Below are 72,089 nucleotides of genomic sequence, written 5' to 3'. Positions count from 1 at the left end.
CAGTCACAGAAGTTTTCTGGGTTTTTAAGTCTTAAGCAAACATTTTAAAATTCTGAGGTTGTCATTCTTTTCTGTAATCTCTCCAGTGCATTCAGAAACATCCATCCCATTCACAATCCCTATAGTCTTCTCTCAAACAGTACCTAAAGATTAAGGCAGCCATTTGGTATCCAAAAACTGTACCTTTAATGTTAGGCATTTCATTCTATTCTAACACAAGTAATAATCTTTTTTGTCATTAACTACTAATATCATAGAGATCATCACTACTTTAAATCTTACCCTCTTCAATACTAAGTTCCCATTTTGAAAAAAAAAAAAGGATTTATAAAGTCACTCTTGATAAAACTTCAGCAAGAAAAATATCTATCATAGATAGTGTTTTAGTCAGTCTTACGTAGCTGTGACCAAAAAGACCTAATGAGAACAACATAGAGGAGGAAAAGTTTATTTTGGCTCACAGTTTCAGAGGCACAGCCCATGGTCCATCCATAGCTCTGAGCCTAAAGTAGTGCAGAACATCAAGGCCAAAGGGCATGGCTCAGGACACAGCAACCAGGAAACAGAGAGAGCTCCACTCACCAAGGACAAAATATAAACCCATAAAGGCACACCCTCAGTGACCTACTTCCTCCTGCCACATCATACCTGCCAACAGGTCCTTCCCAGTTAATCCATATCAATGGATTAATCCAATGATTAAGTCATACCTCTCACAATCCAATCATTTCACCTCTGAATATTCTTATACTATCTCACACATAAGCTTTTGGGGAACACCTCATATCTAAACTATAACTTGTAGTCAAAACAAAAATGATCTAACATACAGATCTTATACCATTAAAATCAGGAAACCACATAAATATTTTAGTAAAGTTACAGCTGCTAGTAATGAAGAGTCAATATGAGAAAGCCAGTGCGGAAGCCCATGTCAGTCTGCCACTACTTCTGAAGGAAGAAGAAACCCTACTTCACTTCCTCCTTCCAAATCTCATATTGCTATCTTCCTTGGCCTACTCTAAACAAGAACATCGCTGTCGAAGGATTCTGAGAAATATATCCCAGGGCTTCTAGTCTCCACTATACAGGAGAGATCATGAAAGGTACTGAATGCCAACAGACATGTACCTGGTACACATCTCTTTCCAGAAATGATTAGATAATATCCTTCACAAAAATGAAGGATTAAAAAGGGGGAGACGATCACAAGACCCTAAACACTGAGAGCTCAAAACAGAAGAGAAACATAAGACTTTTCCATAACGATGATAAAAATGAGTCCTATGATAAATGCTGTTATCAGTTCTTATAGAGGCAGCCAGTTTACAAGAGGGTGAAGGAATGGAAGAAAGACTCCAAGGAAAACAAATGAAACAGATAGAATAGTGTAATTGTATTGAAAAAAACTTACAGTTCCATTGGAAAGATAAGGGAAGAATTAGAGATTATATATGTGTTCTTGAGACTAAGAGGTTTCCCCCCACTAAAACAAAAATTCTTTTAAAGGCAATGATTAACTGCAGGAAAAACAAAAAGAGTATACTTCTTAATTTAGTGACAATATGGTCATAATACTAAAAACACTAAAATTTAAACTTTTATTATAGTTGTGTTGGGAGGAAGGGAAAGGCACATCAAAGTAGTTGTTTAAGAAATTTAATTTTTCACCAGCTATGATAAGTGGTTTAGGTTAGTTTTTAAAGGGATAAATCTATAAACAGTAATATGATAATTTTTACTTTAGAATTGAAGGCAAAAATTAGAATAAATAGATAAAAGATGTAAAAGTGATTAATTCTAAGACATGATTAGCGGGGATAAGGAAGGGTAGAAAAAGGGCTTGACCTTTTTTATAAGCTTTGTAGAATAATTTGACTATCAACACTTTTTACATGTATTAGACATAATATACAATCGTTATTTTTAAAAGACTGAATGAAAAGTGAGGAAATAAAGACACATGCCATTGCCTAGTGCTTCTCAAACTTTAATGCACATATGGACTACTGAATGCTACTTCCGTAGATCTGGGATGGGGCCTTAAATTCTATATTACTTTCAAGCCCCCAAGGGATATCAGTGCTGCTGGCTGGTTCATGAACCGCTCTTTGAGTAACAAAGCTGTATGCTGTTCTCTGTCTCAAGGAAAGGGAAAAAGAGAGAAGTAATTAGAGGGATACCAAAGATAAAAGTGGGGTTATAATTGTCCAATTACACACCTTTTCACCGCTTATCTTTTCTGCCTGAAACCTACTCATACTTTAAGACCTGATTTATAAGTCATTTTCTCTGTGAAACATCACTGAACGTTTTGCCCCTCTCAGTCCCAAGCAACATTATTTCCCAGTTTGGAGGCTTTCAAAAAAAAATCTAAATCTGTGTAATCCTTATGTTTAGCATAGATATTAGACATATTAATGTTTAAATAAATATTTTGAAGAAATAAATAACTAATAATGTCAACAACACAGTAACAAATTATAGCTACTGGAAGTGTTTGGGAAGGCAGGTACATGTTCATTGCTGATATCATAGAATGGGTCTCTTTATTTAGTAGAAGTTGAAAACCACATAAATTCCCTCCTAAGAGTCTATGATTTTATATGTTGAACGTTATGAAATAATAATGATATTTCCAAGGGATCTATGTTATGCTTTTGTTAATTTATTTTGAGTAATTTTTTTTAGTTTTTAACACATCTGATTAGAGTTAATTCCCTATTAAGTAAAAATTTTAATGTGGTAGAAACAGGCTTATGAAATTATACAAGGTTTTATCTTTCAAGGTCACCCTGGCACGTTTTCACACCCACAAGCAAACCTGACCTCAACTTGGCAGCCTCTGCACCCTAAATGATAGGACTGTAAAGAAAAACCAATTCTCATTCTAATTAGCGTGATAACCAGCTCTTAGCAGTGAGCAAAGGAGTCTAAAGAGGGGATCCTGGCAGCACAACTTCTAAATAGCAAGAAGTTCATTAAAATGATAAGAACAATAAGAGACTGACACAGTGCCCCAGCTATTCCTAAGAGGTACAAAATGCTGGCCTCAGGTGGATATGTCATTCTACATGCTGGGTTTAACACTGCGGATATCTGCAAATGCAGGAGGGAATGACCATGATTAGAAAAGAAACCAGATTAAAAAAAATAAAGTAAGGCATCACAAGGTAAGGAGCTGGAGCAGCTCATATTCTGTCACAAGCCAAAATTTAGATTTCACTTTGTATCCCAAGGTCTCTTGGGAGAATTATAGATCAGTTATGAGTAATATAATGCCTAACTACACACTAAAATCACTAGCTGCTTTTTAAAAAATTACTGATGCTCAAGGCCTCTATCCAGGGATCTTGATATACTAGAACTGGACCAGGGTCTAGGTTTCAGGATTATTCATTTCCCCAAGATCAACCAACTTTTACTAATTTGCAAGCTCTAGATATGATGATTGTTGGTATCCAGGGTTTACTGTCTTTCCTCTACCCAGATTCTGTAGTAACCACTCCCTGATATGCTGCAGACGCAATGAATTAACAACCTCCTTCAGCAATTCTAGGACATCTTTCATGGTGAGATCAAGAACACACTCAAAACCAGGAGGGGTTCAGTCAATTGGAGAGACTGAGTCAAAAAAGCCTTCTTTCTGTCATGTAGAATCTTGTCCTTTCCTCTTCACTCATACCAGAGGCCAATCTTGTAGAAGCCAGAAGGCTCTGAGTAAGGTGTGGGCAAAGAAATAACCCCATAGTTTCACATGGCCGATTTCATCCCATAACCAGATAGGTATTGCCCATTTGCTGAGTATGCATGCCCACATACACACAAACACACACTCACACACTAACTGTAACACTCAGCTATACCAGACTGCTCTCCCAGGTCATCCCCAACTACATCTAAAACCAAGAATGATTTTTATCATTCATGTGGTTACACTTTCTTGAAAACATTAATACTGAAATATATCTAATCCTGGTAAGTACCTTGTTATCGCTATCCAATATTTTAAAATCAAGTTGGGTAATTATTTTTAAATATATTTCAAATGGACAAAAAAATGTTTTACCATAGTCCTGTAGCAGCCCATTATCACACGTGACACGGAACCTGCCTGCCCACTCCAGATGTCAGTTAGAGCGCCCTTCAGTGTGGGCCCTGGAGCCGCTCAGGCCATCCTAAAGCTTCGCTCGGTTGTTTCCCATCTCTCAACATTTGCTCTTCTTTGTTGCCTGATGTTTCAACATCTTGAAAACTGTTGTTTCATATATTTTGTCCAGTTTTAAAGTTGCTTCAGACAAGAGCTAAATATAGTTCCCTTTCATTATTTCATTTTGACCTAAAATGGAAATTTTGAATATAATTTTAACTAAAACATAGCAAATATTAAATTTATCATCTTTATAATTTGCTGAGAAAGAAAAATTGCTTTCTCACCAGACTCACTAAATTCATGGGGGAAATAATTCAGAGACTGTTTTCTTCTCCCTCATGCTCTATCAGATTCCTCAGTTCTAAGATGTGTGAATGGCAAGACACATCATTGATCTATTAGTCATTTCAGAGGGTTTGGTCAGAAACCACTACAGTGACTGTATACTCAATTGTAAGACACATCTTTACATACAGAAACAGAACTTGTGAAAATGATACATCTTCAAATTAAGGAAATGTAGTGATTTCCTTTTAACCTTGAATTCATGTTAGTTACGACCAAACTCCTCTCTTTGCAAATACAACTCTGGAAGGCCACAGGGCTACTCATAAGGCAAACCGAACTGCCACAACCTGGGATCCCAAACATTTTAAACTGCAGTTAGATTCATATACATATCTCAGTCATATTGTGAATAAAAGAAACAATTTTTAACACAGATCTTATTGGATAAAAAACAACTCCACCAGCTATCTCCTCCCCAGATTGTGTGAGGAGACAGGCAATTGCAGGAGTCTAGAACCCATTCATCTCCCTCCCTCATCTCCTTCCTCAGAGCCTTCTCTCTGCTTGATCTTCCAGCATTAGACAGCTTCTTTCACCTGATCCACCCAAGTTAACAAACCTGCAAATGCATCATTTAATCAAAATTTGCCAAGATCTTATATTTGCTGGTTGCTTTTTATTGTATTAATGAGGATTATCAATCTAGTAAGACATCTAGAACTTAAACCTTCTCCTTGCTTTAAAATGGTGTGTGTGTGTTTTACTTGGGATCAAACTCAGAGTTCACTCATGCTAGGTAAGTACTCTACCACTGAACCATATCCCCAATCCTTGGTCCTGAAGCATTTTTGAGATGAGTAGTTTTCAGTTTGATGCATCTCGTAAGTGGGGAATGAAGTTGGGAGTATGTATTTTTAATCGACTTTTTTATTAATTGACTTTAGAACAGTTTTTTAAATTAATTTTAACTCATCATAAAACACAAAAATTATACATATTAATGGGCACCGTGTGATATTTCATTACATGTATACACTGTCTAATCAGATTAAACTTATCTATCTCCTCAAACATTCGTCCTTCTTTTTGATAAAGACATTCAAAATCCTTTCTTCTAGCTTTTTGAGATGTGCAGCACAAAATAGCTACGTATAGTCCCCCTACTGTGCAATAACATGCTAGAATTTACTCCTATTTAACAGCAACCCAGTATTGTTGATCAACCTTTCCCCGTTTCTCCCTTCCTCCTATTCTCCTCAGTCTCTGGTAATAACCATTCTTCTTTGAGATCAACTTTTCAGAGCCCACATATGAGTGAGTTCATATAGTATATGTCTTTCTGTGGCTGGCTAATTTCATTTCACATAATGTTCTCCAGTTTCATCCATGTTGTCGCAAATGGTCGGATTTCATTCTTTCCTACGAATATTAGTTCATTATGTACAGGTACATGTTTTTATTCATTCATCAGCTGATGGACATTTAGGTTGTCTCTGTTTCTTGACTATGTGAAAACTGCTGCAATCAACGTGGGAGTGCAGATGTCTCTTTGACTTACTGATTTCATTTCTTTTGGTTATATATCTATCAGAGGGATTGTTGGATCATATGGTAGTTTTATTTTCAATTTTTAAAAACTTACATACTATTTCCTTAATGACTATATAACAGTTTTAAATTTACAGAAAAATTAAGGCAATAGTACAGAAAAGTTACCATATTCACCTTTCCCACCCCCAAACGTGCAGTTTCCCCTATTAACATCTGACATAATTATAGTACATTTGTTGCAATTAAGGAACTAATACTGATGCATTATCATTAACCAAAATCCATGATTTATTAAGATTTCCTTGGATTATTACCTAGTGCCCTTTTTCTGTTATAGGATCTGATTCAAAATTCCAAATTATATATTTGGTTATCATGTCTCCCTACATTCCTCTTGGCTGTAACCATTTCTCAGCACTTCCTTGTTTTTATGACTTTGACAGTTTTAGAAAATACTGATCAAGTATTTTGTAGGAGGCTCTCTATTGGAATTTGTCTGAAAATTTTCTGAGCAGACTTGGCTTATGAGTTTTGGAGAGGAGGGTCACAGAAGTAAAGGGCTACTGTCATCAGAGCATATCAAGTGTACATCCTATCAACCTGCCCTACAACTGTTATTGACCTTGTAGATAGCATCGGGCAGGTTCATCGACTGAAAAGTTACTCTTTCCTTCCCTCTTCCCATCCTATACTTTTTGGAAGGAAGTCACTATGTGTAGCACACACTTATGCAGTAGGGAGTTATGCTCCCCTCCTTTACTCTGCAGCCTATACATCATTTATTTGGACTTTTTTCCCATAGGACATTTATCTCTTCTCCCTAAATTATTAATGTATTTAGTAGTATTTGGCATTTTATCCTTTGGGTAATAGTCTAAAGTTACTTTATTTATATTGATGCTAAAAATGTTCTAACTTTGGCCATTGGGAGCTTTTTCAGTTGACTCCTATGTGTCTTTGACATATCCCTATATAGTGTGTGTATTCTGAGCATTTCCTTCACTTCCTTACTTTCTGGTAATATAGAATGCTCTAGGATCATCTTATATTCCCTGCCCCACTCCTAAAATTAGTCATTTCTCCAAAGATCCCTGGGTCCTCTTATTGGAGAATGATAAAAGAAACCAAAATTTGGGTCCTTAGCATGCTCATTGCTACTGGATGTCATTGTTTTAGTTCTTGTCAGTGACAGAGCAGAGAAATATATGTGTATATAGAAACCTAAGTGTATGTGTGTGTGTGTGTGTGTGTGTAAACATCTAATAAATATTTCTTTCTATAAACATATGTATTTATATTAAGCTAAACATGAGTTCTTACTGATGTCGCCAACTCTAATCCATTACCACATGGATCTTTCTCTCACTTGTCTACAGTCTCCCACTCCAACAATCAGAAGCCTGGTTTACACCATCTGCCATCCATTCACTGAATACTTATAAAACTGTATCAAAATTGTCATTAATGTTTACCCAGTGGAAAACAACTTTTTTAGTGCAGTACAGTACTTCCTGTGCCGTTAGCCCTACATACCCCAACTCATTTCCAAGTCTACTTAGGTCAGCACATTTCCCTCACTCCATCAGCAACAGTGCTTCATATATTTATAATGTGGTCAGATTCTCTTATCACAGCCTACAATCTTTCTGGGATCCCTAACCTCCTAAGTGATTGGTTTCATTAGCATACATTAAGACTTGCTCTTTGTGATGTAAAGTTATGTTTTGACAATCGCATAATGCCATGTATACACCAATATACTATCACATGGAATAGTTTGACTGTCCTGAAAAATCCCCTCTGCTTCACCTATTCATGTTTTCCCCTACCCCAAACCCCTGGCAACCACTGATCTTTTTATTGTCCCTGTAGCCTTGCGCTTTCCAGAATGTCAAATCATTGGAATAATACTACATATAGTTTTCTCAGACTGCTACCGAAAGTTTCCTCTATGTCCTTTCATAGTTTGATAGCTCATTTTCTTTTTATTGCTTCTACTGTATGGATCTACCACACTTTGTTTATCCATTCATCTGTTGAAGGACATCTTGGTTGCTTATAGGTTTTGACAATTATGCATAGTTTATAAAAACTCCTGTGCAGGTTTTTGTGTGCACATAAACTCAACTAAATTGAGCAAATACCCAGAGGTGTGAATGCTGAATTCTATGGTAAAACTATGTTTAGAACTTCCCAACTCTCTTCCACAGTGACTAGACATTTTTAAATTCCAACAGCAATGAACTGGAGTCTTTGTTGCTCTGCATCCTCAGCAGCATTTTGTGTTATCAGGTTCACTTTTTTTTCTGCCTCTAACATATGTGTAGTCATGTCTCATTGTTTTAATTTGATATTCCTGAGTGGAGCATATTTTTACATGCTTCTTTGTGTATATTTCTTTGGTTGTGTCTGGGAATGTGCACTTTTTAACCATCTTTCTGATTCTGATAATAGTCAAAATCAGGTGCCATCATTCTAGACCCATCACTTGCTACTCACTTGTACTTAACCACTTGTCCATTATAGCATCCCAGAACCAAACAGGAACACCTTCCCCTTTGCCTGATATTTCTGCCACTTAACAATTTATTTTATAGAAGAATAATCTGCTCCCAAAGGCCTGAGACAGAGGTAAACCCGAGGATGCCTATGCCTGCATAGGAGCTCTTAGTTATACTAGCAGCTTAGGGACTCACTAGGTCCTACAATTAGATGAAGTATTACTCAGTAAAATGTGATTCAGTGGTCTAGCAATCCAGGGTCTAGGTAGCAATCCAGGGTCTAGGTAGGTGCATAACTTCCAGTTTGTAATTCAGAACACATGCTTTTACTATGGAAATACAAAAAGAGAAATAGTCTTCATAAAAGAATATTTAAGTCTATTTGTAAGCAGCATGCTGATTTAGAATAAGGCTTAAAACTTAAGTAGAAACAGTTTCTTACACTAAAAACTTCAGTTGTTCAACAAGTCTCTGACTCCAATGCTATTTTTGCTTTTTATTCTAAGAAGCAGCTTTCTATCTTTCTCAAGCTTTAGATGTCTTAGGGCCTGTGTGACCCACAACTTCCTGGAGACTCATCATTTCCTACACGTTCTCAGGAGCTTCGAAGCACATTATCATTTTCATAGAGAAGGGGCCTTTCACCTCCATAGCTCTTGCAATCAGCAGCAGGCTATTCTCATATCTACCCAGATTCTCTCAAAGGGAACTAGTAGTTCTGTTTGTCTCTTGTTTTCTGTTTACTTGCTTTAAAACTTCAGAACAACCATCATCATCATTTGGCTATGCCATGAATTCCTAAACAACTGAAGGTACCAACTGCCTTCTTCCTGCCTACCCTCCAATACAGGGGGTCTGCATGCTTGGCAACCCAGTTCTGTTCTCTCAGTTTCCATTCGCCTTGTTTTTGCAGTTCTGAGAAGCCCTAAGTTTTTCCAATTAATTCCTTAAAATTCCTTAGCAATTACCCCTCGTACGTCCTTCTAAATTCACCTCTAGGTTGTTTTCATTTCAGCTTTTATTTTTTTTATTTTTTATTTATTTTTATTATTATTATTATTTTATTTTATTTTTATTTTTTTTTTTTTGCGGTGCTGGGGATTGAACCCAGGGCCTTGTGCATGAAAGGCAAGCACTCTACCAACTGAGCTATATCCCCAGCCCCTCATTCCAGCTTTTGACCAGTGATTCCTTGAAATCTGTTCTCGGTTTTCTCAAAAAAAAATTTTTTTTTTTTTTCAATTTTTGGTATTGGCAATTGAACCAATGGGACTCCACTGCTGAGCCACATCCATAGCCCTTTTTAATTTTTATTTCAAGACAGGGTCTTGCTAAGTTGCTCAGGCTAGCCTTGAACTTGTGATTCTCCTGTCTCTCAAACTGCTGGGATTAAAATATGTTTACAGCAGAACCACTTTGAAATGATTATAATGTAGTTTCTTAATAAGGTCTTAAAGAAATCAGCAGTGGAAAACAAGATTGAATCTACCACACTTCCTTAAGGTACATAATCCATCTTCTCCTCATACCATCATCTGCCTTGGTTTATGGAAACCCACTTGAATGGGGACAGTATTCATCTATGTGTTCCGTATTATGCATCCAGTTTGGGCTTCTCTGCCTCTCCCCTGGGGCCAGCACATTCCTGTGCTCCCTCTCTGACCCCAACCCACAGTTTTTAAGGTTTTGGAGAGTTAACAGCGGCTGAAAAGTCATCCATTCAAAGACTGCCTGGTGGCAGGCACCTGCCACAGTGGCAGCATTGGGGAAGGTGGAAAGGCTTCCCTGCCCGCCTTAACACTACCTTGGGTGCAAAGGTGGTCCCCTGTCCTGTTGTGATAGGGTTGTGTCAAATTATGAGCATTGTATATTCTTGGCCACAATACTGACTTAAGCTATGACCGTCCTCAGGTCACATAGATTTCTCTGTGCTTTATCCTCTGACCCACTTAAATAGAAACATGGTGAGGATTATCTAATAGATTGTTCTGAAAATGCCAGGCCTATAAACATTGTTATTAATGTGTTAAGCTATAGATAGACACACTGAAGTAAGCAAGCCCTCAATTTTTTATTTAAAAAAATCCAGTTTGACTAATTTAAGGTTGTAATCTTATCTTTCCCTAGTGTAATACTAGATTTAAAAAAAAAATACGACTTCATATTTCTCAAGATAATGGCCAATACACATCAAGGTGATTCTTTTTCATTTTAATTATTTTAAATGTTAACATCAAAGCATCTTTCAAAAAAGGACTAGAAGATCTTCAAGATCATATTTACATATATCATGGAAGATAATTGTCAGAAATATCTACTTTGAGCAGAGATGAAATCTTCTCTTAAATTCTTAATATTTAGACTGCGTTCTGGATCTAAACACAGTAAATCCAATCACCATTTTACATGATATCCTTTCCCTATTTGATGACATTTGTCAGAGACACGAAAGGGTTTTCTCCTCCCAGTTTCCAGTTCCTTCTTTCATTCCTAATATGACATGGTTTCCTGAACTCAGCCTCCACCCTGTTTGCCCTCTTAAATCAGGCACTAGTTCCTCATGGTACTTTATAGACGTGGTATGGAGGATTGATGACAGAACTCTAGAAGTGGCATCCCAGTGGGAAATAACATGACCCTCCTCCCTTCCTGTCCTCCTTCAACCAGCACAGGCGCCCAGCTGCAGGCAGTGATAAGATGCTGTGCTTTTGGGCCCTGCTCTACTTCCTGCCTTCCAGCCAAGAGCTCCAGCTGCAGACAATCACAATTCTCCAGATCCTCCGGCCCACTATACCTCCTACTCTCTAAGTCCCTGGAAGTCAAATGTGGATGCCACTTAGCACCCTTGCCTACTCCCAGTGCCCACATCAGCAACTGCACTGAAATATTCTCCTATCCAAAGACTCCTTGCTCATCAGTAGTTCACCAACCTGACGGCACAACAGTAGGATCCCTGAGAGCTTTTATAAGACGATGATGCTGTTAGACAAAATTCATCTAGAGTAGGACCAAGGCAGGGTACTTCTTAAAAACTCCTAGGAAGTTCTAATGTATAGCCAGGGTGAAAAATCAGCAATGAAATCTAGGTCCTTCCTGAAACTATCTCTCCCATCTGAAGATATTTTCTCTCCCCTGCCCCACTTATCACTAAATAAGTAGAATGGTCCCCCTAGTCATGCTCCACCAACACTGAAGGTCATTGTTGTAGGCAGCAACTAAGGAATGTTGAATGAATATATAACCCCAAGTTCCTTCAGCCCACATCCTCCGAGAAAGACAACCTCTCCTCTTCATCCTTGTCATATGATAATTTCTCGTCAATTCTCTCATATCATGAACTTTTGGGCTATTCATCTTTCTTCTCTATCATCACCTACTAGGCAACCAGTGCCTAGCATTGACTATGCTTCTACATCCTGATTTCCATGTCCTTGATCTCAACTCCAGCGACCTTGCACTCTATTCCCTCTCAGCCACCCACTCCCAAGTCCATACTCAGACTTTATCATCATTCAGAACATCTGTCCCTCTTACATATCAATCCGGCAGTCCTATTCCAACCATTCTTTGTCCAGCTCTCACTCTCCTTTTTACCTCCATCTTAAATCTTATTTTATCATGACCAACTTTCAAGAAACAATAGTTTTCACTTTGCTGTCTCCCATCCACTCCTCAACACACTTCCCCCTGCTTTCTCGTATGTCATGGCCCTAGGGATGCTCATAAATCTTCATTTACTTGAACACTTGCACCATTGGGTGCTCAGTATAGTCACTCTTTCTCTCTTGAGACCATTTCCTCCCTTAGCTTATGGAGCCACACTCTCCTGGCTCATCTGTCTCTTCTCTGACCTTTTCAGTATCCTTTGCGGGCTCCTCTTCTGCTGCTGATTCTTAAATATTGTTGGGCCCTAAGGTTCCAATCTGGTCCCTTGATTACATTTAAATTATTTTAATCTGTTTATTGTTTCAACTACTGCTTTTATACAGACAATTCCCAAAACTAAATCTTTAGTCCAGACCCCTTTCCAGGGGTATGAGATAATTTTCACCTTACTATATATCACCAAAAAAATATCCCACAGTCTTCTCAAATCTACTATATTCAAAATAACTCATTATCTTCTCTATAGTAGTATTCTTCTGCAAATCCATCTGACCCAATCTTCATTCTGCAGCTTCATGAACTCTCCAAGGACATAAGCATTGCTGCACAGAGGATACCTGTGATTCTCTCAATTCAATATCTTCCTTTTTTGAAGGTATACAAAATGATCTCCCTCCTGGATGCCCTATTTTAGCACAGATACCTTCTTCACTCAATTGCCAAAGGGAAAAATCCTAGGAGTCTTGTTAATTTCATTCTTTTCTCTTAATTCTATGTTCAAGCAATTACTAGATCCTATTAATTCTGCATTTTAAAAATCTCTCATCACTCAAAAATACTTACTGAGCATTTTCTATTTTCCAGATACTGTTCTAGATTCTGGGTACAGTGTGATAAATAAGAAAATCACATCTCACTGTCTTCATACTAAGTATCCGTCAGGGTTCAGTCAGAAAAGCAGAACCACTCATAGTGATAAGGTATTTAGGGTAGGGATGACCTTGTACTAGGGTGAGAGCTGGTCAAGAAGTTCATGTTTGTTGTTTTTCATTTAGTGCTGGGCTGAAGCCAGACGGGAGGCACTTCGAAAGGAAAGATGAACAGGAAGTGGGGGAGAGCAGGACAAGCTGGAACCCACCAGGGTAAGGTGGCACTCAAGAGGACAAACTGGGGGCTGGGGAGATAGCTCAGTCAGTAGAGTGCTTGCCTTGTAAGCATAAGGCCCTGGGTTTGATCCCCAGCACCAAAAAAGAAAAGAAAAAAAAAAAAGAGGACAAACTGGAATAAGCATCAGTCTCTCACCACCTCTAAGCCTTGAACTTCTACAACATGGGTGGCCTGCAAAAGATGCAGTTACCCTTTGCAAACAAGCTACATTCTTGACTGGCCAGGGAGTTAGAGAAGCTGAAGAAGTGACCCTGAAGTAGTTGGAGTATCTGTAGTTATCTCTACTACTTGAGCCAAGGTGAACCAGCACACCCCCACTGTGTGTGTGAGCTGCAATAGTGCCTGACCCTTCACCAATTTTCTGTGTAAACATGACTGCTGCTTCTTGGGAAAATTTATCTTGAGACCAATCCTTACTCAGAACCATACAGGAAAAGGAATTCTGGGAAATTTATTTCCAGTTTAGCTAAATTGGCCAGTGCAAAGTCAACTCACTACATCACCTCTCCTCTGAATTATGTGGCTCTCATGTCTCTGATTTGTCCCATTCACATTCTTTTACAGTGCCTTTAGGAGATGGTCTAACATGCAACTCTGATCATGTTACAGCCCAGCTCAAATTCCCCATTGACTCCCCAGCAGTAACAGCATAACATCTAAACTCCTTTGGTCAATGTGTTTGGTAGAATTAGGTATGTCTGCAAAAGACAACAAAATCCAAACAAAATAGAAATTTGTTTCTCTCAGGTAGAAATCTGATTGGTGGTTTAGGCCTATAAGGCTTACCATGGCATCACGGAGCCAGGCTCTTTCTATATTTTTTAGTTCTTTATGGTTATATATAGTAGTCGGATTCATCCTGGCAAACTCATAGATGCATGGAAATCAATTTCAATTCATGATCCCTCACTTTTCCCTCCCAATCTACCTCCCCTCTCCCATTCTCCTTCCTCTACTCTAGTAGACTTTCTTTCATTTGCCTATTTATTTATATTTTATTGGTTCTTTGTGTTATCCTATTTTTCCTTCCCCCTTCCTTTACTTTACTCTAGCTTTCATATATGAGAGAACATATTCAACCTTTGAGTTTCTGAATTTGGTTTATTTCATTTAGCATGATATTCTTCATTTCCATCTATTTCCTGGAAAATGCCATCATTTAATTTTTATGGCTGAGTAAAACTCCATCAGATGAAGATATATATATATATATACACACACCACACTTTCTTAATCCATTCATCTATTGACAGGCATCTGGGTTGAATCCATAATTTAGCTATTATGAATTGTGCTGCTATCAACATTGAGGTGGCTGTGTTGCTGTATGTAGTATGCCAGCTTCTTTCTATCTTGCTCTATATTTACTTTCCAGAATGAAAGCAGAAAAGGGACAATTACAGAAGAAGAAAAAGAAGGAGGAAGAGGAAGAGGAAGAGGAGGAGGAGGAGGAGGAATTATTGTTTCCCATGCTCTACTGTCTTCAAGGACAGATTCTTTGCAGCTGCCATGTTATAGAACTGAGTCACCTTGCCACAACTAGTTTCAAGGGATCTTGGGAACTATTACCTTTAATCCTGCCAGTTATGTGCCAGATAACATGTCTATTACTAATTGGGGAAGGGAGACAACAAATAATGGGGGACCATGAACACATATAACATATAAAACCCCTCATGATTTGAGACTGCCAACTCCTCTAATCCAATTTAATGCCTCTCTATCCCAAATATTAATATCAAAATTAAAATACTTGATATTCCATTCAGCACTCCATTAACTGTTATAGATTCCTGAATTTGCACATTCTGTTCCCCTGCCTAGAATTCCCTGCTCCATTTGCCTGCTGGGCAAACACCTATTTATCCTCCAAGCATTCATTAGCTATCTGCCCCAAATGGTTCCATCTCTCTACATACCTCCTGCCCTTTGAACAAATACCCATTCAAATCATTGTATCTCTAACAATTGTTTGTTGCTACATCTGTTTCTCTTCTGACTGAGTTCCTAGAGTGAAAGGACAAGTCTTTTCAATCCTGAACATCAGCATGTGGCCCAGTGTCCCCTGGATAATGTATATAGAAATGTTTGCACAATGGAGATGTGCAGAGTACAAAAGAATTGGTAATTTAATCAGTTCATATGTTGCATTTCTATGAATGCAGGCTGAAGATGCTGGGGACAGCAGCCAGACACAGGCTTCTGTGGCTGTGGAACTGCCACATTTTCTTTCCTGTTGGTTGAGAAGAGATCAAGGCAAAGGTTCCCCGACTGAAAAAGAGCTTGCCTGAGGAGAGGAGTAATTGCTTCTTTATCTCTTAAACACAGCACTGAGGGCCAGCACAGATGGCTCCCCAACTCTCCCTGTGCCTCAGGGAAGAAGACAAAATGTCATAAATTCAGAGCCAAAATATAGGATGCTTTAAGAAGGTTAAGAACAGGGTTCCAGGTGACAAACTAAAAACCAGAATGATAAATATCACTCATCACTAAGACACAGAATTCTTCCCAAGGCTACCAGTGGTAGGGAAAATAGCCCTCCACCCACCAGTAAATATTTTCTAACCTCTGTATGGAATTCTCCCCTGGAATAGCAGGGTCTTTGAATGCCACTGTGTCCCCACCCTCACTGTATTTGCTGTTCTTTTGAAAGGATATGAAAGCTCTTCCTTTGACCTACAAGTAAGTATACAGAGCACCAGGGAAAACACTTCCTGGCAATTATTAGTATACAGCTGTCATTGTGTTTTGCTGAAAAGCAAATAAGAGAAATATATTCAGTAAAAGATATTTTAAGAGAGAACATTAACTAAACTGTATGGTCTCATTTGACCTTCAGGGACTCAAAAGTAGTGTGTTTAAGTGGTTCTGAGCCTTGGTTGCATGTTCTGAAGGATCATTTAAAGGAGAAGCCACAGGCCAATGTTGTCTGGATTGCTGCAGGTGACCAGTGGCAGCCTTTTGGAATGCCTCATATGCTGCTTGTGTTGGTGTGATCCTGTTACCCAGAAAGTTCCACTTCTAGGAAGTTACCCCAAGGAAATAATCACTGACACACAAAGTTGTTTAGAATAGGATATTCACCTCATCATTGTTCACAAGTGGAAAAACTGTGAATAAATGTCTCACAATAGAGAATCAGCAAAATACACAATACAGTTTTGAAAAATGATGCCATTGAAGAGTATTTATTATCATAAAAGGTGTTCATGACATTAGTTAAAAATATGAAAATTATCAAAATGACTATTCAATGTGATTTCAGTTCTACTCTTTGGTCATTGCTATTGTTGTTGTTCTGAGTCTGACTTATTTTTCTTAACATAATGCTTTCCAGTTCTATCCATACAAATGACTTCATTTTGTTCCTCTTTATGGTTAAATGTTTTAGTCAGCTTTCTCATTATGAAACCAAAAGACTTCACAAGATCAACCTAACAGATGAAGTTTATTTGGGGGCTCATGGTTGGTTATAGGGTTCTCAGTCCATGTTGACTAACTCTATAGCTGTGGGCCTGAGGTAAAGCAGAATATCATGGTGGAAAGGCGTTTTGGAGGAATGCAGCTCATGGCATGATATCCAGGAAACAGAGACAGAGGGACAAAATATTAACCCCAAAGTTACTCCCCTAGTGACCTACTTTCTCCAGTCATATCTTACCTGCCTACAGTTACTGCCCAGTTAATCCATATCTGTGGATTAATCACTGATTAAGTTAAGTCTCTCTTAATCTAATTGTTTCATGAAAATTCTTTCATTGGCTTACACATGAACTTTTGGGGGACACCTCATATCTAATCCATAACATTCCAACCCTGGCCCCCAAAAGCTCATGCCCATATCACTATTCAACATATATTTAGGGGGAGATAGCTCAGTTGGTAGAGTGCTTGCCTTGCAAGCACAAGGCCCTGGGTTCGATCCCCAGCTCCTCAAAAAAAAAAAAAAAAAAAAAAAAATGTGCAGTTCACTCAAATGTAACATATATTTAGTCCTTTTTCAAGAGTCTTCATAGTCTTAACAGTTACAGCATTACCAAAATTCCAAGTCCAAAATCTCTTCTGAGACTCGAGACAAACTCTTGGTTCTTTTCCCCAGTCCTGTAATCCCACGTTCATCTGAGACGTGACATCATGATATTCTCTCCAAAGGGCTTAGGCAGCTCCACTCCTAAGGGCTTGCTGGTTGTGGCCCACATGGCCTCTATCTTGGCTTGCTTCTGTTCTATTTCTGCACCTTTCCTCAGCAGACATCCCACATTACTGGCATGTATTAATCTCAGAGGTCTCCACCGCAGCTTTGGCTTCCCTCTCACACCGCATACCCTACTCTCTAAGGGGCTGCCAGCTGAGTATCTGACTCTGCTATATTTTTACCTGGCCTCCCAGGCCTTCCTTGAAATCTTGGTGGAAGCTTCTATAACCCATAACTCCAACATCCTGCATTCCTACAGGACCAGCACCACATGGCTGATGCCAAGGTCTGCCACCAACTTGAGCAGTAGCCAAGTCTCCTAGGACCATAACTGTAGCATGGTCCTGCACGGCTTAGCACAGCAAAACTACTTTCTACTCCTCCCTGAGCAAGCAGTGTGCCCCATGGTATCTTCTCAAAAGAACTTTTACTTTTACACCCTTCAGTCTAAGAAGGGCATGGTCTTGCCAATTTCTTAGATGCCCTCAAGCCATCTTTCCTATTGTTTTTGGACTATGTACACAGCATAACTTTTGTGGGTGTAATCTCTTTAATAACCACAACTTCCTTAATCCCAGTTTCTCCCCGTTTTCTAGCCAAGCTTCAAGTTTTTAATATCTTTCTGCTGTGCTTTCTGCTCCTGACTATCAGAAAACTTGAGTAAAAATCACCACTAATACATGCAACCATCTGAAATATCCCACACTAGATTAATTGGTCCATCACTTTCAATGCAGCCTCACAGAATGTCTCAGGACACTGGCAAAATGTGAACAATTTGTTAGAATGTAACAGAAATGACCTCTAACCCCTCTGAAACCTCATGAGCATAGTCCATATTCCTACTGGCATTCTGATTCTCTGAGTTCCCACCAGAATTGCCCTTTAAGTTCTGCTTACAATATGCTACTGCTTTTCTAGCTTACATCTCTAAAAATTCCTCCCTCTCCAAACCATCTGCAAAGACTTCCAAACCACATGGTCAGATTAGTAATAGAAATGACCTCAACTTCTCAGGACCAATTTTTGTTTTCATCAGCCTTTTCATCGCTATGACCAAAAGACCTGACAAGAACAACTTAGCATGTGAAAAGTTTATTTTGAGGTTCACAGTTTCAGAGGGAAGTCTCAGTTTATGGTCAGAAATTCCATAACTGAGCCCAAGATGAGGCAGAATATCATGGCAGAAGTCCATGTTGGAAGAATGTAGCTCAGTACATGACAAACAGGAAGTAGAGAACCCCAGTTCTGTTTAAAATGAATTATTACATCATATATGACAAGATACTTTGTTGATCAAGTGATGGTCCAGAATTAGGAGGCTGGCAGATTTATATAATGTCCCTCACCAGGTCTCCAGCCATACTTTGTATTTACCCATTAATTAAGAAAAAGAAATTAAAGATTCTGGAAGGGCACAAATCCTTCCTTTTGAGATTGGAAATTTTTGTAAATTATCTAAAGGATTGGGGGTGAGAGAGCTGACTGAGTCTGAGTTTTAGAAAAAAAATAGTAAAAAATTCTGAAGGGAATTTACCATGTGGGTAGAAGGAATCATGAGCAGTGAGCTGGTCTTGGCATCAAGGGCCAGGTTTCAAAGGGAACCGTGATTCAGGATCAGGATAGCAACCTCTCTAATAATTTTACCCCAACTTGGCTACCCTGCCTGAAAACAGACTTGTACTAGAAAAACTTTGAATCTTAGGGCCCAGGACTCAGGCAGAAGTAAAGCAGAGAGCAGGGGACATAGCTCAGTGGTAAAGTACTTCCCAAGTATGCACAAGATCCCAGTAACACAGGGAAAAAAATAAAGAAAAAAAAAAAAAAACCCAGAAGGTAAGACAGAGAGAAGAGTACTCCCTCACCTGGGGTAGGGTGGGATGCCATCACAGTCCTCTGCCCCAGTAGTGGTGAATTAGAGAACAGTGCAACAGGCCAGCTGGAGGTGAGGGTCCAGCTGGCCAAATCCCTGAGATGCTGCCAGATCCTCCACAAAGTCAGCAGCAGTGATCAGGACAAGAAACCCCACCCCCATCCCCACTCCAAGAGTCACTTCAATACAGAAAAAAGGCTCCTTAGAGCACAAACAACCTTGCTTAGAGGCTTCCCCCAACCCCTTTACCACCCCCCAATTCCTGTTTAACTAAATCTCTCATAGAGGGAACCATCCCCATGAGAGTGACATTTGGGTCTCGGTATTGGTAGACAGCACCAACATTCTGCCTATTCTGCCAACAACAATCCATTCTGCCAACTTGGAAGCAAGTGAGTCTAGGTCAGTGACAAACTCTCTGGAGTTTTTCTAGATAATGATCTATGGTAGCCTCAAGGGGGCTTCTTAGTTCCTACACTGCCTTCAAATAGAAAAATCAGAACTTTTAGAAACAAAGGGGCTCTTTTGGTGCTTCTCAGAAATTCCGAAGAAAGCTGGACTTCCTACTAATGGAACTAATGAGGTCTGGGAGCCATTGTAATTGGAGGTTATCAAGTAAGGATGACCAAAGATGGAGACACCTGCATGTACAAGCTATATCTGCACTGGGGACAGGGGCAGGGTGGACAGGATAGCCTGTCCAGAATAGTGTATCTTTGTCTAGTACCACTTGCTCCTAAGACTAATTACTACCTCTAGATCAAGAATTATGTGACATTGGAACAATGCCATGTACTACCAGTGTACAGAAAAAAATACAGACTCAGAGGTGACTAGTGGACTTCAATGAAGCGGAAATTAAAGGAACATTCCAATCCACTTCTAAGAAGATCAAGAGAAATGAGAAGGAAAATTTAGCCCTATTAGAACAAATAGGAGGAACTTGGCTTAATTCTAACGAGAACTCATGATTCTGAAAGCATCCTACGAGAGTCACATAACCTCTTGCCTTTGTGTGGACTGGGATTCCAGTCCACGTCCAAGGCCTCCCTCTACTTCAGGTATGTGAAGGTGGGGTCTCCTGAAGGAGGAGTGGGAATAAGGAAGAGAGGGTAACAGCAGCAACTTACATGTTTAGGTTGGGGATGGATGTGTAGGGGGTAGTTCACTAATGGAATACAACCCCAGCTCATCTAAGAACTTGCTCAATGCCTTAAGTGAGAGAATAGGGACCTTCTGGATTTTCTTCTCATTCTTGTCCTGAGTGCAGATCCTGATGAAAAGACAGAATCAGCTTCTTTTCCTGAAGCTGTCACAACTGGGGTACCTTGTTTCAATCCTGAAAATTTTTATTTTAAAGTCTTTTCAGTCCCCAAAGAGTAGAAGAACAAACTGAGGAAGAAGATCCAAGCAAGGAATAATATGTCTTTGCTGAGTGTAATACAATACAGTCTCTGTTCAGGGCACTACCATAAAACAGGGATGTAAAAATCTTTTTTTTTTTTTTTTTTTGGTGTTTGATTTCCTTTCTTTTTTTTTTTGTTTATTTATTTATTTTTAATGTTTACATAGGGTAATGATGTTTATTTTTTTTCCCTTCCCCCCCACCCCTCCCACCCCTCTTTTCCCTCTATACAGTCCTTCTTTCCTTCATTCTTACCACTCTCTTTAGCCTAACTCTAAACCTAACCCTAAACCTAATGCTAACCCCTCCCAACCCGCATTATATGTCCTCATCCGCTTATCAGCGAGATCATTCGTCCTTTAGTTTTTTGAGATTGGCTTATCTCACTTAGCATGATATTCTCCAATTTCGTCCATTTGCCTACAAATGCCATAATTTTATCATTCTTCATTGTGGAGTAATATTCCATTGTATAAATATGCCACAGTTTCTTTATCCATTCATCAACTGAAGGGCATCTAGGTTGGTTCCACAATCTGACTATGGTGAATTGAGCAGCAATGAACATTGATGTGGCTGTATCTCTGTAGTATGCTGATTTTAAGTCCTTTGGGTATAGGCCAAGGAGTGGGATAGCTGGGTTAAATGGTGTTTCCATTCCAAGCTTTCTGAGGAATCTCCACACTGCTTTCCAGAGTGGCTGCACTAATTTGCAACCCCACCAGCAATGTATGAGTGTTCCTTTTTCACCACATCCTCGCCAACACCTATTGTTGCTTGTATTCTTGATAATCGCCATTCTAATTGGGGTGAGATGAAATCTTAGGGTAGTTTTGATTTGCATTTCCCTTATTACTAGGGATGTTGAACATTTTTTCATATATCTGTTGATTACTTCTACATCTTCTTCTGTGAAGTGTCTATTCATTTCCTTAGCCCATTTGTCGACTGGATTATTTGTATTCTTCGTGTAGAGTTTTTTGAGTTCTTTATAGATTCTGGAAATTAGCGCTCTATCTGAGGTATGGTTGGCAAAAATATTCTCCCACTCTGTAGGCTCTCTCTTCACATTACTGATAGTTTCCTTTGCTGAGAGAAAGCTTTTTAGTTTGAATCTATCCCAGTTGTTGATTCTTGCTTTTATTTCTTGTGCTATGGGAGTCCTGTTAAGGAAGTCTGATCCTAAGCCAACAAGTTGAAGATTTGGACCTACTTTTTCTTCTATAAGATGCAGGGTCTCTGGTCTGATTCCGAGGACCTTGATCCATTTTGAGTTGAGTTTTGTGTAGGGTGAGAGATAGGGGTTTAATTTCATTCTATTGCATATGGTTTTCCAGTTTTCCCAGCACCATTTGTTGAAGAGGCTATCTTTTCTCCATTGCATATTTTTGGAACCTTTGTCTAGTATGAGAAAATTGTATTTATTTGGGTTTGTGTCCATGTCCTCTATTCTGTACCATTGATCTACCTGTCTATTTTGGTACCAATACCATGCCGTTTTTGTTACTATTGCTTTGTAGTAGAGTTGAAGATCTGGTATTGCGATACCCCCTGCTTCGCTCTTGCTACTGAGGATTGCTTTAGCTATTCTAGGTTTTTTATTCTTCCAGATGAATTTCATAATTGCTTGCTCTATTTCTGTAAGGTACATCATTGGGATTTTAATTGGAATTGCATTGAATCTGTATAGCACTTTAGGTAGTATAGCCATTTTGACAATATTAATTCTGCCTATCCAGGAACATGGGAGATCTTTCCATCTTCTAAGGTTTTCTTGAATTTCTTTCTTTAGTGTTCTGTAGTTCTCATTGTAGAGGTCTTTCACCTCTTTTGTGAGATTGATTCCCAAGTATTTTATTTTTTTCGATGCTATTGTGAATGGGGTAGTTTTCCTAATTTCTCTTTCTGAAGATTCATCACTTATGTATAAAAATGCATTGGATTTATGAGCATTGATCTTGTAACCTGCTACTTTACTGAATTCACTTATGAGTTCTAAAAGTTTTCTGGTGGAATTTCCAGGTTCCTCTAAATATATAATCATGTCATCAGCGAAGAGGGATAGTTTGAGTTCTTCGTTTCCTATTCGTATCCCTTTAATTTCTTTGGTTTGTCTACTTGCTCTGACTAGAGTCTCAAGGACGATGTTGAATAGAAGCGGTGAAAGAGGGCATCCCTGCCTTGTTCCAGTTTTTAGGGGGAACGCTTTCAGTTTTTCACCATTTAGAATGATATTAGCCATGGGCTTAGCGTAGATTACCTTTATAATGTTTAGGAATGTTCCCACTACCCCAATTTTTTCTAGTGTTTTGAGCATGAAGGGATGCTGTATTTTATCGAATGCTTTTTCTGCATCTATTGAAATAATCATGTGATTCTTAACTTTAAGTCTGTTGATATGGTGAATGACATTTATTGATTTCTGAATGTTGAACCAAACTTGCATCCCTGGGATAAAACCCACTTGATCGTGGTGCACTATCTTTTTAATATATATTTGTATGCGATTTGCTAAAATTTTGTTGAGAATTTTTGCGTCGATGTTCATTAAGGATATTGGTCTGAAATTTTCTTTCCTCGATGTGTCTCTGTCTGGTTTAGGTATCAGGGTGATATTGACTTCATAGAACGAGTTTGGGAGGGTTCCCTCCTCTTCTATTTCATGGAATAGTTTGAGGAGTATTGGAATGAGCTCTTCTTTAAAGGTTTTGTAGAACTTGGCTGAGAACCCATCTGGTCCCGGACTTTTCTTTGTTGGTAGGCTTTTGATGACCTCTTCTATTTCATTGCTTGAAATTGGTTTATTTAAGTTGTGTATGTCCTCCTCGTTCAGTTTAGGTAATTCATAAGTCTCCAGAAATTTGTTGATGTCTTCGAGGTTTTCTGTTTTGTTGGAGTATAGATTTTCGAAATAGCTTCTAATTATGCTTTGTATTTCACTCGTGTCTGTTGTGATGTTTCCTTGTTCATTCCGAATTTTAGTAATTTGAGTTTTCTCCCTCTTTCTCTTTGTTAGTGTGGCTAAGGGTTTATCAATTTTATTTATTTTTTCAAAGAACCAACTATTTATTTTGTTAATTTTTCCAATTGTTTCTTTTGTTTCGATTTCATTGATTTCGGCTCTGATTTTAACTATTTCCTGTCTTCTACTACTTTTGGTATTGGTCTGCTCTTCTTTTTCTAGCGCTTTGAGCTGTAGTGTTAAGTTGTTTATTTGTTGATTTCTACTTCTTTTTTTGAATGCGCCCCATGAAATAAATCTTCCTCTAAGTACTGCTTTCATAGTGTCCCAGAGATTTTGATATGATTTGTCTTTGTTCTCGTTTACTTCTAAGAATTTTTTTATTTCCCTCCTGATGTCTTCTGTTATCCATTCATCATATAATAGAGTATTATTTAGTCTCCAGGTATTGGAGAAGTTTCTGTTTTTTATTCTGTCATTTATTTCTAATTTCAATCCATTATGATCTGATAGAGTACAAGGTAGTATCTCTATCTTCTTGTATTTGCTAACAGTAGCTTTGTGGCATAAAATATGGTCTATTTTAGAGAAGGATCCATGTGCTGCTGAGAAGAAAGTGTATTCGTTCTTTGTTGGATGGTATATTCTATATATGTCTGTTAAGTCTAACATGCTGATTGTGTTGTTGAGATCTATAGTTTCTTTATTCAATTTTTGTTTGGACGATCTATCCAGTGGTGAGAGAGGTGTGTTAAAATCGCCTAGTATTATTGTGTTGTGGTCTATTTGATTTCTGGAATTGAGAAGGATTTGTTTGACGTACGTGGATGAGCCAATGTTCGGGGCATAGATATTTATGATTGTTATGTCTTGCTGATTTATACTTCCCTTAAGCAGCATGTAATGTCCTTCTTTATCCCTTCTGACTAGTTTTGGTTTGAAGTCCACATTATCTGAGATGAGGATGGATACTCCAGCTTTTTTGCTGTGTCCGTGTGCATGGTATGTTTTTCCCCATCCTTTCACCTTTAGTCTATGGGTGTCTCTTTCTATGAGATGAGTCTCTTGCAGGCAGCATATTGTTGGATTTTTCTTTTTAATCCAATCTGCCAGTCTGTGTCTTTTGATTGATGAATTCAGGCCATTAACATTCAGGGTTATTATTGTGATATGATTTGTATTCCCAGTCAATTGACTCATATTTGTTTTTGACATGATTTGGTTTCTCCTTTATTTGGCTATTCCTTTAGGCTAGCGCCTCCTGTTGCTGATTTGCATCGTTGTTTTTCATCTCTTCCTCATGGAATATTTTGCTGAGAATGTTCTGTAATGCTGGCTTTCTTTTTGTAAATTCCTTTAGCTTTTGTTTATCATGGAAGGATCTTATTTCATTGTCAAATTTGAAGGTAAGTTTTGCTGGGTATAAGATTCTTGGTTGGCATCCGTTTTCTTTCAGGGCTTGGTATATGTTGTTCCAGGCCCTTCTGGCTTTTAGGGTCTGGATTGAAAAATCTGCTGATATTCTTATTGGTTTCCCTCTGAATGTAATTTGATTCTTTTCTCTCGCAGCCTTTAAAATTCTGTCTTTATTTTGTATGTTAGGTATTTTCATAATAATGTGCCTTGGTGTGGGTCTGTTGTAATTTTGTATGTTTGGAGTTCTATAAGCCTCTTGTACTTGGTTTTCCATTTCATTCTTCAGATTTGGGAAATTTTCTGTTATTATTTCATTGAATAGATTGTTCATTCCTTTGGTTTGTTTCTCTAAGCCTTCCTCAATCCCAATAATTCTTAAATTTGGCCTTTTCATGATATCCCATAATTCTTGTAGATTCTGTTCATGATTTTTTACCATCTTTTCTGTTTGGCCAACTTTGCTTTCAAGATTAAATAATTTGTCTTCAATGTCTGAGGTTCTGTCTTCCAGGTGTTCTATCCTATTGGTTATGCTTTCTATGGAGTTTTTAACTTGGTTTATTGTTTCCTTCGTTTCAAGGATTTCAGTTTGTTTTTTTTTTCAGTATCTCTAACTCTTTATTGAAATGATCTCTTGCGTCCCGTATTTGGTCTTTTAACTGTTGATTGGTGTGATCATTTAATGCCTGCATTTGCTCTTTCATCTCCTCCTTCAATGCCTGCATTTGCTCTTTCATCTCCTCATTAGCTTCCCTGATCGTCTTAATTACGTACATTCTGAACTCCCTTTCTGACATTTCTTCTGCTGTGCTGTCATTGGGTTTTATTGATGTAGTATCTAGGTTTGTTTGGGACATTTTCTTCCCTTGTTTTCTCATATTGGTCAGTTGTCAGTGGGACCCTGAGATATTGCAGTTTTCCGCTATTGGCTTATAGTGTCCCGGTAGATTTCCAGTGTATCACCTCCCAGCCTTCAGTAGCCTGATGTCCTGGAGGAATCTGATAAAGCAGCGCATCCGAAGAAAACTGCCCCTAGCCCCCTACTGGTTCCACGATTTGGAACTGGCTCTGTGCTGAAATGCTCTCACTGTGGGCCTGCACCGTTCAGCTGGCCGTGTGGGAGGAGCCCACTGCCGGAGTGTGGAAGGCTACCTTGGGAAGACTCTAGCTGCCCTGCCTGGCTCCAATAAGCCACCTCTATCTGGGCCTGCCACCCGGGCCGAGCTTTACCCAGTGGGCAGACTCACCCGTGGCTCTATTTCAGTCCGAGTCTCTCAATGCCTCCCCTTCTTAACTCCTGGGTTCTGGAGCGACTGGGGGTGCAGTCACCCTCTAGGCCGCCATCTTGGATCGCCCCGAGAAGAGAGCCTGCAGCCGGAGTGGGCAGAGCCGCCTGAAGAGGTCTCTGGCTGCCCTGCCCTGATCCCAGAGGCTGCTTGCGGATCGAGGCTCTCCATTGGTTTGGGGGCTTCTGGCTGGTTCTATGTAGAAAGTCTCTCACTGGGCGGTCAGCTCCGAGAAGCTAGCCTTGAACGGCACCTCCCACCGCAGGGGTCCAGACTACTTGGGGAAGTCTCTGGCTGCCCTATCTGGTCCCTGAATCTGCTTGCGTGCCGGAGTACGCTGCGATGCGCTGGCTCCGGGACTCGGAGCTTGTTCTGGTCAGAAAGGCTCTCACTAGCGGGCCAGTTCCGTTCCGAGAACCTGGAGAAGCTGGCTGTGTGGGCGGGGCCCACCACCAGAGTGCGCAGGGCTGCCTGTGGATGACTCTAGCTGCCCTGCCCGGCTCCGATAAGCCACCTCTATCTGGGCCTGCCACCCGGGCCGTGCTTTACCCAGTGGGCAGACTCACCCGTGGCTCTATTTCAGTCCGAGTCTCTCAATGCCTCCCCTTCTTAACTCCTGGGTTCTGGAGCGACAGGGGGTGCAGTCTCCCTCTAGGCCGCCATCTTGGATCGCCCCCAAAAATCTTTACTTTGAAAATAGCACCATCGATGAGTGCTCTGCCTAAGGTTAACCTCTTAGAGATAGTGATTAGTTGCATTCTCTCAAGGGTAACCATGTACTTTATAGTCAAAACCAGGATAATCTGAATATGAAAGGGGGTCCTACTAGTGTTTACACCAAATAACAGAATAAAACCAGGACTATTCCAGAAGGTATAGTCACCTAAATGTCTCTAAGTCTTATAGTACATATGCTTTTATTGTGTTATGGCAGGAAAACATGGCAAATTTTAGATGTAATATTAATTACAGCATTCTGAATAGATGTACCAAAATAGATCCTTATGCCAAAACCAACCACAAGTCCAGGGTACTCCAGACTAAATGCTAAAAAGTTGTTTTTAATAATTGTTTTTAAAAGGAAGTAATAGTTACTGCATAGGACTAACCAGGATTAAAAAGATAGTGTTCTTCCATTTTATGAGTCTAATTTTTAAAATTATGGCCTCAGGGATCTTGGGACTGCTGTTAGTTTCTAGAAGTCAATGGTAAAATGATTTATGACATAAATTATATGAAAGTGCTAGTTTGCTTATATGACCTGATTATATTTGGCAAGACTTTGGAGCTGATGAACATAATTTCTCTCCATCTAGGGGATACAGGACTACGGATGATTACACCTTGACAAATACCAACACTGACAAGCCCTTAGTTTTAAAATACATGGGACTTACAGAACTGCAGCAGGGGCAGAAATATCATTACCATTGATGTCAACACAGTTCTATCAAAGAAGATCCAAGAACTTCTCTAAGTTCACAGGTCTGAAGTGAAATTTTAAAGTCAAAACTATGGCATTAATGTAGAAAGGAAGACTAAAGGGCCACCCCAAAGACAGGAGCTCCTAAAGGAATCCCATTATCCCAGATCTCTTGGAAGCTCTGGGAACAAGATATGTGAGCATGCATTCAAGTTGTTGGCAAACTTCTAAACCTGAGTTCACAAGTGGGCATTTGTTAGCAAATCCTCTTCTGAAACCTTTATTTTACACTGAGCCTTCAGAACTATGCTCTGTTTATTTTTATTCAAAAATAGACTGTTCGAAGTAGAGGAAGCCTGAGGTTTTTGTCAACTAGTCTATTTAAGAACGAAACTCAATACATTCATCATAATTAACCTTCCAGCTGCCAAGTACAAGTACATACAGCTTGGGAGTCAACAATGTGTTTACAGATAGCTTCTCTGGCTCTGCACTGATAAGAACCCCTCAGTGCATGAGCATATTAACAATGTCAATGTAATATCACTGAGAGATGCCAGAGCATGCTGCTGAGATAAGGTAAAAAAGCTGTTTTCACAAACACAAAGGGAAGACACACTCCTAAAATTGCTTTAGGGCTCACCAAAGAGGATAGGACATCAGAGCCAAGGGAGAGATTTTCTCTACTTCATCTTAAACTAGATGAACTGTTGCTTCACCTGGGACACTGGCACATGAGGGACTTTGATTCCACAAAGTATGGTCACAAGGACAGAGGCCAACATCAATGGGAGCCAGCTCCATGTAGGAGGGAGGCATCTGCCACAGCTAGTTGAATAGTCACAGCCTCAGTAGTAGATAGTCCCTGATAAGTGAGATCTACAGCAGTAGAAGAGCAGAGGGGATGGGGTAACTGAGGCTACTGTATTCCCCAGAACCAACCAAGACATTCCAGCAACTCCATAAGCAGATTTAAGCTTCTTTCAAACAATCTGAAAATTCAGAAAGAACAGAGGTTCCACAAAAAAACAAAACAAAACAAAACACTGTTTTCTTTCTTCTCCTTCCAACTGGTGTGATTTTATGAATTGTTTTCAGTTACAACTACATTCAAAAGAATTCTCTTTTGATTTTGTTATTTTGTCTCCTATTGCCAAAACAGAATACTAGACAGTATGTGCGGTTATTACAACTATCAAAAATATGTAAACATAGAACAAAGACTGAAAGGTAAAAGGTATTATTTTTTAAAAACTTAGAGACAGAGGATATTTAAAATCAATATTTGTGGTCTTTATGTAGTCCTACCTATGATAATTCTTAGTTACTGATACCTCATAATGAATTTTACTTGGAATTATTTTTATAAAGTGATTTAGAAAGAAATAAGATTATATTTGTACATAAAAATGTCAAATTTGGGGACTGAGACTGTAGCTCAGTGCCATAGCACTTGCCTAGGACTTGTGAAGCACTGGGTTCAATGCGTAGGACCACATAAAAATAAATAAATAAAGGCATGTTGTCCATCTACAACTCTTAAAATATTTTAATGTCAAATTCGGCAATTAATTATATACTAATATTTCAGTGCGTCTCCCTCATCCTCTAAATGTTTGCTGCTAATTTCAAATGTATTCAGAAATAAATTGAACATTTGAGTGAGGAAGTAATGATTCCTGGAGGAAACTTTTCTCTTTGAATGCTCTCTGGCCAGTATTAGCAATTACAAAAGTTCTATCTAGAAATGAGCTTTAAAAATATAACTCAGAGCCAGTTGGTTATTAAACAGAAAGGCAAATCTACAACTCTGTTCTCCTATCTCCTAACCCAGCATCATTTCAAACAAGTGTACTGACCTCCATAAAAGCAACTTAACACCACTTTAGCCAATAGCAAGGCCCAAAAGCTAGGTCAACAAATATGACTCCAAGGAACTGTTTTACATCAGTTAAACCCTTGCTCTATACGTGATCTAAGACAGAAATACTATTCCAAAAATGTATACATTCCTCATCAGACCATGCCAAACAATATTTGATGGCCAAATATTACAGAGAAAGTTTTTGTTGTCTTTCACGTTGAGAGGTTTATGGAAATGAAGTCTACCATTCAATCCTAGTAGACTAACTCATCCGAGAATGAATGGACAATTTCACCTATCAGCATATTTGGATGATGAACTGGCCTGGAGACTTTTATAGAAAACAAATCCATTTTCAACATTAGAAATCTAGTGTACTGACCTCCAGAAGAACAACTTACATCATTCCGCTTTAGCAAACAGTAAGACCCAGAAGTTAGGATTAACAAATGGGACTCCAAGAAACTGTTTTACACCAGTAAATATCAGGCCTACAGACAACAAGCCATCAATGGGTACTGCAGTTGGAAGTCTCATGTGTAAGTCAGCATGAGTCCCAACTCTTTCGCCAAATAGTCCTACCTGTCCCTTCTCTGATAGTCTGAATTCCTCTGTATCCATTTGAATTTGGAATTCAGGAATTTCAAAAAACTCAAGAAATTAGAACACAGTTAATTAACAAATTGAGAATTGCATTTCTGTGTTTTTTGTATTCAAACATTTGACCTTAAGGAAATGAGAGAACATTCCTTAGAAATTGCAAGACTGGTGTGAAATCAAAGCTCTTTTCAGGATAGTGAGTGGCAAGGCCCACCCTCCTTTCATTGGGTAGATGCACAATGACCCAGAGAGGCAGTTGGAAGGAGGGGGAAAACAAAATATTATTTGTATATAAATGAATCTTAAACCATCTCTGTATTTAAATTTCTTTTCCTTCTTCCCTCCAAATTCCTTGCATCATACACCCAACAATGTAAGAAGAAAAGACAGTGGAAGGGAGAATTGAATGAATCTTCTTTGAACACCTAGAAACTTGAACCGGTTTTGTAGCCAGTACTCCCAAACCATCTACAGGAGGCCTCCCTCCAACTTGACATCACATTTAATTTATGTGACAAGTGGGATTAAAAAAAGAATCAGAAGGGGCAGAAGGAGAAAAAGGAAGAAGAGGAGAAGGAGAAAGAGAGATGAAGAGGAAGAAGGGAAAATTTAGCAGTTACTTCTTTCATGGCTCCTCTCCTGCCTTTGGATGCCCACTTCAGCTGTCCTGGATAAATGAATAGGAAGGGTTATCTTTCAAGGATTTGACTTGCCCGAAATTCTAATTCATTTATTCAAAATATATTTGTAAGCACATTCCAAGTGTGAGGCACTGTGCTGGATACTGGGGGATACAAACCTGAATAAGATTAAATCAACAGACCTCAGCAGGGGCATAGAGGAGTACTAAACCTGCCCTTGGAAGACAGAGGAGACTGCTCAAAGGAAACAATTTGAGTTGATCTTTAAAGGGTGAGTAGTTTTACAAAGGTTGACAATATTATCAACCTTTTTAAACTTAATCCTTATAATCCTGTGAAATATAGATGTATCTTACCAGTTCTTCAGGTAAGGGAACTGAGACCCAGAGATGTTGTCTAAGGTCACCCAAGAAGGTAGCAGAGTGGAGATTTGAAGCCAAACTGATCTGACTTCAAAGTCTACCTTCCTCCCACTGAAGAAACTACCTACCTCTCTTCAGAAATATGTTTTCAGTCACATGCCCATGTTTGTTGTTGGGTTTTTGTATTTTTTCTCCTTTATAACTGATCTTGATGTTCATGTTCATCTAATTTTACTTTATAAAGAAAGGAGGAGGGCTAGGGCTGTGGCTCAGTGGCAGGGTACTTGCCTAGCATGTGAGAGGAACTGGGTTTGATCCTTAGTACCACATAAGAATAAAAAAATAAAGGCATTCTGTCCATCTACAACTACAAAAAAAAATGATAAAAGAAAAAAGAAATGAAATGAGGAAAGGGCAAACATGAAAAAATGTGCTGTATGGTTTATCCAAGCAATACATCATAAAGATGACCCAAGATCTTTTATAAACCACCCTAGGAATGAAACATCCCACCACACAAAACCTAGAATATCTAGTGGTGTCAAGGGAAACTACTTACTCCATTTCTCTACCTGGGGACTCATATGCCTAGAAGTTGACTTCATATGACTATTTTCTAAAGTCAAAGAAAGTGTAAGACAAAAACTGCAGCCCTGTTTTTCCTACTTTCAGTAAAAGCAGTTACTCCTCTTACAGGGTCTATGACATAGGATCCTGAGGATAACAGTGATAAAAAGAAGCAGAGATGATACACATGCAGTTTTCTCAATAACTAAACATGATAATTGTAACATAATTTCTACTTGGAGGCTTATCTTGGTTTGATATTTTCCAAGTAATTTTTTCAAGCCCCAAAAGTCCTTTAGATCTTTCCCAATGGATCAGGAGCTTCTCTTTCTCATAGCAGTGAATAGCAGTTCCTGGTCAGTGGTGACTTCATGTTTCAGAAAGTAAAACTTACCAAACATGTAGGAGACTAGCATAGTCCTAAATTATCACACACCTATTAAAATGAAGAATGACAAGTCTTTATCACATGCATATTATTGAAAATTCTACCAAAGCATTATTTTATAATGTTTTATGGTAATATGTATTTTCTTTGCACTTTTTAATACAAATATTTTATTTGAAATGAACAAAAATGCTTACACAGTTTTCACTTGGAAACAAACTCTTGCTTGACTATATTACTGAGTAAAGACAAAGCAGAAGCACAAACACCCTTCTTGTTTGACATGTATTTGGAGACAGGAAGACACTACTTAGTTTAAAAAAAAAAAATTTTTTTTAAAAGACCTTCCCTTAAGGTCTGGTCATAGAAATGGAAACAATGTAAATGAACCATTACCAGTTGTCCTATCATATCTGTGTCACCTGTGTATTCTGAGATCACACACACACCTGCCAATATACCTGGGAAGGGTTGCTATATCACAGTTACACTTGATTTCTTGGCAGGCAGGACTGAGGAAGAGTAATTTGGAACAGGTTTCACATCCTATTTAGAAGAAAACACTAGTATTCCCTTAAACAACAGGTTACAATAAAAAGATACTGCCTGGAAGTTATCTTTTCATCTTGGTTCATCTTAAGTTTTTGTCATTTACAGAGTTGCTTGATTCATTTGCTTATAGTACAATCCTGCCACAAGTATTGAAGCACAAGATACCTATTATTCCTTCAGCATCTGCATTTTTCAAGTTTTATACTCTACTACATCCACAGTATGTCAGCAGTTTTTCAATATTTAAAAAATAATAAATGGATAAAATTCTCTTTAAAAATGCAGATTTTTGTAACTACAATAGTACTAAATGGGAAGGAGACAATGAGGGAATGAAAAAAGCAAACATGTTCCATGTGCAGGGAATGTGGTTCAAGTCTTTGGATTTAAAAACGAGTTCCCCCAGAGAAGTTGGCTGTCATGAAATTTCCAGAAAACTTCCCCAAAATGGACCTGAAAAGCCTCACTCCAAACTTTTGAAAACTGCAGTTATGGGATGCTATACATGACAATCAAAGCAGTCAGAGGGAGAAGGATGATTGTGTCTTCCATTGGGCTACGAGCTGTATGTAGCATAGCCTCCTTGTCTGTTGGTGGAACAGAAGTGCTTTGGAGAACAGGGGTAAGCGTATTGAGCATATATCTGTCTAAATCAGTAACAGGACTTCATGGCAAGGAAATTTTTCTGAATAGTAAAATGACTCCAGACTTTATCAATCTCTCTCCAACACTAATGTAGCAGAATTAACCAAAAAAAGGAAAGAAAGAAAAGAAGAAAAGAAAAAAAGATTTACAAGTAGATATAGTGGTAACAGAAAAGTACAAGGCAGAGGATACAAAAAGATGAAGTCAACACTATAGGTTCAACAGTATTCCATGAGGCTGTTAACTTTGCAAGTCCTAGCAAAATATCACTCTTGTTTATAAATCACTTATTTATTGTATGACCACATGTTGAACCCTTTTCTTTATACACACTGAAGAATCCTACAGTCAGCCTTTACGCATTCTGCATTTCTTTGCCAATCTTGTAGTTGAGTATCTTGTTCCAGTCAATTTTGATGAGGGTAACTGGAAGCTGCTGGCTCAAGGCCTTGAATGTGGTATATGACATTGTTTGATAGTTTTCACTAATGGCTGTCTGATATTCATTTTCTGCACTCTCCATGATTTTAATAAACTCCTTGGAAATTTGGACTTCATTCAAAACAGTTACTGAATCTTGTTCATCTTTACGACTTACCAATTGAACATTGCCATCTTCATAATAGTGAACGTGAATCTTGAGCACTCCTACCACCTGGACTATAGGTGGTGTGATAGTGAACTTCCCACTCTGATTTCCAATGACCATTCCAGAAATTTCTAGGTTGAAACTGGTGGTTTTCAATGTATGCAATAACAGTCTGCTGTCAATCTATAATTTTAGCATTAACCTATTTTGGGGAGAAATTAGATGAGAAAAACAAATTTTATCCCCAAAATAGGTTAATGACAATGCACAAAAGCAATGTGCTAAATCCTTGAGCTAGACAAAGACTCAGACAGAATAAGCTTAAGACCTAGCACTCACAACATAGATCCTGTTAAATTCTTGCATTTTCTTTGCACTTGATGTAAAACTCCAGTTTGTGGAAAGTAACCATAACCCTTTCCTTTTCCTTTATTAAGGACAACTAATCGTGTGTTTTCCTTCTCTTACTTCTCCTCCTCCCCTATCATTTTCCTCTTCCTCTTCCCCTTATCCTTCTTATCCTCTTCTTTCTTCTGCTCCTTCCTCTTTGTTTAAGCTGTCAAATAAGTAAAGATTGATGTCAACTTAAAGACCTACTATAGAATTAGTAACCACGGCTACAAAATTTGTTCCTCTTCAATTGAATTTCAAGAATGAGTTCTGAAGTGCAAGAACCCTCCAGATACCCTAACCCCTCTTCCATGCCTATTTCTACCCAAATAAGAACATGTATTTCATTAAGAACATCCCCCAAGAAACAGGGATAATGCTGGCAAATGGCAACTTTCACCAACCCACTCTAAGTGCCCAACCTCCTCAGGCACCCAAGATTCCACGAGATAGAAAGTGATGCAGTGGCCAGTAAGTCCTTCCCCTTAACCACCTTGAAAAATTCCCTTTACCCTATGTACACGTATGATTACACGAATGGTGTGACTCTACTTCATGTACAACCAGAGAAATGAAAGTTGTACCTCATTTGTATACAATGAATCAAAAAATAATTAAAAAAGACATATCAAAAAAATTCTCATCAACAAAGACTGCTCTTTGCTAACATGAAACATCTACTGCTTCAATCTCAGCTGCCCATGCCAACTCCCTAGTCTGGTCCATGTATAGTTTAGTACCTAAAATATAGAGGTACCTAGAATAGGATAGGACGGGATATGGTAGGACAGACAGCCCATGACTCCTATCTATTTCTCAGGCACCCTCCAGTCATCTATCATTTTTCATATCAACTTATTTTACAGTGCTGTGGATTAAACCCAGGGCCTCATGAATGATAGGCATAAAGCTCCACTGAGTTACAACCCCAGTCCCAGCTATCATTTCTCATGCTTTACCAGCACCCATACTGAGTCTCCTCCACACCCACCCACAAACTCAAACATTTTTCAATACCCTGTCACTTATCTCCCACCCTACTGCCCCTCAGAATATTTTTCTATCTCTCCATTGCAACATTCACACCATTTCCCTTCCTAACATCTTCCCCAAGCTTTTTCTACTATGATACAAATACCAGTAGTATTCTATTCTATCCTTCTCTGTTGCTAATTTTTACTGATGCCAGGATCACAACCCCACCCCCATCTCACACTGAAGACTTCAGAATTTTGTCATCCTCATGAATAACTTCAACTCCAAGTGATCCATTCAACTATGAGATTCAAAATGTGTTAATATTCTGACTTGTTCTCACACAATTCTTCATTCACACACTACTTCAACTGACCACTCTAAAGGATATTCTGATTGAGCATTTGATTGTGAAGTTGTAGCAAAATAAAGTTCATGTCCCTTGACTGTATCCATCCTATCATTTGCAAGAACTAGATGGGGTACAAGGTGACAGGTTGATTACTCAGAGTCAGACTCATGACCCAAACAACCATCTCTCTTCCATTAAAGAACATAAATAATTACTTCAAGAAGATTCCTCCCTCTGGCCAACAGAATTTAATCAGTCACCAAAATCTTATTGAATGTTTCTATAACATTTTCCTTGCTCATTGTCTTTATTTTCATAGAATTAAGACCTCATTATCTGTTAATCTATACTACTTACATGAGTTTCTCACTTTCTCTTACCTCTATATTTCTCCACAAATCTATTCTCTAATTAGCTAGAAGAATGATGCATCTAAAGGTAAATCTGATTATGCCACTTTCCTACCTCAGTGTTGTTCTGGAAAACATAACCTTTGCAATGAAATGAAGTAGAGAATTAAGAATTGTCAGTAATAGGAAAAAGTAGTCACTACTTTCTAGTATCATAATTGTCTATTGAGAAATTAGAATCAACTGAACAACTATTATAACCAATAACAAAAGTCACTAATGAGGTCAATTATATGCATAATTTGCAGAAATTAATAGCTTTCTTATATATCAGCAATAGCCAGATAGGAAAAAAAATGAAAGTAAGACACATTATTCCAATTAGCAAAATAGATTATAAAATACCTAGAAATAAATTTTTAACTGAAAGTGCATGATGTATATGAGAATATGAAAACACAAAAGTGTGTTTAAAAACATAACAGAATAGCCAAGTAAATGGACATTTAAGTACTACTTCAGGTTAGAGAGATCTGATATCATAGCAATATTAATTATTCTAATTTGCATCTACAAATTTCATATAATTAAATCAAAATATAGATAAGATGGAGGGTGTGCTGCAGAAACTGCTAGTTTTCTACACCAATGCATGTTTTCCTAACCCTCTTTCTTAGAAATAAAACTTCCAAACTTAAGCCAACCACGTGGCCTCTTAGAACCAAAAATATATTTCCAGGTTTCAGGACAGTTAGTTGTAGATTCAGGACCAGGTTCTGCCAATGAGATGTTAAATACAAATATCACATGTCAGGAACCAGGAAACTCCCTTAAAAAAAAAAGCTGACCTGCTTTATTTGCCTTTTTGCCCCTACTTCTTCCTCCATGGGTTATGGTTGAAGCTTGAGCAGACACTTTAGACCACGGGATAGAAGCCAAATGTTGGGGATGTCAAGACCACAGGATAGGAGATACTGGTACCCTACTAATCATGGAATCACCTGTCACCCTGGGTCCAGTTTCGTTTGTAAGATAGGGCAATACCCTTTTGTCTAATTTGATCACTGCGGACTTTGGGCTTTCAGCAGAACCTGATCCTGATTAGTAGAATGCATAAGAGTGAATGCACAAAAACAGCCAAAATAATTCTTTATAGATTTTTTTAAGCATCATAATTATACATAGTAATTGGGTTCATTTTGACAAAATCATACATGCAAGGAATTTGATTTCAACAAATATGAAGAGAACAGGACTCATCATCTCAGGTGTTAAAATACACTCCAAAGCTTAAACAATGCCATGAGAATACAGGAATAGACAGAAGCTCAGAGAAACTGAAGGCAGAGGCTAGAAACAGGCCTACATATGTGTGGGTATTTAGTGTGTGACAAAGTAAACATCTCCAAATAGTGGGGGGGGGGGGAATCCAACGGGAAACAAATATCATTAAGTCCACCTCTCATAATTTACTCAAGAATTTACTCCAGATGGATTTTTTTTTAATTTTGTAAAGTCAAATGGTACAAGAAAATATAGAGGAATATTTAAAATTGTGAGATGAGGAAGGGCTCTTTCAACAAAACGTGAAACCCAGAAGTCATAAAAAAAAAGATATATAGATTTCACTAACTTTAGACTGGTAAAAGATACTATAAGCAAAGTTAAAAGACAAATGACAGACTGGAAGTAAAGATTTGTGATATGCTTAACTGGTAAAAAGTAAATGTCCATAATACAAAAGAGCTCCTATATATTAATTTTTAAAAATTAAATAGAAAAATGTCCATAGTAAATTATCGGAAAGTTTATAGATACACAATGATAATCAATAAATACTTCAAAAAATCATTCTCAATGAGGTAATATTCTAACTGAATGCAATATTTTTGCCCTCAATATTGGCAAATATTTTTAAAGATTGATAATATTCTGAAGAAGTCAGTGCTCACTCTCTATTGATAGGAAGTAAAACTGATCTTTTTAAAAGAACAATTTGATTTTTTCTTTTAAAACATTTGTATTTAACTCAAAAGAAATTTTCCTCTTAGAAATATCACCACAACTACCCCAAAACATGCATTTAAAAATATTCTTCACAACACTATTTGTAAAATTTGGAAGCCATGCTAATATATTTTGCATAGAAATGATTAAATACACCATAGAACACTTGTACCTTGGAACACCAGGCAGCAAGTCAACAAAATAGAACCACATGTTCTAATGCAGAAAGATGTCCAGGAAATATTACTTAATTCAAAAATAAAGCTGTACAGCAATATGTGTGTAACATAATCCCATCTTGATAAAATTATAATAAATATTTAAAATATGGACTATGGAGGAATGTTGACTATGGGCTAAATGTTGACAATGGTCATTTTTCTTTTTTACTTTTTTTTAAATGTTGATGGACCTTTATTTTATTCATTTATTTATATGTGGTGCTGAGAATTTAACACAGTGCCTCACACAAGCTGGGCAAGCACTCTACCACTGAACAACAACCCCAGCCTGACAATGGTTCTTCTTTTATTTTTTTAAATATATTTATTTATCTTTTGCTGTACCAGGAATTAAACCCAGGGCCTCACATATACTAAGCATACATTCCACTGAGCTACATCCCCAGCCCAATTTTAAATTAAAAATTCCAAATGTACTACAGTTTTTTAAATTGACATTTACATCAGAGAATTTTGAATAAAAATAATTTTCTTCCTCATCAGTGGGTTTCATCCAATCAATTGAATGTCTGAATAGAATAAGAAGACCAGCCTCCTCCATGCAAGAGAATTTTCCAGTAGACTGCCTTAGGACTGGAACCTCACCACCACCTCTCCTGGGTCTCCAGCCTGCTCCTTCACACTGCATATTTTGCACTCATCAGCCTCAATGATCATGTATGCCAATTTTTATCTTCCTATTGGTTCTGCTTCTCTGGAGAACCCTAAGATACAGAAAGGAACTAAGGCTTACCATCAAGTTTTGTTCACACCTTGGCAGAAAACTTCTTGCTCACCAGTCCTTCAGGGTTTGAGGTGCACTGCCAAGGCCTAATGTACCAGCTGCATACCAGCTCTTGCCCAGGGCAAACCAGGAACCTTTCCATCATTGATTGGGCTTCTGCCACACCCTTCAATAGGCCTGATTCTATCATGGGGAAGGAAAGACCCTTGCAAGGGTGGACTTTTCTTGGGTACTCTCAGTCCTAGGGTGCTGTCTGTCAGTGTACTAAAAGTTTGTTTATCCTTGCTTGTTAATTCCATTATCAATTCAATTAATGATATGGCTTCTATCTCCTGACTGGTCTTTAATATGATATCTACTGTCATATTTCTATTATTTTATATTTTAAGTTTCTCAAAATAGTTAAAGAAATTTTTTGATTAAATATTTTAAATATTTAAGTATTTTAAATAAAACAAATGACTTCATGTGCTTCTTGTACAGTAGAGTGCAAGATTTACAACAGCAGTCATGATTATATATGTTTTACTAATGCATTAAGGGAGGTCTACATTAATTATGCATTAAGAACATTACTTCCCAAAGTAAAAACTTAAGAACATTTACTTCCCAAAGTAAAAACTTTGTTTTAAAGAGAATACTGGCGAGTAAGCACTATTGATGTGCTGTAGAATTTTCCTAAGCTCATAAAATACTTTAATAACAAATCAACCTAAACTTTTTTGGAAATAATTTCTAGTAAAGATTCATAATCTGCATAGTCCTTCAATGAATGCATAAGTCCATCCAATAGATAATCTCCTTGCATAAAAGTTTCAAGACTGGGCAGTGATTTGTATATTCTATGATCTGTAACTCGGTTCTGTGGAAAATTGTATGTTCCTGTTTTCTCTGATCTTCCTTTAGTTCCAATCTGAATCTTCCTAGCACTGTATCTTCTACTTGTTTCTTCCTCTAGATGCATATTGTACAGCTTTGCCCATAACTTTTTCATAGCCATCTCTCTATTTTTAGTTGACACCTTCCTTGTTGACATTCATAAGCAGCACCTGTTGGAAGATGAATGATCCGGACAGCATTGTCCATGGTATTTACATGCTGACGCCCAGCTCCACTGGTTTGCTTATTATCAATTCTCAAATCTTTAGGATCATTCATCAGATTTATCTCAGTGGGCTGGGATAATACTGCCCCTATCATGGTGCTAGTAAGGATGGGCCTTGCTTCTCTGTCTTTGGCACTCTCCCTACTCTGTGCACTCCCCCTTCAAATTTCATGTCTTTATAGGCTTCTGAACCGCTAATGCTGGCAGATGCATGTCTAAGGCCACCTATTTCACTTGGAAAGTTGTATGCAGCATGCTGCTGATACACATCAACATCTCTGAAGTAAATAACATTGCCTTCTGACTCTCAACTCCTGCAGTTACCTCCAGAATCAAATCATTTTCATCATTTCTTCTGAGGGAACAAAAAGTAAGACAATCCTGATACTTCAATTGAGCTATTTCTTTTTGACACAAAGTTATTTCATTCTCTGCAAGTTTCCTTAAACCTTCATTCTCATTATGCAGCAAGTGTTTGGTATCCTGCAGCTCCAGCTCCTTCTCACTTAGGAATTTGGTGACCGCTACCAGCTCTGGCCCTCTAAATCACTAACTGGGTTTCTGACCCTGCCTGGCGCTTGAGGACGGTCTGTAAGGGCCCACTGCAGGTGAACAGCTCCTCCAGCAGCCATCTACTGCAGGTAGGGGACCGGTGGCCTGTGCCAACAGTCCAGTCAGCCCACAGACTACAGGCAGTGCCTCACAGAAGTCCCAGTGGTCACTCTTGATGGATCTTAACTTAGTGATGTATTTTGCTAATGTTTGAATATTTGCCTGTGTGCTGTATTTTTTTGTACTCAGAGGGGAAGAAATGGCACGGCTTAGGAAACCCTTCATGATCTAGAAACTCTACCTTTCCAAATGTCTTCACTTCTCCCTGCCTGCCAATAACTGCTACAGCAATATGGAATTATATGTGGCTCCTCTTATGCAATCTGTTTCTTGCATCCTTACCTTTGTTGATGCAGTATGTCCCACCCTCCACACCATGAAGTCTCAGCTGCAAACACACACTCAATTCTTATTCATTACTCCATACTCATTTGAGCAGTGTCCATCTCCAAAAAGCCTCCCTTACTCCTCTGGCTGGCCTAGGTGTCCCTCACCAAAGCTATCACAGCATGTTTTTATGTTACATTCAACATTGTTTTATAATTGCCACTTAGTCTGTCAATCTCCCCCACTAGACTGGGAGGGCCTTGAGAGTAGGGTTCATAGTTAATCCAATCTCCAGCAATTTAGATGTGCTTGGAACTCCTAGATAATAACTCCAGGAAGGCATGGGCCAAGGCACTTCACTACTATATCCCTGATAACTAATCCAGCATCTGGTAGACACTAGGCATACTGATGATTTAATAATGTATCATGAATAAATCAACTGGCCAACTGGCTGCACCTTTGTAGTCCTCTCTTGAGTTGGCTTGAGTCAATGCCCAATCCTGATTCAAAAATTCATGTTTCAGGAATGTACGTGATAGACATAATTCAGCAGAGACATAGAAATATAAATGCACAAATGTTGTTCAGAACAATATTTCAAATAATATGGTAGGAGAAGTACAGGTAACAAGAGAACCAAAATATCCAAATTTAGATACTGATTTCAACTGAGCCAACATTTCCGTTAAGTATCTATTCTGTAGCAAAAGATAAATAAGATAGAGTCCCTGTGATGGGTTCGAAAAATATATGTTAAAGTCCTAACACCACTATCTTGGTGCCCTTACTTGAAACTAGGAAGGATGAAGAAGTGATTAGTTAAAAATAGGTTAAATAGGTCACACTGGTATCTTTATAAGAAGATAAGAGAAACACAGACTGACCCCCATGTGATGTGAGGAAAGAGGCAGAGACTGGAGCGATACAGGTGCCATCCAAGAAACACCAAAGATTGACAACCACTCCCAGAAACTAGGGAGAAGCAAGGAAGATTTCCTTACAGAGTCTGGAGGGAGTGTGGCTCTGCCAGCACGTTGGTTTGAGATTGATAGCCTCTGAACCACAGGGAAATAAACTTTTATTGTTCTTAAGCCACCCAGTCTGTAGTACTTCATTACGGCAGCCCTAGGAAACTAGCACAGTCTCTAGCTCCAGAAGCTCATAGTCTGAGACAAACATACAAACATGGGTGATAAAAACCAATAAAAAATTAAGTAAAAGATACAAGGTAATACAGAGTATGGGTACCTCCACTAGGGATCCAGGTGGAAGAGAATTCAGGTAGGACTTCACAAACACAGCGAAATTGACTTTGAGCACAGAGGATGGCTACGTGAAGACTGCTGAATTGGGAAGGAGAGGGTATTTGTCCAGACACGAGATGTGCAAAACCTGACAGATGTGAAATAGAATCACAGGTCCAAAACTGCAAATGATCACTACTGTTATAGTACAAGTATAAGTGTAATAGGCTGAGAAAATTTAGAACAACAACAACAAAAAGGGCAAGAAGCAAGGACCAGATCCTGCAGTACCTTGTGTGTGGTGCCATGGAAACTGAAATTTAGCCATCCTGTGATGGGGATCACTGAAATTTTGAGGAGGGTAGCATGTTAAAAAGGTCACTCCGAGCAAAGCAAAGAAGGACTCTAATATTTCACAAGACACGAGATCTGCAAAACTTATTAGTGCCACAAGCCTGACACAACCCATTGCTAGGTTGACTTTTTTTTTTCCTATCCCTCATGACTCCCTCTTTCCATCCACACCCTCCATCCATTCCCCACCCTCAATCCTTAGTGAACCATCATGCATCAGATGTACTGTGAAAAGGAGATGAGTTGTTTTTCTTTGTCATTCAAGGTTATAATTAAGACTAATTGGTGTGTGAGGGAAGATCCAAAAACAAAAATTTTACTCATTATAAAAAGCTTTATGATTATTGCAATATTTTCCCAAAACCATTCTCAGAACACTTCTGTGACTAGAGGGAAAAACATGCTCCATGATGAACTATTTGGATAATTCTGGATAAAATAAAAATTTTCCTCCTGCTGCTTTATAGATCTCTTATTGTGCTAATTTATTTGATGGTTCTCTAAAGGGGACAATTTTATAGAATACTTCCCTAATGTATTGGAACTCAGAAACTTTCTGCAAATGATCACATCCCAAACTATAGCACAATTTGGAGGGCACCTGGTGAAGTTAGAATGTTTTAATGAGGTCCTGATTCGTCCTTTTGCTATAATGCTTAGTAACAGATCAGTTCTCTTAAGAATGACATAAAAACAGTTCTCTATTGAGTGGGATATTAGATTAAACTACTTCTGAGGTAATTTTAACTCAGCATGCCATTCTCTGTGTCTCTTGATGATTTCCTCATGCCTGAAATCTGATTTGTTCTATCTTCAATATTTTATTTTACTATTGATTTTTTTAAAGGGGAGAAGTTTACCCATTAATTAAATGGCAAACCAAACTGAGCAATAGGGATTGGATTTTTCTCCCTCAGTAGTAGTCTATTGGATTCACTCCTAATAGACTACAAAGAGCTTTCTTAATCTAGAAATGCAATCCTTGCCCCCACAGAGAGATGCCTACTCCAACACCACACCCAATAGTGTGGTTTCCTTTCAAACCTACACCTCATAGGACTCACAGTAACTTTTGCTACTCTTGATTTTTTTTTTTTTTTTTTTTTGCAGAAATGAGAACCAAATACTTTACTTTCTCAAAGGAATATTGTCATCAGTGATGTGTGGAGAACTGGAGGTGGGGGCAATGAAAAAGATAGTCACCAACTATGTGAGGGTGTGCTGCGAGGACATACCTGTCCATACCAAAGCAACCAGAGAGGATATAAGGATTGGAATCATCTAGAACTGAGGATGAGGGCACAGGAAGAAGTCAAGGAAGAAAAATAATTCCCTACTCAATAGCAAAAAAAAACCAAAAAAACAAAAAAGGTGGTGTTGAATATACATGTTATTTTTAGATCATTCAACAATTCATGAAAAATTTTTACTAATTTCTAATAATTCTCAAAACATTACTATGTGGTAGATGATATTCATCTCATTTATTGATTAAGAATGAAGAGACTTACCCAAGGTCCTACAAATAAGTATCAGAGTTGTAATTTGAACTGAAATCTTTTAATTCCAAGTCCAATGCGCTTTCTACCACACCTTAATATCCTGATAAGGTCCATTGTATCAGGTTAAAGTTCACTGTCTACAAAAGAACATACTCCAGCTAGTTTAAACCTCCAAGATGTCTGTTTCCAAGTGTAAAAAATCTTACTAAATTCTAAATGTGGATGAGCTGAAGATGAGCTTCCAGAATAACTTCCAGCCCCAGAGTTATGCTGTCTTGGGGAAGCTGTTCCCTCCAACTGAAAGGACTCACCAAAAGAAGTCTCCATCTGAGGAACCCTGATACTGCCAAGTCCCTGACAGCCCAGTGGATGTTACCTAGTGCATCTGACTGGAAGAACCTAAACCACAGCCTGCCATGGCATGAATGTGGTTTGTCTCCAACGTCATGAGCAAGCTATGCCATTAACAGACCAGACACATCTGTGTTGTAGCTGGGACTACAAGCACCTGCCACCTCACCCAGCTTGTCATACATCCCTAAACATTGGGGCTACATTCTTAGAAATGCAACATGAGGTGACTTTGTGGTTGTGTGAACATCAGAGTGTACTTCACAAATCCTGACAGTATAGTCTGTTCCACACCTAGGCTATATGGTATGCCTATTGTTCTTTATTTACAAACCTGGAGAGCATGTTACTGTGCTGAATACTATACACAACTGGTACACAGTGGTATTTGTGTATCTAAACATGGAAAAGGTACAGAATATTATTATGTAAAAGATAAAAACTGTAGTACGTACATTTCTTAAAAAGCTAGAAGAAAGGATTTTGAATGTTTTAACCACAAATAAATGACAAATATTTGAGGACATAGATATGCTTACCCTGATTCCAAATTCCACAATATATACATATACTGAAAGATCACATTGCATCTCATAAACAAGTACAATTTTTATATATAATTCCAAAAAATAGGTTTAAAAAAAAACCTAGGTCTATCTGTGTAGGACACTTACCATTAATGGAGCATGTAGAACTAGTTGCTCTGGGTGAATCAGAGAACAAGTGGTGAGTTAATGTGAAGCCTAGGATATTACCATATCTCTATAGAATTTATAAATACTGCATACTTAGGTTACACTAAACTTATTAAAAATATTTTCCTTTCTTCAATAATACATTAACCCTTAGTTTACTGTGACAGTTTTACTTTAAAGTGTTTTTTTTTTGCTTTGAACTTTAAAGTTTTTTTAAACTTTTGACTCTCTTATAATAACAACTGAAAACACAAACACCTGATAGACCATAGGAATTTTTCAGCTCCATTATAATCTTATGGGTCCATTGTCACATATGTGGTTCATTGTTGACCAAAATGTCCTCATGCAACACAAGACTGCACAAAACAAAAAGAGCTAAGTGACAAGAAATAATGCACTACAGGAAGCTCCTGGTGATTAATCCTCAGTCATGCTTTAGTTGAGACTAAGTAAGGATGGAAGATATATATAATATATATCCTTCTACTTTTTTCTTCCAATTCTGCAGCAGACATTGAATCAATCACATCACTTTTAGGCTAAAACTAGTTCAATTTCAGATTCCTTTTCAGAATAATGCATCAGGCAACTAATAACAGTAACTAGAATTAATAGGCAAGCTGAAAATCATTCATTTAGATTTACTTTAAAAACAGAAACCTGCTGATCTCAGTCTGCTATTGCCACAAAAATGCTATTTTTAAAAAAATTCAGTGCTTTAAAGCAACCCTCATTCATTACTGTTGACACAACTGCCAAGTAGCTGACCTAGATTAGGCATAGCTGTGGCAGCTCTGCTCCATATGTTCCTTGTCCTCTTGTTCCAGTGGGCTAATCCAAGCAAGTCCTTCTCAAGGTGATGGGGGAGGCACAAGAAGGCCTGCAGACACACACAAGGTCTCTTATGGTCTGGGTTTAGAATTGGCGCACTGTCACTTACACACGTCAGTAGTAAGAAATCACAAAGTTGAACACTAAGTCAAGGGGACTGGAAATACATGTTGACACCATCGCAAGGTAGCAAAACAAGGAGTAGTTAAGAACTGGGTCCAATTTTGCAGGTCCTCATGGAGAATCCTTGTCAGCCCATAATAAGATCTCTAATTTCCCTTGCCAACAACTTTGGAAAATTCTTCCCTACTTCAGAAGACATTTGCTCATGTCAATTAAAAATGTAGATGCACAGAGAAGTGTACACTGGACCTTGGGCACACTGAGGGAAGCATGAAATTCACTGGCTGTGAAAGTGGTTCCCTTGGAACTCTCAGCCCACACATAGAAAGTAGCAAGAGTACATGAGTTTTTGAAAGCAGCCAAGATAGGCTGTGTGTATCCGGAGCAGCCGTTTGCTCCCAGCAGGTGCTTACCACATTAGAGGCATGTGCGACATCACTTTCACCCAGAGGCACCAATTTGCTTCCATTACTCCATAGTACACATGAAGGAGGTTAATATGTTTAAGTATGTGATTTTGATAGCCTTTTTACAAATATAACTTAATGGTAATAATAAGTACTAGAGGGTTTATGGTGCTGTAATTTGGGGTTTACTGATGCTATGAGTAAAAGAATCACTAACATAGAATGTTTTAGCAATATAATAATGTGAAAACATGGTATTTTAACCACAAATCTTGACAATACAAAAAGCAATTATATAATTTACAGTCAATTTTGTATTCACTGGCACAATTTTGGCACTAGTTAGAAGAAAATTGTGAATGCATTTGCTGGGTTCACCAATACGACAAGGGCCTTTAAAATTTTTTTCTACCAAGGAAACCAAATTTTTTGAACTTATACCATAAATCCACATAATTTTTAATTGTCAATTTAAAATTTTTTAAAGAAAGATAAATTTCAAAACATTTGCTGTTCCCAATTCCTTTCAACAAAGCTTAGTCTCAGTACAGTAACTGAAGATTTTTCTTTCCTCTCTCTTCCTTCATACTCCCATTTATAATCACTAAAGGTCATGTAGGAGAGGAAAGGAAGGAGGAGAAAGATACTGGTTTGAGAAATCAGGCAGCAGAATCCTTCTAAAAGAGAAAGATCTTTCATTATAACATCTAGACATGCTTTAAGTTGTAGAAAGATATAAGATGGGTTCAGGAAATGCCAGGAGTGAAGTAAAGACAACTAAATTGCTTTTTATAACAAATAAAAGTTTTTATAGAAGAGGAAGAGGGAGTCTGAGAAGAAGATATAAACTGGGGGAGGAGATAAAAGATGTAGAGAAAGAAAACAGGTAGAGTGGCAGGAAGCCGTGACCAGAGAAGACACGTGGCTATGGAGAAATTCCAACTTGTGGGCAAGGCTCGTGATCTTGAAGAACAGACATAGCTAATGTCCTGTTTTAATTCCTTTCTGGGCTCTGCTTCAAGGTCACACAAACCTGACATCAACCATCACATCATCACTGAAGTCTACAACATAATTCAAAGCAATCAGAAAAAGAAACTGTTCTTTTCAGGTTGACCAACACAAAGAGAAGGGAATACCCATGAATGATGAAACAAGAGAGGAAGATTTGATAGTAGCAGAAAATATGAAAAGAGATGACTAGGAGAGAGGTAAATAGAGCTGCTAGATAAAATAAGGCATTTTCAGTTAACTTTATTTCAGATACTAGTTTTAACATAAGTATATCCCAAATGTTGCTTGGGACCTACTTGTGTTTTGGAAATTACTATCACTATTTGCTAACTCTGGCAACATTACAAGCAAGCCTTCTCCCACTCTTTTAAGAATCTTCAGCTCTATTGCAGGGAGTGTGTATTTCTCTATTTAATTTGAGAGGGGGTTTCAAACCATTTTATTTCAATTCTTTAAACACAACTTCCTATCTTCTAGCAGCTAGAAGGAACTGGGAAATCCCAGACAAATGACAAATATATAAATGTACCAAATCACCTTGTTACAAGCTAGTAATAAACACTAACCAATTTATCCACAACTAAGTATATTTTCCATTTCCCATGTCTTTTGACGTAGTCATGGCACATTAAAATAAGGGACTCTTCTCTGAGTGAGTTTCGTTTCTTGTGCTACAGAAAAAAAAAAAAGAAAAAAAAAAAGTAAAAACAAGAAGTAGGCTTCCTTTTGATATTACAAACAAATTAGTTACCCTAAATAACTCTTCCAACTGAATCAACAACAATGAAGAATAAAATGGGGTTTTAAAATATAGTTTAAATTCATCACTGAACTGGTAAAAAGGAATCTATAAAGTTCAAAAATGAAATGCAAGCAGGATTTTTGTGGTAAGCAAGTCCCAAATCCTACATCAAGGGTTCATGTTACACTCTAGAGACACATCTAGTAAAACTGAATAATGAACAGGCAGTGAAGATATTCCCAGGTACTTCCCAAGGGAGAGAACCAAATGGGAGACTCCTCCATAAAACTGGAATCTCAGAGGGCTACCCTTAGAGTAAAAGTAATGAAAAATAAATAACTCTCTGTAGAAGGAGAAAGTCTGTCTCCATTTGATGGCAGGTACAAGGGAAAAACCCAGAGGGATCCCATGGGGTTCATAGGCTAAATTCACACTAACTCTATGGTCCAAGTTCTCAGGAAGACAATTTGAAGTGGCCCAGGGACTTCCTGAAAAAGAATGATGACAGCAACATGAATTTACTAAAGCTCTCCAAAAAAACCATGTAGAAAACCAAGTAGACAAAAAATAAATGCTAGCAAGCATCAACCCCCAAAAGAAGACCCTAACCAAGTGGAACCCTGGGCAGCACACTTGAGGAGAACTGTTGAACTTGAGAGAATTCCTCAAAGAACTCAAATCATGGTGTAAGTGCTACACATGGGGATAAGAGGATCAACAGTATTATGGTTTTCTTCACTTCCAATTTGCAGAAATTTGCTATCATTTCCCACCAGTGCCTCCTATTCACAAACCCGTGAGGAGTCAGTTAATGTGGGAATCTGTAAAATAAGGCCATTAGGTGTCAGCTTTCTGCATTATAGATCAAGGCAGTGGAGGGAAGAATAAGCGGTCCATGGGCAATCAGGGCACATGACCAGCATAGTCACCTTCTCCTCATTGCTATGATCATGGAAACTTGTCAAGGAGTAGCAATGAGCAGGGCCTCTGCTGACCTGAACTGAACTTGTATTGGTGTGTTAAGTCACTGAAATTTTGAAGTCATTTGTCCTACAGCACAATGATGCTTACCTCTATGGGTTCAAAATTTGGTATTGAAAGAAGAATTTGAGACAAAACTCAATTCTCCACTTCTGCTGTGGATGGGGTCTGTGAAGATGCAGACCTCTGCAGCTAGGAGAGCCCATTTTAATGTTAGTAGCTAATCACAGCAGGGGCTGCTTTCTGGATCATTCTAAGGATCACAGCCTGAAAAGAAAGATTCTCCTCCACACTATTGAGTAGCACACTGCAGTTATCAACTTCGCAGCTCTAAATGATGGGCTGTGCCTTCCAGTGTTGCGACAGCTTCCAGCAGCTCTCTGCCAACTTCCTTCTGGATTCTTATCTGAATAATCCGAAAAATGAAATTCACAGGACAATGGAAGGCAAGAATAAAAGGAGTAGGATTTATTCAAATGTGAAAAATAGAAACAGAACTCTTACAGGGGCAAGAGGGATACAGCAGCATGTTACTGCTTAAATGTACTAGCCTATGGGTTTATATAGCACTTGGATCAAATTTATGCTAATCAGGGTTTGAAAAAGTACTAACACTCTTGGTTAACTCTTGAGTCTGAACTTTCGTTCAGGTCTACCCCACTTCTGTTTTCTGGTCACTTGCCTGCCATCCCAGCCTCCCAGGAGGTTGAGGTCAGTGGATTGTGGATGCTCAAGGGTTCACAGCTACAGTGCTGCCAAGCAGGGGTTTGCACCAGGCCCCTGCTGGGCTGCCGTAGGGTAACAGAGACATGTCCTGACTTGCCTCTGCCCTGGCTCACCACACCCCAGGCCTTGGCTGGCATGGCAGTCTGTTTGCTGCCTGCACTCCAGCCCACCTTGGCCTCTATTCTGCAGCTGTGTGAAAAGGGCTTGGCTTTAGTGTTAGAAGTAGGATTCCACTATAACCAAAACTTTCAATGCATGACAGTGTCACAGTGGTCTGCAGCAGGGAAACTGTAATTAGAAGCTAAAATGGCAATCCGTGTTATACAGTGGCAAGCATTTGGTAAAACTGTCACTATAGTAACCTGGAAGACAGATCATTTTTCTAGCAAATTTATAAACCTCAAGGAAGAGTTCAGAAACCCAAATGTTACTTACATGTTTTGATTATAATTGGCTGCTTTCAAAAAGAAGCTATAGGGATAATATGAGTTGAGAGGTTTAGTTGGCTTGCAGAAAGGAGGAAAAGAGAACAGAATCCACCAATTCAAGCAGAGGGCAATCATTTCCCAACCTCAAAGAGTAAAATATAACATTAAGGAAGGTTTTTGCACAACAAAGACCAATTAAAACTCGGTTTTGAGGCAAAAATCTGGTCAGAGGTATGAACATCTGTATTCAGAGATCAATACCTTCAAATTGATTAAGGGGGCTGGAGCAGAGTTTGAATTAACAGTGTGATAACAAATAAATCATTTCACTGGAAAAGTGGCTCAGCACAAAAGTACTGTGTTTTGTGATTTGGGGCATTTTCTTAAAACACAAATTACAGACACACAGCATCCATGGCACCAACTCTCAAAATTAAGTGGAAAAGATCATTCAGACATGAATCTATGAATCTAAGTACTAGAAAGAAGAGTTTTTTGGACTTACCACTGAACTTGTAGTGGATAAAGCCATGAAGTTAAGGTTTGTGCCTGGCATCTATCATAGAAACGTAAAACCAACTCCCTTTTTGTTTTTAACCTTGAAGATGCTTCAAACTCAACCTGAAAAGGATATCATTGTAGAATTTATAAAAAATGAAGACTTCAAGTATGTCCACATGTTGGGGTCACTTTACATGAGACTGATAGGCACTAAAATTGATTGCTACAAGTACTTGGAGACTTTGTACAATGACTATCAAAAAATCAAGAGAACAGACATGGGGAGTTTGCACTGATGCATGTAGATGAGTTTATTGATGCACAGTGAGAGAATCTGTGGTATCATTCTGTTCTGGCTACGGAAACAATATGTGCTAGAGGAAGATGAGCAACTGGAGCCTTGAGTTAGTGCTCTAGAAGAGGATATGGATCAAATGGAGTCCAGCGAGGAGGGAGAAGAAGATGAGAAGTTGGAAAGAGTGCCATCACTTGACCATCGCCGGAGAAGCTATCAAGACTTGGACAAGACCCTTCACTTTCCCACACTGTGCTATAGGAGGAGTAGGAGTCAGTTTCCCAGAAGGTGGAGCAGATCTCCCAAAAAGAAGAAGTCCCTCCCTCTGCCAAGAAAGGCATCAGAGCAGGAGTCCAAGATGTCACTGGAGCAGGTCCCGAGACAGAAGACACAGATCTCACACAAAGACCCCAAGTCATCACCATAGTCAAAGACATAGAAGCCACTTAAAATCTCCTGAAAGGTCTAAGAAAACCACAAGAAGAGCCAGAGAGAGAATAAGTAGTGAACTCAGCTTGGTTTGGTTCAAATGCCTCCTATGATTATGAGGGCTTTTTTTTTTTTTTTACTGTAATCAATGTCTTTGATGGATGCTGTTTCTTCAGGTCACTTTTTGACCCAAATAACTGTAACTGTATTCAAATTTAAGAGGATAGAAAGGATCTGGGGATTGGGAATATGAATGAGAACAGAAGAATTTGGCCACCTGTTGAGTGATCCTTTCCATTTTTGTTATTAAACCTGACATAGCCTTTTTTTTTTTTTTTTTTTTTTTTTTTTTTTTTTTTTAGTAGTTTAGTTTTTGGTTTTATCTGTGATTAGAACTGCTTTGAGAGTCCTGGGATGTATGCTGCTGCTGTTATCGAAAGGTCAAATCAGTAAAATATAGTAACTCTTTTTTTCCAACAGTAGAAAGTTACAATGAACCTGAAAACTGACTGATTAGCAACAGTTTTGCAGGATTAGAACACATTCAAACATAATTCTTTGTCTGGATCATTCAAGCTAGTTTCATCAAACATTTCAACCCTTGACACCCTTTACACAGCACATCCCTTTGTGGTGACACTTATTGTTCCTCAAAAGTCTTGAATTCCAGGTTCAGATTCTTAGCCTTTATCCTATGAGTACTATTCAGTAGCAGGAGGCCTAGAGAACTGAAAAAGATTTGAAGGAGAGGAAAGTAGTAACAATCTTGGTTTTGACCTGAGTTGCTCAATAGTGGTGCCATTCACAAAGTCAGAAAATACAGTAGGAAGACAGCTTTTTAGAGGGGTAGGGAATGAGGATAAATCAAAATGTTAATGAAAATGATGCATTCAGTTTAACAAGTTTAATTTGAGGCATTTATGGTGTGTGGTGTAGCTAGATAAACTCTGGATGGTTTAGAAATAGGGACAAAAGTTCAGCATAGTAATGCAGGCCAGAATTGATGATTATATAATTGTGGAAGAAGTAGATGAGATTGCCCAGGGAGTGCATGTAGACAAAAGATGAGCAAACAACAGCACCAGAGGCAATGCCAATGTTGGTGACAAGAAGTTCAAGTCACCTACATAAAACTGTAATGAATCATTCACAAAGAAGAATTAGGAGAGAGTAGGTCAAAGAAGACAAGAGACTAAGGACACAGAAGCAAAGTAAAGACTTTAAAAGTCCCTATTGGCACTGATAGTCAAAGGAGTATTAGGATGTTTGCTAGGAAATTTCCTTTTACTGTACTTACCTTTCCTCCTTTAAAAAGGAAAAATGAGCTCCAAAGGCTGAGACAGGAGGATCGAGAGTTCAAAACCAGCCTCAGCAAAAGTGAGGCACTAAGCAATTCTGTGAGACCCTGTCTATAAATAAAATACGAAATAGGGCTAGGGATGTGGTTCTGTGGTTGAGAGTCTCTGAGTTCAACCCCCATTATCCTCCCTCAAAAAAGAAAAATGATTGAATGACTTCCTACCATTCTAGTCTCAGGAGGAATTGTGAAGACCAGCCACCTTTATAGATCTAGCTTCTTGGAAAGCCATACCTAGTCATAGAATAAATATTTCTGTTGCTCACTATTGAACTGAAGGACTTATATAGCAATATTAAAGCAGTTTTTTTATCTACTTGAGTTTTCATATTCTTAAGTAATTCCTCTCATGATAATACCTGAATAAAAGTTGTCCATGAGAGTTGTTATGGCTTATGATACAACTATATACGAGACTGTTTTAAAATTAAATATAATTTAATAAATAATCATCTCTACTTAAGGCTATTATGGATTCCTAGCAGTTATTTCTTTACTAAGATGATCTAGGTGAAAAGAAATGTCTTCTGACTAAAGATCCATGAGCCAAACAAGTCATTATTGGTATAGCATTAAAATAAAAATTTAATACTAACCATGAAGGTTAAGGTATGAAGATCATGAGTTTGAGGCCAGCCTGGCCAACTTAGTGAGACCCTGACTCAAAATAATTTTTTAAAAAGGCAGATAGATAGATAGATAGATAGACAGACAGACAGACACACACACACACACACACACACACACACATACTGGGGATATGTGTGTGTGGTGTGTGTGTGTGTGTGTGTTTTAAGTGAAACCCCACACTCACACACAAAAAACCCCACAAATTTTTAATAAAAAACAGCCCTCCCCAAATATAAATATTAAAGCACAGTTATTTAGACATATAATGAATGTGGGGTGCCATTTTATAGCAGAGAGCAGAGTATCTCTACTCTTTAATTAGAAAAAAGAGATAAAAGTGAGTTGGATTTGTTGAACATATTTTCAAGATCATTTTGACAAATCAAAACTGTAGTGTTAAAATGTTTTTGGCTACAATCTGTATTAAGAAATGTATTTCACAACTTATCTTTCTACAAATGTATACTTTGGACTTAAACAAATTTTAGGAAAAAATTCTTACTCCTTATGCAAAATGCATATTCAGTATCAGCTTTTATTATTAGGTGCAAACAACTGAATTGATTTCACTTTCCACAATTTGAAATAGTGTCTTAAAAGCTTTACTATCAGGCACAATGACCTCTTAATGCTAAGAGATGAAGAAAGATGTGTTCTCAGGGGCAAAGGAAAAAAACAGTTGGTGCGAGGGTTCCAATATAACAACCCAACTTAAAGCCCATTCCACTAATCTTTCCTATTCAATAAATTCAATAAATTTAGATAAGCATTAATCAAGAAAGAATGATCATAGATGACTGCCACTCCCTCAGGAAGTTTAAAAGTGAAATTACACACAAAAAAGTATATACCGTAATCACAGCAACTTTGAAGGGTGAGGCAGAAGGATCACAAGTTTGAGGGCAGCCTGGGCAATTTAGCAAGACACTGTCTCTAAAAAATAAAAAGGACTTGGGGGCACAGTGGTAAAACACACCTGGGTTCAATTTCCAGAACTAAAAAATAAAATGTAGAAAACATAACCTGTTTACAAGTATATATGTAATATACATATATAGGCTCAAAAAAATTAAAACATAAGAGATGGAAAATAAGATTGGTGGAGCTTAAAGAAGTTAAAATTTTATAAATTGGAGAAATGAAAGCATCAAAATACAGTCAGGTGTAGTAGTGCATGTCTTTGATCACAGCTACTCTGTAGGTTGAGGCAAGAGAATCACTTGAGCCCAGGAGCCTGAGGTCAGCCTGGGCAACAGCAAGATCCTGTCTCAAAAAAATAAAAAATAAAACAAGGCATAGAGAAAATAGGCCTAATGAAATAAAAACTGGAAAATAAAGCTACATAAATAAAACCAAAAAACACATGAAAGGAAACCCAGCATTCTCAAATATCCTGATGAATTATAAAGGCAACAAATTATGTTGGAATCCAAGCAGAGATATCAAATCATAACAGGGATAAAGGAAGATGGTCTCAGCTCATGTAACAAACTTATGGAAACAGTAAAGCAGAGGGCTCCAAAGTCTGAGAAAATATTGTGTCAAGAATTTCATATTTGGACAAAAAGTGGGTTCTTTGAAAAAAAATCAATAAAATTGATAAACCCCTAGTCACACTAACAAAGAGAAACCTAAATTACTAAAATACATGATGAAAAATGAAATATCATAATGGACACAACTGAAATACAGAAGATAATTACAAACTATTTTGAAAATTTATACTCCAATAAGATAGAAAATATTGAAGACACTGACAAATTTCTAGAGACATATGTCCACCTAAACTGAATCAGGAGGTCATACACAATTTAAACAGAACAATTTCAAGTAATGAAATAGAAAACATCATTAAAAGCCCACCAATTAATGAAAGCCCAGGACCAGATTGATTCCCAGCAGAGTTCTACAAGACCTTCAAAGAAGAATTAACACCAATGCTCCTCAAATTATTCCATGATATAGAAAAGGAGGGAACACTTCCAAGCTCATTCTATAAGGCTAGTATCACCCTGATACCAAAACCAGACAAAGACACATGAGAAAATATATTGTATAGTTTATCCAAGCAATACATCATAAAGATGAACCAAGATCTATTATCAACCACCCTAGGAATGAAACATCCCACACACAAAACCTAGAATATCTAGTGGTGTCAAGGAAAACTACTTACTCCATTTCTCTACCTGGGGACTCATATGCCTAGAAGTTGACTTCATATGACTATTTTCTAAAGTCAAAGAAAGTGTAAGACAAAAACTGCAGCCCTGTTTTTCCTACTTTCAGTAAAAGCAGTTACTCCTCTTACAGGGTCTATGACATAGGATCCTGAGGATAACAGTGATAAAAAGAAGCAGAGATGATACACATGCAGTTTTCTCAATAACTAAACATGATAATTGTAACATAATTTCTACTTGGAGGCTTATCTTGGTTTGATATTTTCCAAGTAATTTTTTCAAGCCCCAAAAGTCCTTTAGATCTTTCCCAATGGATCAGGAGCTTCTCTTTCTCACAGCAGTGAATAGCAGTTCCTGATCAGTGGTGACTTCATGTTTCAGAAAGTAAAACTTACCAAACATGTAGAAAAGAAAACTTCAGACAAATATCCTTGATGAACACAGATGTAAAAATTATCAACAAAATTCTGGCAACTTGCATACAAAAACATTAAAAAATAGCACACCATAATCAAGTGGGGTTCATCCCAGGGATGCAGGGTCAGTTCAACATATGGAAATTAATAAAAGTAATTTATCATATCAATAGACTTAAAAACAAGAATCATATGGTCATCTCAATAGATGCAGAAAAAGCATTTGACAAAATACAGCATCCCTTCATGTTCAAAACACTAGAAAAACTAGTCATAGTAGGAACATACCTCAACATCATAAAAGCCATATGTGCTAAACCCAAGGTCAACATAATTCTAAACAAAGAAAAATTGAAAGCATTCCCTCTAAAAACTGGAACAAGACAAGGATGCCCTCTTTCAACACTTTTGTTCAATATTATCCTTGAAACTCTAGCCAGAACAATTAAACATAAGAAATAAATTAAATGTATACAAATAGATAAAGAAGAACTCAAACTATCTCTATTTGCAGTTGATATGATTCTATACTTGGAAGATCAAAAAAATTCCACTGAAAAATTTCTAGAACTAATAAATGAATTTGGCAAAGTAGCAGGACATAAAATCAATACACGTAAATCAAACATATTCTTATACATCAGCAATGAATCCTCTGAAAGAAAAATTAGGAAAACTACCCCAATCACAGTAGCCTCAAAAAATATAAAATACTTGGGAATCAATCTAACAAAAGAGTTGAAAGACCTCTACAATGAAAACTACAGAACATTAAATAAAGAAATAGAAGAACTTAGAAGATGGAGAGACTGCCCATGCTCCTGGATAGGTAGAATTAATATTGTCAGAATGACTATACTACCAAAACTATTATACAGATTTAACACAATTCCTATTAAAATCCCAGTGACATTCTTCACAGAACTAGAAAGAGCAATCATGAAATTCATTTGGAAAAACAAGAGACCCAGAATAGCCAAAGCAATCCTTAGCAAGAAAAGTGAAGCAGGAAGCATTACAATACCAGATCTTAAACTGTACTATAGAGCTACAGTAATAAAAACAGCATGGTACTGGAACCAAAACAGATATATAGACCAGTGGTACAGAACAGAAGACACAGAGACAACCCCACATAAATACAGTTATCTCATACTAGACAAAGGTGCCAAAAACATTCACTGGAGAAAAGATAGCCTATTCAACAAATGGTTCTGGGGAAAATGGAAAGCCACATGTAACAAAATGAAATTATACCTTTATCTCTCACTCTGCACAAAACTCAACTCACTATGGATCAAAGACTTAAGCACTAGAACACAGATTCTGCGACTACCAGAAGAAAAAGTAGGCCCAAATCTACACCATGTCAGCCTAGGACCTGACTTCCTTAACAAGACCCCTAAAACGCAAGAAGTTAAATCAAGAATCAATAAATGGGATGATATCAAACTAAAAAGTTTCTTTTCAGCAAAAGATACAATCAGTAATGTGAAGAGAGAGCCTATAGATCGGGAGAAAATCTTCACCACATGCACCTCAGATAAAGCATTAATCTCTAGGATATATAAAGAACTCAAGAAACTTAACACCAAAAGAACAAAACAAAAAAAAAAATCAATAAATGGGATAAGGAACTGAACAGACACTTCACAGAACAAGATATACAATCAATCAACAAATACATGAAAAAAATATTCAACCTCTCCAGCAATTAGAGAAATGCAAATCAAAACTACTCTAAGAGTTCTCACTTCAATCAGAATGGTAATTATCAAGAATACAAGCAATAATAAATGTTGGTAAGGATGTGGGGAAAAAGGTACACTCATACATTACTGGTGGGACTGCAAATTGGTGAAACCATTATGGAAAACAGTATAGAGATTCCTCAGAAAAGGGAGGAATGGAACCCACCATTTGACCCAGTTATCCCACTCCTTGGTTTATACCCAAAGGACTTAAAATCAACATGCTACCATGACACAACCACATCAAATGTTTATAGCAGCTCAATTCACAATAGGTAAACTATGGAACCAACCTAGATGCCCTTCAACAGATGAATGGATAAAGAAAATATGATATATATATATATATAACTATGATATATATAAATATGATATATATTATATATGATAAATATGATATATATATGATAGTATATGTATACCATATGATGGTATGATATATATATATATATATATATGATGGTATATTATTCAGCTTTAAAGAAGAATGAAATTTTGGCATTTGCTGGTAAATGGATGGAGTTAGAGAATATCATGCTAAGTGAAATAAGCCAAACCCCCAAAGACAAAAGCCAAATGTTATCTCTGATATGCAGATACTAATTCACAGTAAGAGGGGGATAGGGAAGAATAGAGTTACATTATATTAGGTAGAAGGGAGTGAAGAGAGAGGAGTGCATATGGGGGAGGGAATGATAATAGAGTGAAACAGACATTATTACCTCATGTGCATATATGACTGCAAGAGCAATGTGATCCTAAAATATGTATAATCAGAAAAATGAGAGATTACACTCCATTTTTGTATGATCTATCAAAATGTATAATGCATTCTACTGTCATATACAACTAATTAGAACAAATTAAAAAATTAAATTTAAAAATGGAATAAAGCATAAGAAAATTTGAGAAAAAAAAGAATTTCATATTTCACCAAAATTTCCTTAAACTATAAAGTCAATAAGATAGGTGTTGTGGCACATACCTGTAATCCCAACTATTTGAGAGGCTTGGGTAGGATTACATTTGAGGCAAACCTCAGCAACTTAGACTCTGTATCAAAAATAATTCTTTTTTTAAAGTAAATGAACTAGGTATATAAGTTCAGTGGTAAAGTACCCCTAGGTTCAATTCCCAGTATCCACTCCCAAAAAATATGTATATAAAGGGAGCAAACATTCTTAAATATGTAATAAAAGTATATAGTGAGAACCTTGGGGAAAAACTGACTGATAATAAAATTTAACCAAACAAGAAGAGAAAAAAAAGGGCATTAAAGGGAATAGTAAAAAACATTTTAGAAACTTGAAACAAAATAGGAAACAATTATATGGTTCAAATTTAATATGACCATGCTCTTATATAGAAATAATAAACAGAAGTAAAGAAACTCAAGTTTGCTGGTTTCATCTATCATACAGGACTCCCATGCAGCCTGTAATTAAAACACGAAGCTAGAAAACACACCAGCCTTTTCAGTTTTTTCCATAATTGTCCTCAATTTTAAGAAGAATCTTTTAGAATTCAACTCTTATGGGGGGGTGGAATTTAAGTTTAGCATTTCTTCAATTTCATATTTGTTTTCATATGTTGAATTCAGGTGAAATTGATTTGTTGTATTTGTTAACTATTGTATACGAGTCTGTTTTTGTCTCTGAGAGAGATGGCTAGAATGTATGAAGTTTACAAGATACTAATAGTACTTATTTCTGGTTGATGGAATTTTGAGTGACTTTTATACTTTGTACTTCTATATAAGGCTTTTTTCTTCCTCAATAAACACATTAAATTATATTTTACAAGAAAAAACACAAATTACATACACACATATGTTTTCTACACATACACACATATTTTGTTCAAGTTTGCAAAAAGGAAAGGCAATTACTTTAAAAAAGCAGTTTGTTATTAAAAGGAAAAGAGGACGTTGTTGGCAAGAAGATTTATCTCAACATACATTATAGTGTAGTTTCATTTTATAATCAAACTGTGTTATGTACTCTAAAATACATAAGTTGACAAGTAATTCCTATAAATGTAGCACAAACTAAAACAAATGATCTCAATTGTATATCAAGTTAGTCATATAATAGAAAGAAAAGTATTTTTTCAGGTGACTAGAATATATAGCATTTTGATTGTAATTAGTAGAATATATTCTAGGAACACATAAGAATGCAGGATATCTTAAACCTCATTCGTTCAATAGTATCATTGTTAGTATTGCTATTATTTGAAATTTATTGATATCTGTAGGATAAAGCAAATATAGACTTAATATTGTTAGTAATCAAAATTCTCACAAGATTTTTAAAATAAAATTTAAAAAGTTGAAGAAGAAAAACACTGTGTAGTAAATTAGAATTGAATATATCACTTTGAATTTATATTTTTCATTGTATTTTCAAGAACACATTTTTCCTAGCTGGGTCTTTTAAATTACCTAAAGGCAGTAAGACGTTAGTAGCAATATGCATGCTTGCACCCAGTTATGGCCTCAATACTATACCATTCCAGAGAAAATTGAGTTCCCTAGAAATACAACTGATTTCAGACCTAAGACAGGAAATATGAAGCTACTAAGAGGAAATGATAAGCAACTATTTGTAAATTGGATCACCAGTTGAAACAGATAAATCCCTAAGGGGAAAAAAATCCTTATCAACAATAACTGGAGAAACAGAAATTCTGAATATTCCTACAACCCTTAAATTTACAATCCATCTTCTTGTTTCTTCTTTAATTTCTTTCTTCAATGTTCTGTGGTTTCCAATATGATTTTATTCACCTCCTTGGTTAAACGTATAACTGGGTTGTGTTTTTGTTTTATTTTGTTTTTGAGGCTACCATAAATGGGATTGCTTTCCTGATTTCTTTCTCAGCAAATTCAATATTGGTCCATAGGAGAGCTATTCATTTTTGAATGCTGAATTTGTTTATTAGTTCTAGCATTCTTCTGAGGATAGGATCATATCATCTGAAAACAGTGATAATTTGATTTCTTTCTTTCCTATCTTTATTCCTTCTATTTCCTTCTCTTGCTTAATTGCTCTGACTAGAATTTCTAAAACTATATTGAATAGGAATGGTGAGACTGGACAGTGTTGTCTTATTACAGATTTTAAAGTACATATGTTCAGCTTTTCCCCATTCATTATGATGTTGGTTTTGGATTTGTCATATAATGCTTTTATGATGTTGAAGAATGTTCCATCTGTCCCTCGTGTTCCTTCTATCCCTTCAGTGTTCTTATCCTGAATGGGTTCTGAATTTTGTCAAAGGCTTTTTCTATTATCTATTGAGATGACAAAGGGATTTTAATTCTATTAATGTGGTGAATTACACTTATTGATATTTGTGTTTTAAAACATCCTTGCATCCCTGGGAAAAAACCAACTTGGTCATGATGTAAAATCTTCATAATATGCTGTTGAATGGGATTTGTTAATATTTTATTAGGTATTTTTGCATCTAAGTTCACCAGGGATACCGGTCTGGTTTTCCTTCCTTAATGTATTCTTACCTGGTTTGGGTATGAGTGTGATACTGTCTTCATAGAATGAATTTTGAAGTATTCCATTCTTTTTATTTCATAGGATAATTTGAGAATCATTCATATTAGTTTTTCTTTAAAAGTCTGGTAGAATTCTGATGAGAATTCATCTGGTACTGGGCTTTTCTTTGTTGGAAGACTTTTTATTACTGCATCTATCTTATTGCAGGTTTTTGGTCTGCTTAGGTTTCTCATATCCTCTTGATTCAATTTTGGCAAGTCACATGTGTCTAGAAAAATATCTGTTTCTTCTAGATTTTCCAATTTTTGGATTAAAAGTTTTCTAAATAGTTCCAGCTATCCTTAGTTTGGTTAAGGTCTTATCAATCTTATTTATCTTTTCAAAGAACCTACTCTTCATTTTATTGAAACTTTTTATTCTCATTTTCACTGATGTCTGCTCTGATCTTAATTATTTCCTTCTTTTTTTTTGTTTTAAACTATAAACATGTATTTTTATTTTTTTTATTATTGTATACAAATGGGATACATGTTGTTTCTCTATTTGTACGTAGAGTCAAGGCATACCATTTGTGTAATCATACGTTTACATAGGGCAATGATGTTTGATTATTTTTTTTTTCCTTCCCCCCCACCCCTCCCACCCCCTCTTTCCCCTCTATACAGAACTTCTTTTCTTCATTCTTACCGCTCTCCTTATCCCTAACCCTAAACCTAACCCTAAACCTAATGCTAACCCCTCCCACCCCCCATTATATGTCCTCATCCGCTTATCAGCGAGATCATTTGTCCTTTAGTTTTTTGAGATTGGCTTATCTCACTTAGCATGATATTCTCCAATTTCGACCATTTGCCTACAAATGCCATAATTTTATCATTCTTCATTGCGGAGTAATATTCCATTGTATATATATGCCACAGTTTCTTTATCCATTCATCAACTGAAGGGCATCTAGGTTGGTTCCACAATCTGGCTATGGTGAATTGAGCAGCAATGAACATTGATGTGGCTGTATCTCTGTAGTATGCTGATTTTAAGTCCTTTGGGTATAGGCCAAGGAGTGGGATAGCTGGGTCAAATGGTGTTTCCATTCCAAGCTTTCTGAGGAATCTCCACACTGCTTTCCAGAGTGGCTACACTAATTTGCAACCCCACCAGCAATGTATGAGTGATCCTTTTTCACCACATCCTCGCCAACACCTATTGTTGCTTGTGTTCTTGATAATCGCCATTCTAATTGGGGTGAGATGAAATCTTAGGGTAGTTCTGATTTGCATTTCTCTTATTACTAGGGATGTTGAACATTTTTTCATATATCTGTTGATTGCTTGTACATCTTCTGTGAAGTGTCTGTTCATTTCCTTAGCCCATTTGTTGATTGGATTATTTGTGTTCTTCATGTAGAGTTTTTTGAGTTCTTTATAGATTCTGGAAATTAGCGCTCTATCTGAGGTATGGTTGGCAAAGATATTCTCCCACTCTGTAGGCTCTCTCTTCACATTACTGATAGTTTCCTTTGTTGAGAGAAAGCTTTTTAGTTTGAATCTATCCCAGTTGTTGATTCTTGCTTTTATTTCTTGTGCTATGGGAGTCCTGTTGAGGAAGTCTAATCCTAAGCCAACAAGTTGAAGGTGTGGACCTACTTTTTCTTCTATAAGATGCAGGGTCTCTGGTCTGATTCCGAGGTCCTTGATCCATTTTGAGTTGAGTTTTGTGTAGGGTGAGAGATAGGGGTTTAATTTTATTCTGTTGCATATGGTTTTCCAGTTTTCCCAGCACCATTTGTTGAAGAGGCTATCTTTTCTCCATTGCATATTTTTGGCCCCTTTGTCTAGTATGAGAAAATTGTATTTATTTGGGTTTGTGTCCATGTCCTCTATTCTGTACCATTGATCTACCTGTCTATTTTGGTACCAATACCATGCCGTTTTTGTTACTATTGCTTTGTAGTAGAGTTGAAGATCTGGTATTGCAATACCCCCTGCTTCGCTCTTGCTACTGAGGATTGCTTTAGCTATTCTAGGTTTTTTATTCTTCCAGATGAATTTCATAATTGCTTGCTCTATTTCTGCAAGGTACATCATTGGGATTTTAATTGGAATTGCATTGAATCTGTATAGTACTTTAGGTAGTATAGCCATTTTGACAATATTAATTCTACCTATCCAGGAACATGGAAGATCTTTCCATCTTCTAAGGTTTTCTTTAATTTCTTTCTTTAGTGTTCTGTAGTTCTCATTATAGAGGTCTTTCACCTCTTTTGTGAGATTGATTCCCAAGTATTTTATTTTTTTCGATGCTATTGTGAATGGGGTAGTTTTCCTAATTTCTCTTTCTGAAGATTCATCACTTATGTATAAAAATGCATTGGATTTATGAGCATTGATCTTATAACCTGCTACTTTACTGAATTCACTTATGAGTTCTAAAAGTTTTCTGGTGGAATTTCCAGGTTCCTCTAAATATATAATCATGTCATCAGCGAACAGGGATAGTTTGAGTTCTTCTTTTCCTATTCGTATCCCTTTAATTTCTTTGGTTTGTCTAATTGCTCTGGCTAGAGTCTCAAGGACGATGTTGAATAGAAGTGGTGAAAGAGGGCATCCCTGCCTTGTTCCAGTTTTTAGGGGGAATGCTTTCAGTTTTTCACCATTTAGAATGATATTAGCCATGGGCTTAGCGTAGATGGCCTTTACAATGTTAAGGAATGTTCCCACTACCCCAATTTTTTTAGTGTTTTTAGCATGAATTTTAGCATGAACTAGCATTTTATTGAATGCTTTTTCTGCATCTATTGAGATAATCATGTGATTCTTAACTTTAAGTCTGTTGATATGGTGAATGACATTTATTGATTTCCTGATGTTGAACCAAACTTGCATCCCTGGGATAAAACCCACTTGATCGTGGTGCACTATCTTTTTAACATATATTTGTATGCGATTTGCTAAAATTTTGTTGAGAATTTTTGCGTCGATGTTCATTAAGGATATTGGTCTGAAATTTTCTTTCCTCGATGTGTCTCTGTCTGGTTTAGGTATCAGGGTAATATTGGCTTCATAAAATGAGTTTGGGAGGGTTCCCTCCTCTTCTATTTCATGGAATAGTTTGAAGAGTATTGGAATGAGCTCTTCTTTAAAGGTTTTGTAGAACTCGGCTGAGAACCCATCTGGTCCTGGACTTTTCTTTGTTGGTAGGCTTTTGATGACCTCTTCTATTTCATTGCTTGAAATTGGTTTATTTAAGTTGTGTATGTCCTCCTCGTTCAGTTTAGGTAATTCATAAGTCTCCAGAAATTTGTTGATGTCTTCGAGGTTTTCTGTTTTGTTGGAGTATAGATTTTCGAAATAGCTTCTAATTATGTTTTGTATTTCACTCGTGTCTGTTGTGATGTTTCCTTGTTCATTCCGAATTTTAGTAATTTGAGTTTTCTCCCTCTTTCTCTTTGTTAGTGTGGCTAAGGGTTTATCAATTTTATTTATTTTTTCAAAGAACCAACTATTTATTTTGTTAATTTTTCCAATTGTTTCTTTTGTTTCGATTTCATTGATTTCGGCTCTGATTTTAACTATTTCCTGTCTTCTACTACTTTTGGTATTGGTCTGCTCTTCTTTTTCTAGCGCTTTGAGCTGTAGTGTTAAGTTGTTTATTTGTTGATTTCTACTTCTTTTTTTGAATGCGCCCCATGAAATAAATCTTCCTCTAAGTACTGCTTTCATAGTGTCCCAGAGATTTTGATATGATTTGTCTTTGTTCTCGTTTACTTCTAAGAATTTTTTTATTTCCCTCCTGATGTCTTCTGTTATCCATTCATTATATAATAGAATATTATTTAATCTCCAGGTATTGGAGAAGTTTCTGGTTTTTATTCTGTCATTTATTTCTAATTTCAATCCATTATGATCTGATAGAGTACAAGGTAGTATCTCTATCTTCTTGTATTTGCTAACAGTAGCTTTGTGGCATAAAATATGGTCTATTTTAGAGAAGGATCCATGTGCTGCTGAGAAGAAAGTGTATTCGTTCTTTGTTGGATGGAATATTCTATATATGTCCGTTAAGTCTAAATTGCTGATTGTGTTGTTGAGATCTATAGTTTCTTTATTCAATTTTTGTTTGGATGATCTATCCAGTGGTGAGAGAGGTGTGTTAAAATCGCCTAGTATTATTGTGTTGTGGTCTATTTGAATTCTGTAATTGAGAAGGATTTGTTTGACGTACGTGGATGAGCCAATGTTCGGGGCATAGATATTTATGATTGTTATGTCTTGCTGATTTATGCTTCCCTTAAGCAGCATGTAATGTCCTTCTTTATCCCTTCTGACTAGTTTTGGTTTGAAGTCCACATTATCTGAGATGAGGATGGATACTCCAGCTTTTTTGCTGTGTCCGTGTGCATGGTATGTTTTTCCCCATCCTTTCACCTTTAGTCTATGGGTGTCTCTTTCTATGAGGTGAGTCTCTTGCAGGCAGCATATTGTTGGATTTTTCTTTTTAATCCAATCTGCCAGTCTGTGTCTTTTGATTGATGAATTCAGGCCATTAACATTCAGGGTTATTATTGTGATATGATTTGTATTCCCAGTCAATTGACTCATATTTGTTTTTGACATGATTTGGTTTCTCCTTTATTTGGCTATTCCTTTAGGCTAGCGCCTCCTGTTGCTGATTTGCATCATTGTTTTTCATCTCTTCCACATGGAATATTTTGCTGAGAATGTTCTGTAATGCTGGCTTTCTTTTTGTAAATTCCTTTAGCTTTTGTTTATCATGGAAGGATCTTATTTCATCATCAAATTTGAAGGTAAGTTTTGCTGGGTATAAGATTCTTGGTTGGCATCCGTTTTCTTTCAGGGCTTGGTAAATGTTGTTCCAGGCCCTTCTAGCTTTTAGGGTCTGGATTGAAAAATCTGCTGATGTAATTCCCTCTGAATGTAATTTGATTCTTTTCTCTCGCGGCCTTTAAAATTCTGTCTTTATTTTGTATGTTAGGTATTTTCATAATAATGTGCCTTGGTGTGGGTCTGTTGTAATTTTGTATGTTTGGAGTTCTTTAAGCCTCTTGTACTTGGTTTTCCATTTCATTCTTCAGATTTGGGAAATTTTCTGATATTATTTCATTGAATAGATTGTTCATTCCTTTGGTTTGTTTCTCTAAGCCTTCCTCAATCTCAATAATTCTTAAATTTGGCCTTTTCATGATATCCCATAATTCTTGTAGATTCTGTTCATGATTTCTTACCATCTTCTCTGTTTGACCAACTTTGTTTTCAAGATTAAATAATTTGTCTTCAATGTCTGAGGTTCTGTCTTCCAGGTGTTCTATCCTATTGGTTATGCTTTCTATGGAGTTTTTAACTTGGTTTATTGTTTCCTTCATTTCAAGGATTTCAGTTTGCTTTTTTTTCAGTATCTCTAACTCTTTATTGAAATGATCTCTTGCTTCCCGTATTTGGTCTTTTAACTGTTGATTGGTACGATCATTTAATGCCTGCATTTGCTCTTTCATCTCCTCCTTCTATGCCTGCATTTGCTCTTTCATCTCCTCATTTGCTTCCCTGATCGTTTTAATTACATACATTCTGAACTCCCTTTCTGACATTTCTTCTGCTGTGCTGTCATTGGGTTTTATTGATGTAGTATCTAGGTTTGTTTGGGACATTTTCTTCCCTTGTTTTCTCATATTGGTCAGCTGTCAGTGGGTCCCTGAGATATTGCAGATTTCTGCTATTGGCTTATAGTGTCCCGGTAGATTTCCAGTCTATCACCTCCCAGCCTTCAGTAGCCTGATGTCTTGGAGGAATCTGATAATGCAGTGCATCCAAAGAAAGCTGCCCCTAGCCCCCTACTGGTTCCAGGTTTTGGAGCTGGCTCTGTGCGGAAAGGCTCTCACTGGGGGCCTGCACCGTGCAGCTGGCCGTGTGGAAGGAGCCCACCGCCGGAGTGTGGAAGGCTACCTGGGGAAGACTCTAGCTGCCCTACCCTGCTCTGATAAGCCACCCCTATCTGTGCCTGCCACCCGGGCTGAGCTTTACCCAGTGGGCAGACTCACCTGTGGCTCTATTTCAGTCCGAGTCTCTCAATGCCTCCCCTTCTTAACTCCTGGGTTCTGGAGCAACTGGGGGTGCAGTCACCCTCTAGGCCGCCATCTTGGATCGCCCCGTGAAAAGAGCCTGTGGCCGGAGTGGGCTGAGCCGCCTCAAGCAGTCTCTGGCTGCCCTGCCCTGATCCCAGATGCTGCTTGGGGATCGAAGCTCTCCATTGGTTCGGGGACTTGTGGCTGGTTCTATGTAGAAAGCCTCTCACTGGGCCGTCTGGTCCGAGAAGCTAGCCTTGAAAGGCACCTCCCACCACAGGGGTCCAGGCTACTTGGGGAAGTCTCTGGCTGCCCTGTCCTGGTCCCTGAAGCTACTTGCGTGCCGGAGTACGCTGCGCTGTGCTGGCTCTGGGACTTGGAGCTTGTTCTGGTCAGAAAGGCTCTCACTAGGGGGCCTGCTCCGAGAACCTGGAGAAGCTGGCTGTGTGGGTGGGGCCCACCGCCGGAGTACGCAGGACTGCCTGTGGAAGACTCTAGCTGCCCTGCCCGGCTCCGATAAGCCACCTCTATCTGGGCCTGCCACCCGGGCTGAGCTTTACCCAGTGGGCAGACTCACCCGTGGCTCTATTTCAGTCCGAGTCTCTCAATGCCTCCCCTTCTTAACTCCTGGGTTCTGGAGCGACTGGGGGTGCAGTCACCCTCTAGGCCGCCACCTGGATTGCCCCGTGAAGAGAGCCTGCAGCCGGAGTGGGCAGAGCCGCCTGAAGAGGTCTCTGGCTGCCCTGCCCTGATCCCAGAGGCTGCTTGCGGATCGAAGCTCTCCGTTGGCTCGGGGACTTGTGGCTGGCTCTGTGTAAAAAGGCTCTCACTGGGCTGTCTGCTCCGAGAAGCTAGCCTTGAAAGGCGCCTCCCACTGCAGGGGGCCGGGCTGCTGGGGAAGTCTCTGGCTGCCCTGTCCTGGTCCCTGAAGCTGCTTGCGTGCCGGAGTACGCTGCCTATTTCCTTCTTTCTACAGTTTTATAATTGGTTTGTTCTTCTTCATCAAGGGCCTTTCATCATTAGGTTGTTTATTTGGAATCTTTCTGACTTTCTTACGTAGGCACTCATAGGTATAAAGTTTTTCTCTTATAACTGCCTTCATAGTACCACAGAGATTTTGGTATGTTTAACCACCGCTCTCATTTGATTCTAAAATTTTTTAATTTGCTTCCCTGATTTCTTCTACCACCCATCCATCATTCAAAAGTGTATTGTTCAAACTCCATGCATTTATATAGTTTCTGCAAGATTTTTTGGTGTTGATTTCTAATTTTGTACCATTGTGATCTAATAAGATGCAAGGAATTATATCAATTATTTTGGTTTTGCTACATTTTGGAGAAGATTCCATGAGACACTGAGAAGAGAGGATATTTGGCTGTTGTTAGATGTGACAGTCTATAGAAGTCTTTAAATCCATTTGATTTTTAATATTTTTCATATCCAAAGAGATTTTACTGAGTTTATGTCCAAATGACCTATCTGTAGTAGTAGGGTCTGCAGTAGGGTCTGTAGTAGGGTCTCTCTGAGGCTCTGAGTACTGTCACTTTTGTATAATTAGGTGCACCAACATTTGGGTTATAAACATTTATTATTGTTATATCCTCTTGTTGAATTGTTCCCTTTACCAGTATGAACTGACCTTCTTTGTCTCTTCTGAATAATTTTGGTTTGAAGTCTGCTTTGTCAGATATGAGAATAGCCACTCTTCCTTGTTTTTAGGTTCCATTCCCATGGTGTATCAATTTCTAACTTTTCACTTTCAGCCTATAGTTGTCTTTGCCTGTAAGGTGAGTCTCTTGCAAACAACATATAGTTGGGTCTTGTTTTTAATCTTTTCTTCCAGTCTCTGTCATTTAAGTGAAGATTTGAGACCATTTATATTCAATATAATTATAGAGAGATGTTTATTAATTCTTGCCATTTTGACTTATTTCTAATGTTTGATTTAGTCCCATTTCTCATTTCCTCAGCAAATTTTCAAATGAGATTTGTTCCTTTGTGAGCTCTAGGGTTTGTTTTTTATTTATTCTGAATGAAGTATTTCTTTAAGTACCTTCTGTAATGCTGGTTTAGTGGTCATAAATTCTATTAGTTTCTGCTTAATCTCAGAAGGTTTTGTCCCCCGCCCCTTTAATTCTGAAGATAGCTTCGCTGTACATAACACTCTTGGTTGACAGTTATTTTCTTTCAGGGGTTGGAACACATTATTCAAAGCTCCCCTGGACTTCAGAATTTATGTTGAGAAATCAGAAATATTTGTGATTGGCTTGCTTCTAAATGTGACTTGTAATTTTCTCTTGAGGCTTGTAAAATTCTATCCTAGTTCTCTATATTAGGCATCTTAATTATAATGTGTTATGCAGAGGTTCTTTTTTGATTTTGTCTATTTGGGGTTCTGAATGCATCATGTATCTGAATGCCATATCTTCTCAAGGCCTGGAAATTTTTCTGTTATTATTTCCCTGATGAGGTTTTCCATGCCATTAGACTGCATCCCACTACCCTCTTCAATTACAATTATATCTAAAGTTGGCCTCTTAATGTTGTCCCAGAGTGCTTATGTATTTTGGTTATATAAATAACCAAAATATTGTTATCTTGTACTTTGTTATCTTGTGTGTGTGTGTATATATATATATATTTTTTTTTTTTCTTTTCTTTAATATTTCTTTAATATTGGCTGGCCACTTTGTCTTCCAGCTCTGAGATTTTATCTTTAGCATGGTCTACTCTATTAGAGAGACTTTCAGCTGAACATTTGATTTATTATTCCTTTCATTTCCAAGGTTTTTTTTGTTTGTTTTTCAATATCTCTCTCTTCTTATTGAATTTCCCATTCATATCTTGTACTAATTTCCTTAATTCATTCAGTTGTTTTCCTGCATTCTCTTGGAACTCATTGATCTTTTTTTTTAAATCATTCTTTGGAATTCTTTATCTGATATTTCATCCATTTCTGTATCTTTGGACTCAGTTGCTGGTGAATTATGAACTACAGGAGGTGTCATGTTACTCGTTTTTTTATATTTCTTGCATTCTTCTGTTGGGTTTTATCCATCTGTTGGGATGGATTTCTCTTCCACGCTTATGTGTGGGCCTTTTTAGGGCACAGACTTCTCTTGTCAATGCATCCTACAGTGATCTAGATTGAGAGAATTCCCATAGGTGTGGTATCCATAGCCCTTATGTTAATTCTGGTTTTGTTCTAGAAGTGGATGATGATGAAGGAGACCTGAGACCTTCCCACCAGCCATTCCTACTTGGAACATGGTTAGTAGTTTGGGGTTTTCATATCTTCTCTTCTTTGTATTAAAGTATTGCTGAAGTTTGAGCATGGTTAATTTGTGTGTGGAATAAGATGCACTATGTCTTGTTTAGGTTTAATTTGGTGGCAGAGACCCTACCCTATGAACTTGTAGTATCCTTGTTAATCCCCAGCATCTCACAGAAAAGGGGGAAATGAATAACAACAACCAAAGCAAACATAATACAGAATTAAAATAAATACAGTGCCTACTATGCCATCTACAATCACACTAATTATCACAAAAACAGGAATAGTGAGTTCATCAATTGTCAACAGCAAAAACAATAAATAGCTATGAACTATATCTGGCATTAAAGTAAATAGCAGGTGTCAACTATGAGACTCACTGTACTAATAACTGCAACAACGTGCCTGGTGGGAGCAGAACTTTACAAACCAAAGAGTTTTAAAAACTGGTATAAGTACAGTTTGTTCAAAGATATGAAAATATGATATGAAGGTAGAAGAGAATTTATAATGTTCAAAATGTGAACAGGGAAAATTCAGAAAAGACATTACAAGTGATGGTTACAAAGAAGGAGGAGAAAAACAGAGAAAACAAAGTAAAAGGATAGAAAAAGAGAGAACAAGAGAATTTGACATGAGAAGAAAGAGAAACAAACAAACAGACCAAATAATAAACAAACTAAAACCCCCAACTCTCAAAATACAAGGAAAAATAACTACATTTTAAGATGCTAAAAATGATGGGGGGGTGCAAATAAGTATGTGTGTATACATCCATGAATGAATCAGCACAGCAAGAACATTTTTTAAAAGGAAAAACAGTCAATAAGAATGGCTGAGCACCACTTATGTCAAACTGTTCTTTTTATTTCTTCTCAGGCTTTGGGGGTGCGGGGACAGCTTAAGGGTGTTATCCCCTTCCTCTTTTTGTGTGGCTCAACCAGTTGCCAGTTGGAGTGGCCTAAAACTGAAACTGGTTGAAATAGTTCTTAGTTTCCCTTCTCATCTGTGGATGGTAGGAAGGGATGGGAAATACTGTTTTATCTGCACAGATAAGATAGATGCACTCCCAGGGTGGGGCTATTGAAGAGTTCTATAAGGGGAGTTCTGGTGCTGGGGCTTAGGTCTAATCAGGTC

General features: G+C 37.7%; 1 non-coding gene and 2 pseudogenes across 1 annotated transcript; 2 read left to right on the top strand and 1 right to left on the bottom strand.

Annotated features, from left to right (window-relative positions):
• The first annotated feature begins 17,130 nt into the window (after positions 1 to 17,130).
• On the top strand, positions 17,131 to 17,202 carry Trnaa-ugc (transfer RNA alanine (anticodon UGC)). The gene has a single exon. It is a non-coding gene; the product is annotated as a tRNA-Ala (tRNA).
• A 22,584-nt stretch (positions 17,203 to 39,786) lies between these two features.
• LOC124991571 (peptide chain release factor 1-like, mitochondrial) lies at positions 39,787 to 44,757 on the bottom strand (annotated as a pseudogene).
• Positions 44,758 to 44,974: 217 nt separating this feature from the next.
• On the top strand, positions 44,975 to 51,860 carry LOC124991467 (pre-mRNA-splicing factor 38A-like; annotated as a pseudogene).
• The last annotated feature ends 20,229 nt before the right edge of the window (positions 51,861 to 72,089 follow it).

Source organism: Sciurus carolinensis, chromosome 1, assembly GCF_902686445.1.
Source record: "Sciurus carolinensis chromosome 1, mSciCar1.2, whole genome shotgun sequence".
Taxonomy (NCBI): domain Eukaryota; kingdom Metazoa; phylum Chordata; class Mammalia; order Rodentia; family Sciuridae; genus Sciurus; species Sciurus carolinensis.
The sequence above is the reverse complement of the archived record's forward strand: the minus strand, read 5'-3'. Positions and strand labels throughout refer to the sequence as shown.